This window comes from Mesocricetus auratus, unplaced genomic scaffold (assembly GCF_017639785.1).
Source record: "Mesocricetus auratus isolate SY011 unplaced genomic scaffold, BCM_Maur_2.0 Super-Scaffold_100676, whole genome shotgun sequence".
In the NCBI taxonomy this organism is placed as follows: domain Eukaryota; kingdom Metazoa; phylum Chordata; class Mammalia; order Rodentia; family Cricetidae; genus Mesocricetus; species Mesocricetus auratus.
The window spans coordinates 120,170,333-120,231,280 of NW_024429266.1; the positions used below are offsets into that span (position 1 = coordinate 120,170,333).

At 41.6% G+C, this 60,948-nt stretch overlaps 2 protein-coding genes, 1 long non-coding RNA gene and 1 pseudogene across 7 annotated transcripts; 2 read left to right on the top strand and 2 right to left on the bottom strand.

The window, feature by feature from the left end:
• Positions 1 to 1,639: 1,639 nt before the first annotated feature.
• LOC101842761 (putative vomeronasal receptor-like protein 4) lies at positions 1,640 to 2,554 on the bottom strand. Its single transcript, XM_005087420.1, has one exon. It carries the CDS (start codon positions 2,552 to 2,554, stop codon positions 1,640 to 1,642), a length of 915 nt encoding a protein of 304 aa, XP_005087477.1.
• Positions 2,555 to 9,106: 6,552 nt separating this feature from the next.
• On the top strand, positions 9,107 to 10,370 carry LOC101843023 (annotated as a pseudogene).
• Positions 10,371 to 20,730: 10,360 nt separating this feature from the next.
• Positions 20,731 to 59,522, top strand: Nt5c3a (5'-nucleotidase, cytosolic IIIA). Of its 5 annotated transcripts, none has more exons than XM_013126232.3 (10): positions 20,815 to 20,947; positions 44,132 to 44,186; positions 50,173 to 50,271; positions 51,649 to 51,718; positions 53,860 to 53,906; positions 54,925 to 55,010; positions 56,055 to 56,144; positions 57,109 to 57,271; positions 58,146 to 58,346; positions 58,875 to 59,522. In XM_013126232.3, the coding sequence occupies exons 2-10, from the start codon at positions 44,151 to 44,153 to the stop codon at positions 58,974 to 58,976; spliced, it is 894 nt and encodes a 297-aa protein (XP_012981686.1). In that variant the 5' UTR covers positions 20,815 to 20,947; positions 44,132 to 44,150; the 3' UTR covers positions 58,977 to 59,522. The 5 variants fall into 5 exon arrangements, with proteins under 5 accessions (XP_005087468.1, XP_012981686.1, XP_005087469.1 ...); XM_005087412.4 differs by lacking the exon at positions 20,815 to 20,947 and adding an exon at positions 40,525 to 40,602; XM_005087411.4 differs by lacking the exon at positions 44,132 to 44,186 and having other exon boundaries at positions 20,731 to 20,947.
• Positions 32,310 to 42,818, bottom strand: LOC110339576. Its single transcript, XR_002381627.2, has 3 exons — positions 42,288 to 42,818; positions 35,523 to 35,735; positions 32,310 to 32,546 (listed from the first exon to the last, which is right to left on the bottom strand). It is a non-coding gene; the product is annotated as an uncharacterized LOC110339576 (long non-coding RNA).
• Positions 59,523 to 60,948: the final 1,426 nt, after the last annotated feature.

Genomic DNA, 60,948 nt, shown 5'->3' on the forward strand with positions numbered 1-60,948 from the left:
TAGATGGGGTAGATGTTGTGGTGGGGGCCAACTCATAGCCTTGGCTCTGAGCCTGGGTGGTAGCTGGGTTGGTCAGCCTTCATCATCACCATCATGGTGAACTGTCCAACACTGTCCTGGCCAGTTCACCCCATGCAGCAAGGATCAAAGGGTGAGGCCAGTTTTCCTGGCTCCAATTTTCACACCCTCAGGGCTGGCTCACTACACCATCAGAACCAGCTCTATTATGTTTCCCAGGCGAAGCACAGGGCCAGATCTCCAGTGGGTAAGGAGCTGGGCCATATCTTCCACCTGTCACTGGTGGCAAGGGGCAAGTGGGGTGAGGAAATCTTTTTCTCACCCATACCACCACATTGCAGACAAAAGGGATAGGACCAGCTCTTACACTCCCATACCATCAGGGCCGGCTTGCCAGTGCCCCCAGGAGACAGGTTCGGCTCTGTTGTGCTGCCCGGGAATGGTTGGTGTAGGACCAGCTCTTCTGAGTGCTGCAGCCAGTGAGGGGCATGGTCTATTCTCCCTAGTGTTGCAGCCAGTGAGGGGCAGGCCCAACTCTGTGCAAGCCCTGTCCTCTCAGCCTTTGGTGGTATCAGGAAGTTTGAAAATCAGTACAGACCCTAGCTGCAAGAGGGACTTCAACACAGACATGGGTCTTGGCAGCAGCCCAGGCCCAGACATCACCATGGCCCTACTCACCTCTGCCTGCTTCTCGCCACCTTCACCTCTTCAAATATGCTCTCAGCATAGGAAACGAACGCCCCCTCTCCTCTCTCTCCTCCTCTCATCTTCCCTTCCCCACCTCTGTCCCGTGACCCACCATGTATTTGCTCACCATAATAGGGCCTGACATCCTGGCCTGTGGGTCTCCTTCTCCCACTCAGTGTAGGTGGCACTGGGTCAGGTTGTGTTTTGTCCTCACCACAGCTATCTCCATTTGATAGTCACTTGCAAGTGAAAGATTAGCTGTCTTCAAGGGAGTCTCACTGGGGAAAGAAACTGATCTAAAGGGTAGGCCCCGGGCCCAGCAGTAGATGGGCGAAACAAACTTAATGGAATTTTTGAAGGTTCTTTGTTGGATAATGTTGGGTTTCGTTTTGTCTTAGTTTTCCCTTATAGGTCCTTTGCCTATGTATTGTTATATATTAGGGCCTCTGGTTTTGTGTTTTTGTGGGATTCCTGTGTGACTTGTATGCCTCTACATCTTTATGTGTTTTTGTGCATTTTCTTTGGCTAATGTCTCCTCTTGGTTTTGTCCCATTCTAGTATCTTTTTTACTTACCTTATTACAGTTTAGTTTATTTAATTAAGGGAATTCCTCTGAAAATATCAACTTATTGTACAATGAACTTAAAGAACAATATACTACAGACAGCACAATGTATAAGACAATATATATGTGTTATACTACAAATTTTGTTTAATTATGATGAATCTTACTTTGCTACTTGAACAAGTTTTTTAGAAAAAAAATTAATTGCTGCTTCACCAGCATGACTCCCTACAAGCATCTGTAATTCCAGTTCTGGGGATCCAATGACCACTTCAGGCCTCTGTGGGCACCAGGAACGCACACATGCACACATGCTGCCACAACACTCACACACTTAAAGAAACTGATTTTTAAATATGAGAAAATTTGTCATTGTTTAAAAATCTGATTGCACTTTGACTGCAAGTTTCTCAGCATATTGATTATTCTGTTATCAGAACTGATTTGTACCAAAGGAGTAATTGTGGGATACGCATTCACCACAAACGTCTGAACAGTCAGGATGACTGGATGGTACATCCACAACAGGACTGCGGTGGATGAGATAATGAAGTCCACCCAGTAAGTGATCACAAAGACGACCACCAGCAGCAAGATGGTCTGCGTGGCCCTTTTCTCAGGGGACACCCTCAGGTAGCTAAGGCTGTGAAGATGCTTGCATTGCCTGTGATGTCTGAACAAGCTAATCACCATGTATGCACTTGTGGTCAGCATAACTCCTACAAGAAATACATCTCTGGAGGTTGTCACTGTTAAATTCAGTGCCCTGATGATGTAGTTCATGGGGAAGAGTGAGCAGTATTTGGTGACCTTCATCTGGTTGGTCTCACTGGCATTGGTAAAAGCCCCAACATAGAAGATCCGGTTGCTACTGAATGACAAGTTGAGAAACCACATGTAGAAGAAAGCATAGATCATGTATCTTTTCAGTTTATGTTTAAATTTTGCCAGCAAAGAGGTACTTGGACTGATAGTGACAGCCTGAAACACACTCAGGAGGCAGGTGATGCAGATGGAGAGGCCTCTCATCACTCTGTGTATGTAAAAAGTTGCCTTACACCTGAAGTCATTCTCAAAGTTCAGTGACTCAAATACATCTGTAAGCCCAATATCCCCTCCAGTGAGGATCAGCACTATGTGGATGAAGGGCAGTTGACAGGAGATCAGGTCCATGAGCTTAGGTCTATGAACTAGGATTATGAAAATGTAGAAAAAAAGGAGAAACGTATTGGCCAGGACTCCAAGTCCAATTTGGAAATAAAGGACATTCTTTAATGAGAACATATGTGGAAAGTGTATTCATTGTAGCATCATAGTAGAAGCATATTTCATATAACTGAAAAATAAAAGTATACATCAAGCTTGTGATTCAATAGTCAGTATGTCTTTAGCACTCTGTTTTACCTACTTATTCTTTTTTATTTAAATTAGAAATAAGCTTGCTTCACATGTTAATCCCTGCTCCCTCTCCTTCCCCTCCTCCCCCGCTCCCCACTAACCTCTCCAACCCCGCATCCAATCCCCATTCTGCTCCCCAGGGAGGGTGAGTCCCTCCATAGGGAAATCTCCAAAGTCTGTCATACCACTGGGGCAGGGCCTAGGCCCTCCCCCATGTGCCCAGGCTGAGAGAGCACCCCTCTATGTGGAATGGGCTTCCAAAATCCATTTGTATGTCAGGGATAAATTCTGATCTACTACTACCTAAGGCCCCATAGATTGCCAAGCCCTCCTCACTGACACACAAATTTAGGGGGTCTGAATCAGTTATCCGTCTGGGGTCCATGAGGTCCCCTTCTTGATTAACCTGTATCTTTAACTTTTGATGTTCCAGGCTGAATATCATAGGCTCCATTTCTATATACTTCTCTATGTCTCTACCTGTATATATAGCATATGAGAGACAGTAAAGTTATTTACAGTCACATTCTATAAAGAATGCACACTAGGCATCATGCCTTAGAAATCCAATCCTACTGATTTACATTGCCTCATTTTATAATTAGCACCTAAAACAGTAGTGATGAACACAGAATATTAATCACATTTTTACAATTGAATAAAAATTATGTTGATCAGGGAAAAATCAACTTATGTTGATCTTGAAAATATATACAAAAGAATCCCAAAATAGCAAGGTGACTGAGTCTCACGTTCCATAAGTTTAAAACATGCTCTATTTCGCAACTATCAATGTTTTAACTGACAATTCTATTGGAATCACAGGTGGTAATTCATGATAATCCCACTATTTTAACTGAGCAAAATGTCTATTTAAATTCATGTGTTCCTTTTTCTATTAAGCCTTACATCCCCAGAATCCAGAATTAAAGTCATAGATACAGTTGGAGACCATTATTGCACCTTCCACACCCTATTAATTGTATATCCATTAACTAGGATTACAAATGATCCTAGATACCTCCCACTTTAGTTCCCATTCCATCACCCTTTGGAACACTCCACTTCAGGTTTAAAGAACTAACTCCCAGATAGCGGTGAGTGAATCATTAATAGTATGAATCTTTGACCTTTTCTCTTTTTGACTTATGACTTTTCAGTCATTCATATTGTTATTTTATTTACCTTCTTCTGTCTCTATCTTCTGTCACCTTACATAGGAATCCCCCCCATTATTCAATTTTCCATATCAGATTAATTGTATTCTTCTACTTGGCTATACTTTCCTCCCATCTTCTTCTATATTTAGCTCTGGCCTCCCCCACCCCAAGGATCTCCCTTTCCCATTTCCCTGATGTGATCACTTGTACCCTGCCATTCTCCTCTCTAACACTCTGTACACCACTCCAATCCTGGCCATGGTCCCGTTTGCTATGGTAACTGTAGTCACTACAGGGTACATACTCACATTTTAAGATGTGCAAATAGGAGCTCCAACAAGAGACAACATGTGACACAAAAACAAACATTATTTTAACACAGTGTGACAAACATAAACTTGCTGAAGATGATTATGTAGTGATTGTGTTTTGGAATTTCTGTTTTTAAAAGAGATTCCTTCCCAAGCAGTGGAAAACAAGGTCCACAGTATTATTAGAGGTCATAACCACACAGATTTTTTTTATAATTTGAATCAACTATCTGGTGCCCATATTTGGCCTGGATACCAACGTCATTATTTTTGAATTACTATAATTCAGTTATTTCATAGCAGCTTTGTGATAAAGAAATAGAAAACTGCCATATTTACCCAAAATCCTGTAAGTAAAAGAGTGACCAATTATATTGTTAAGTTAACTTGTATATTCCACACATATAGATGGATGCATGCATGTATGTATAGAAATAATGCAGAAGTTAGTGTATAAGCCCACCCTATAACATATCCATGAATATGACAACATAATTCATACACCTTATGTATACAATAAATATGCTTTAAAATTTTTGATCTAGTAAAGGAATAGATTCATTCCAGTTGCCAGAGCCAAACATCTGATTCTCCCACCAACATACATTTATAGTTGCTCCACCATGGTGTCCTGTATTTTTTTTAAAACTCCAGGATACAAGGTGGCGATATAGCTCAGTGGTTCAGAGCATGATTTACTCTTTCAAAGGACCGGATTAGATTCCCAGCAATGACATAGAGCCTCAGAACCATCTGTAACCATAGTTCTGGGGATCCACTGCCCTCTCAGACCCAGGCATACAGGTGACACACGGACGCATACTCAGGCAAAACACTCATATACGTAAAATAAAATAAATAAATCTTAAATAAAAGCTCCAAGATGACACTTAATTCAGTCTTGGTCTCCAAACTTAAAGAAGGGGAGTCCAATTCAAATTTTAAAATTCCAAATGGACAAACCATACATGTAAAATAATTTTCAATAATTATGCATTTACATTATAACATTATACACATGTATTACAAGTAATATAAAAGGAAGGTAGTATTAGGTAAAAGGTCGTAATTTAAAATGATTTTTTCCTTGACCCAAAGATATGTTCTACAACCTGTATATTTCATGTGCATTGATTTGTAAATAGTGATGATTTACAGAAAGTGATTTATCTCCTAATTTATCAAGTGACATCTTCCTCTGGAGCTCACCCCATCTGAGACTGAATCAGACTGAACCATTGATACAAACTGAATTGTTAACATGTACATGCACTGAGAAAAGTTATTTGCTTTATTTGAAAAAAAACTGCTCTGCTGAGGGCTTTATGTCTTTTTAATTTTCAATATTTACTTATAAGTACTAAAACCCAAAGAGTACCTGTAAACATTCATAATATGTAGAAGCCATCACTATTAAATTGACCCAGCCCTCAAGACCAAGTAGTCTGCAGGCAGCTGTCTGAAGAGATGCAGCAATAGAAACCAAGAGCGGCTTAGTGCATACATAGCTCTACATCCTTCAAGAAAAATCGCTTTACCCCTTCATAAACACAGTATTTGATTTCAGAACAGTCTTGTTTTAAGAACTTATGGTGATCTTTGCATTCTTCTTGGTGGAGATTTAATAATATAATGGACATGCAAATATATTAAATAAAAAGTATCATTTTCATTTTAAGTTTTACCGTATCTAGTGAATAATGATCAAAAATCAGAATGACTGTTCAGAGAGAACACAGAGTGATTATGTCACTTCCAGATGACAAGATACCTGGTGTGGGCTGAGGTACTGTCCACCGTCAGCAACATTAGCAAGTCTTCAGGAATCTCAGGAAGATCAAGACCTTAGCCACTCAAATTAGGTCCATGAAGTCTTTATGAAATACATAATGCCAGCCAGCATAAATAGTGATTTATTTAAGTTACTAATTCAGAATAATTGCCTGATACTCTTAAATAATTTTAATCTATAAATGATTCTTTGGAAATTGAGTTTAGCCCAGGTGCAACTGGCAGCACACAGACACTGACTGGAATATTACAATCTCATAGTTATGAGCCAGCTCCCCTGAGAGGAAGCAGCAGCAGCAGCAGAAGTGTCTGTCGCTGCTGAGACTGTGGGGAAGCAGTCAGACCTGAGCTTGATCACTCGGCACACAGCATTTGAGTCTGCTAAAGATATGAAAATGTTCACTGGAAGTGTGTGAGAGAGAGAGAAAGGGGGGCGTCCCTCTGTACTTCAGACTGATTTCAGTCAAACTCACGATGCTCCCGCCATAGCCTCAAAAGTGCTGGGTCACAGGCGTGTGCCACCACACCTGCCTTCACTTTCCATAGGAGTCTCCTGTGTATGCATGCCAGTAAGTGATATTCCAGCAAAATAAAAATGAACTTGTGGCGTTCAGCAGCTAAATTTACTTAGCATTTTTCTGTGAACACATGCTTTAATGAGAAATTGTAGTTTGCAACTATTAGAGGAAACCTTGGGGATTTTGATTTTAAATAATTTTATACTATTTGAGAATGTCACTGCTAATGAAAACTTACTCAATATTATATCAATATCAAAGTTACAAACTTCAGTTTAGAAAAGTTGAAATATTAAAACAACATATTTTAATTAAAATATTCAATATCCAACTGAAAATTTTCTAGTTTACATTTTTGTAAGGATAACTTTACAAGGATTTAATAAAAAATTGATGTGAGATATCCAGATTTTATTTAAAAATCTCTTCAACAAAATGAATATATGTAAAAAAATTTTTAAACTATACAATTTTAAGAACATTTTATATTTCAGTGGGCCATAAGTTGAAACTTTCCTGAAAATTCCTAAGTATATGCAAACTTAACAGAACAGAAAATTACTGATAAACACTAAATTAGTGAATATGTGTTGTATATTTCTAGCTTAAATTTCATATAAATAAATGTATAGTCAGTTAACTTGAGAAAGTAGTGAAATGGTAAAAAGAAAATAGCATTTAAATATAATTTAGCATTATCAATGCACTGCTGTAAGCAAATAAATGTGGGTTCTCTGTTTTTCACCCTTTAAAGTTATTTCAGGTGTTTTGTGGCAGGGATGGAAAACTAGCACAGTTGGCATTACTTAGGTGGAAACGTCCTCAGAATGACTAAAGCATTACACTAAGGAGAATCCATAGTCAGGTAAACTTCTTAAAGTGTTCCATCAGAAGCCTCTTTTTACATATGTACTAGTAGACAGCCAATGAAAAAGAATGAAGGGTTTCATGACATTTCCATTCAATATATCCATCGATGGTCTTCCCCCTACTATCATTTCCTGTCTCCACCCACACTTCTGCTAGGCCCTGTCCTCTTTCCTGTTCTACTGTCACATATATTGTATTCAGAGATCATAGTCAGTGAAATCTATGTTCTTTTATAAATCATTACAGTGATATTTTATGACTACAAACATCTGTGGTGTTTGCTTACAATACAATAAGGCTCAAAAGTAAAATTCTAAGCAGAGAAGTCGCTAATCGTTTTATTACAGAAAATGCTCCTTCATTCTACACTTACTTACAGCTCTCACTATTAATGAACAGAAAAGCAAACACTCACCTGGCTGGGCCTTTGATCAACATCCATGTAGAATAAGGCCCTAACAAATAGTAATAAAGAAGAATTGTCATCAGCTCATCTCCCTCTATACCTATAATTATCATGTCATCTGTAGAGGACAGTTCTGACCTTGAGGTTGTTAGAAAGTGGTACCATTAAATGGAAGAGTAAACTTTCCTTTTCCAGGAAAACAATGGAGTAGGAACAGCTGAGCTCTGGGTTTCCCGTGTGTGAGCAATTCTCCCCAGGCCATATATGTCTATGTGGTTAGCTGATTCCAGTCCTTGTGGACAAAACAAAAGTAAAAATAATACCTCGCTCATAAGAAGTAGGAAAAACATTTTTGATTCCTCAAGGAATCCTTCTTGCTTCCAAAACACTCCTGGTAGTTATCCTAACTTACTTAGAGTAGCTTCAGAGTCTAACCTAGAAATTAACAGCAGTTTTGTTAAAAATAAGACAATGTCACCTTCTCCAAACACACTTGGAGTAACCAATCCTTCTTACAGACAGCATAGACATGAGGTAATGTAATCAGCTGATAGTGAGCTGTGGGGCTCAGGATGTAACTCAGTTGGTAGAGTACATGCCTAGAAATTATTGTTTATATGGAACACCATGTGGAATCAAAACCTTCATATTATAGGCACAGGTAAGGGAGAAGAACTCCAAGTCAATGGCAAGAAAACACAAGACCTTCAATATGATTATAGAATAACACTGTCCCAAACAGAGGAAAGACAGACCCACATAAATACAAGAAGCACACAGAACACGTAAAAGTCAAGACCAGACAAGAAAATTTTTATGGTATCTCATAGTTAAACCACTAAGTATACAGAACAGGAAAAGTGTATTGAAAGCTGCAAGAAAAAACTACAAGTCACGAAAAAAGAAAACCCATTAAAAGAACAGCTGACTTCTCAAAGGAAACTTTCAAAGCCAGAAGAACTTGGAGCAATACAAACCAAGTTCTAAATGGCAGCCAACTCAAAATAATATGTCCAGGTAAACTACTGCCATGATTAAAGGAGACAGAACAATTTTCTATATCATAGACAGCCTAAAAATTATATTCAACAAACCAAACCTAAAGTAATACAGGAAGTATTATTTTAGGGTAAAGAGAGGAATGAGTAGAACAGAGACACTGTGGAAATAAATAAGAGTCATAATTATTGAAACAAAAAATGCCACTGAGAACACAACACCAAAAATCAACAACATGATGACTGGAACTAAAACACACACATTCAATAATAATCTAAACTTAAATGGCTTCAATTCTCTACTCAAAAGTCAAAAACTAACTGAATGGATCAATAAACAAAATCTAGCCCGGGCTTGCGTGAAACATGGCGGTCAGCTGGGACCATAGCACTACCGTGACTATATGAAGGAAGGGAAGGTTTCTCTGAAAATTAGGTGACTGAATCAGAAGAAAACCTTAAGTTTGGTGAAAGAGTTAGACACCTTTCCCAAGGTTCCTGACAGCTATGTGGAGAAATCAGCCAGTGGGGGAACATTTTCTCTAATAGAATTTACCACTATGGCTTTATTAACAATAATGGAGTTCTCCACGAATCAAGATACCTGGATGAAGTATGAATATGAAGTAGACAAGGATTTTTCTAGCAAGTTGAGAATCAACATAGACATTACCATTGCCATGAAGTGTCAGTATGTTGGAGCAGATGTTCTGGATTTAGCAGAGGCCATGGTTGCATCTGCAGATGGTCTGTCTTATGAACCAGCAGTATTTGACCTTTCACCCCATCAGAGAGAGTGGCAGAGGATGCTGCAGCTGATTCAGAGCAGGCTGCAAGAAGGGCATTCCCCTCAAGATGTGATATTCAAAAGTGCTTTTAAAAGTGCATCAACAGCACTGCCACCAAGGGAAGATGATTCGTCACTGACTCCAGATGCGTGCAGAATCCATGGTCATCTCTATGTCAATAAAGTAGCAGGGAATTTTCACATAACTATGGGCAAAGCAATCCCACATCCCTGAAGGCATGCACATTTGGCAGCACTTGTCAACCATAATTCGTACAACTTTTCTCACAGAATAGATCATTTGTCTTTCAGAGACCTTGTTCCAAGAATCATTAATCCTTTAGATGGAACTGAAAAGATTGCTGTAGATCACAACCAGATGTTCCAATATTTCATTAGAGTTGTTCCAACAAAGCTACATACATACAAGATTTCAGCTGACACCCATCAGTTCTCTGTGACAGAAAGGGAATGCATCATTAACCATGCTGCAGGGAGCCATGGAGTCTCTGGGGTATTTATGAAATACAATCTCAGTTCTCTCATGGTAACAGTCACTGAGGAACACATGCCTTTCTGGCAGCTTTTTGTAAGACTCTGTGGTATTATTGGAGGAATCTTTTCAATAACAGGCATGTTACATGGAATTGGAAAATTTATAGTGGAAATAATTTGCTGTCGTTTCAGACCTGGATCCTACAAAGCCCGTCCATTCTGTCCCCTTTGAAGATGGCCACACAGACAACCACTTACCTCTTTTATGAAATAATACACATTAGTACCTCCTAGGTGGAGAAAAACTTTTTGCCTGAAACAAAATTCTTTTCTAATAATAAAATGTGCAATATATTCAAAGAAAAATAATATGAGAATCTGGAAACATACTTATTTAAAAAAATAAACAAGAAAAAAATAGCCAAGGAAAAAAACAAGCTGAAGTCGTCCTGTACATGTAGTGTCTGTTACAAATGTCCTAGAAGAAATTATGCAGCTAACGGAAAAGATGGCCCAGCCGGAGTGCCAGGTGAAGATGGCACCTCTGATACTCTCCCCGCAAACGAAAAGCATGGAGAGCAGAGCCTGGAGGATGGAAGAGAAACCATTTTTAAAGAAAAGGGCATTGATAAATGCAAACGTGTGCATCCTTTTGTTTTTAAAAGATATCAGTGTGTCGGGAAGGTGGCGGGCTAGTACGACCCTCGGTGGTGGCGGCGGCGGCGGGAGTCATGGTGGGTGGCGAGGCCACCTTCTCAGTAGAGGAGCTGGTTTCCGGGGTGCGGCAGGTAGATCTACCACATTTCCACCCCTGGGGACAGGCTTAAAAAGGAGGCCAGGGTGGAGGTGACTGAACCATGGCAGCTCTTGAGATTCCTGGTGTTTGCAGCATAGAAGCAGCTGGAATGGAAAGGGACGTGTCTACAAGGGCTTCAAAGAAGTCTTGGTTCTTCCAGAAGCTGTTGCTGTAAAAGTACATGTACATACTTACATATTTATAAACAGCAAACTCTCTGAAATTCCATCAGCATCATCCAAGCCAAACTTTTCTTGAAATGCCTTTTATGTTGTTATAATAATGACAGTGATGGATTTTATAATCTGATTTTTTTTTTTTAGCAGAGTAATTCTGGTTTTTCAATGTAATTCTGGCTTTTGCCCTACCCCCACCCAGTTTTGTCCTTCTGAGGCAAGCCAGATTCTCCTTCTATCTGAACCCACTCTATGCTTGGTCCTCACTGTTGATGGACACCAAAGGACCGCGATGGCCTCGCTGGAGCGCCCCGGCTGCTGGACTATCAGATCTCTGTGGAGGAAATGGGAATCATGTTGCAGGCCTGAAGTAGCCAAGCTAGCTCATAGGAAGGAGGGTGAGTACACAAAAGCATCTGGCCTCAATTTAAAATTCACTGAGGGCCAGTGGGAGAGTGCTTGCTTAGCATGCTTGAGGTCCTGGGCTTGGTCCCAGGTATTGCAGAGGAAAAAATAGCTAGGCAGATTAAAAATTAAATTCCTGGAAGCATATACAGCTTTGTGCAGCTGGCTAGCGGATTTTCTAGACTCTCCTAGGCTGCTCACGTGCCTGCGTTCTCTTTGTTTCTAGAAGGCTTTCAGACTTGAAGAACTGCCTTGCACATTGCTTCTAGGTTGTAGTGCAATCGTGCTTTGCTCTGAGGCGCTGGTATTGATACTCTACCTGACAGCTGATATGTCTGTTCTGAACCCCCTTCCAGTTCCTTCTGTTTAGTCTCACCATTAGGTAAATGCCTGCATTGTGGACAGCAGTAGAACAGAGTGCCACAGCCGGACTCATCATTGGCAGGCCCATTATGGCCACTAAGAGTAGGGGCTGCCTTGGTTTTACATACTGAATTCAGGAAATTGAACACCCAGAAGCTGGGGCCGGTGGTGTCTGGGGTCAGAGCAGTGGGACAACATTCTTGGTGGCTTGAGATGAAGGCCACATCTTTGTGTTTCCTAGCTGTGGTCCCCAGTGACCAGGATAGAGCGGCAGTCAAGACAAACGCTCCCAGGCAATGGAGGTGAGGTTGCCAGTCACAGAGGCCTCGGCAACGTAGTGACCGTGAGCTGAGCTCTGAACTGAGACTTAGTTGTCTCCTAAACGCAGCCTCGCCTTCTTCCATTCTAATCTTTTGTCAAATTTCTGAGGCTTAGAAACAAAAATGGAGGTGATTCACTTTAAAATGTACTTTCTGTATACAACCCCCAATAAAACAGCTTTTCCATTAAAAAAAAGATATCAGAATAAAATGTGTAAAACATATGGAAAACTAGTATAGACTTTAAAAAACTGTAATCTGCTCACATGGTTAATAAAGGAAACAGGGACTGACCCTGTGTTACAGCCATATGAATGTTAAGCCATACTGACAAGACCATGTTGTGCAGTCCTGGGTTCTGATGGAGCTGACTGCTTGCCTTTGAACTCCAGTCGCTGACTTCCTGACTGTTAACAGTTGATTCTTAGAAGATTAAGGTGAAGTTTCCAAAGGGCAGGGCAGAATTATAAGTGCTATGATATGTAACAGGTATCACTCACAGCTTGTCCATGAGACACTGCCGGGAGAAGAAAACACAGTTTAAAAAGATACACGTTACTAATTTGTAAAAAGTTGCTAATTTGTAAAGTACAGTATGCTTGTGAGGAGTGGGAAACTGGATAGCTTCAGGTGGATGAGGCAGTGCTCTGTACAAGCATAGGCACAAGTATAAAACTGGACCAGGAACAGTGTGCTGCCTTCAGGGCTCTGGGCAGAACTGATGAGGCTAAAATAACTTGAGGGAGCCCTGTCAGATGCTGTTAACAACTGCCGAATTCGTGTGCCAGCCAGTTTCCCTCCTGGGATTCTTAAGGGCAGAAGCATCAGTAATCCCCAGCGCAAAATCATTGAGGGAGAGACTGGGTTTCAGTCACTGACCACGGTGGCTTAGAATGTGGTCTGTCACAAATCAAGTGAATGTTTTTACAGATTTTTTTAAAAAAAGCTTTTTTGGAAGAGGGTAGGCCATCAAGCAGGGAGGAAATAGCAGCAAAACACTCAGCATTTTGTAGAAAATTAAAATTTTCGGTTAAAATATACAGTCTTAAGAATTGAGGTTAACTAACAGTGTACTAATGTTTTAAATTTTTAAAAAAATAATCCAGGGAATTTCAAATAATAAATGAGTCTTCTCTGAGGTTTTTGTTTCTTTCTGGTTTTTTGTTTGGTTGGTTTTGCTTTTCCCTTAAATTTTATAGTTGGGCTAGAAACAGAAAGTCTCTCTAGAAGAATTTTGTTAGTGAGAACTGGAATGTTGACCACTTGAGACTGAACGTTGCTTTTCCATGTCTACTGCTAGAAAATTCAGTCAGGTTTCAGGGAAGAAAATACTGATTTAGAATTATTTTCAGTATTATAATGTCTTTAAAAGATTTTAAGTTATTTCTAATTGTTTCCATGTTTTCTAAGTGTCACGTTAAAATCTTATTGAGATGTATCTTTTCCATTAAAATTGACTGGGAATTTGTTTAAAGCAACAAAAGAAAGAAAGAAAGAAAATCTATTTGCTGTCCACAAGAAACATATTTAGTTATAAAGACAGGCTCTACCTTAGAGTAAAGGATGGACAAAGAACTCCAATGAAATGGAACCAGAAAGTAAACAGGAGTCTCTAGCCTAACATCTAACAAAATAGACTTTGAACTAAAGCTAATCAAAAGAAACAAAGAGGTAACCCAGACCTAGAAAGACAAATATGGTATATACTCAATCATAAGTGTATATTAGACATAAAGCAAAGGATATCCAGGCTACAATCCATAGTCCCAGAGTAGCTAGGTAACAAGCGGGACCCTAAGAAGGACACTCTTTTCTTTTTTTGAAACACTTTTTTAAAATTATATATTTAAATTAGAAACAAGCTTGCTTCACATGTCAGTCCCAGCTCCCTCTCCCTCCCCTCCATGCCAACTACCCCCCACCAGCCCCTCCAACCCCCCACCCAATACCCACTCCGTTCCCCAGGGAGGGTAAGGGCCTCCATGGGGGATCTCTAGAGTCTGTCATTTCGGTCTGGGGAAGGCCTAGGCCCTCCCTCAAGTGTCCAGATTGAGAGAACATCCCTCATTGTGGGATGGGTGACCAAAGTCCATTTGTCTGCCAGGGATAAATACCCAAAGCCCCATAGATTGCCTAGGCCTCAAGAAGGACACTCTTAAAATCTCCTAGGTAAACCAGGAGGGGGTAGAAGGGAGGGAATGGAGGATGGGAACATGAGGGATTGAGATAACCAACTTTTGAGAGGGACAGAGAGGGAGAGCAATGAAAGAGATATTGTGATAGAGGGAGCCATTATGGGGTTAGGGAGAAACGTGGTGCTAGGGAAATTCCCAGGAACCCACAATGATGACCCCAGATATGACTCCTAGCAATAGTGTACTGAGAGGGTGCCTGAACTGGCCTTCCCCCTAGTGAACATCCTAATTCCCATCATAGAGTTGACATCCAGTAACTGATGGAAGCAGATGCAGTGACCCACAGTCAAGCACTGGGCTTAGCTCCTGGAATTCAGGTGAAGAGAGGTAGACAAGATCATATGAGAAGGGGGGTTGTCAAGATTATGATGGGGAAAACCACAGAGACAAATGACCTGAGCTGGCGGTAGCTCATAGACACTGCACTGACATCTGGGGAACCTGCATGGGACCAAACTAGGCCCCCTGAATATTGGTGACAGTCATGTAACTTGATCCATTTGGGGAACCCCTGGCAATTGGACCAAAACTTATCCTGGGTACATTAACTGGCTTTTTGGAGCACATTACCTGTGTTGTAATGCCTTGCCAAGTCTGACTCTGGGGAACGGAGTGGGGGTTGGGTTGGGGGTTGGGGGGGCTGGTGGGGGGTAGTGGGCATGGAGGGGAGGCAGAGGGAGCTGGGACCGACATGTGAAGCAACCTTGTTTCAAATTTAAATATATAATTTTAAAAAGTGTTTCAAAAAAAAAAGAAAAGTGTCCTTCTTAGGGTCCCCCTTGATACCTAGAAAAGAAACATAAGAAGTGCTCTAAAACTATTTCTACAAAGCAAGTATAACTCTAATACTAAAACCAAGTACTGACACAAGAGAAAGAAAATTATAAGTCAATCCCCCTGATGAACATAGACTCAAAAAGACTCAATAAAATACTTGCAACAGAATAGAGATATACATAAAAAAGAGTATCTATACAACATTAAAAGTTGGTTTAATCCCTGAAATGTAGAGATGGTTCAATATACACAAGTCAATAAATGTAATAAACCACATACATGCACTTATTGACAAAAATCACATGATCATCTCTATTGATGCAGTAAAAAGCCTTTGACAAAACCCAACATGCACTCATGACAAAAGTCTTAGAAAATATAGGGCTAGAGGGACCCATCCCTCAACATAATAAAAGCTAGTTATGAGAAAGCCACAGCCAAGCCAACATCATCCTAAACACAGAAAAACTTGAAGCCGTTCTACTGAAGTCAGGAAGGAGACAAGAATGCCTACCTTCCCCATGCCTTTTCAACATTGTGAAAAGGACAATTATGCCAAAATCTATTGACAAATTCAATGCAATTAATCAAAATCTCCATCTTATTCTGACAGAAACAGAAAAACTATCCTAAAGTTTTCATGAACCACAAAAGACCCTGGATAACCTGTCAATCCTAATAAAAAAGAACAGAGATGGAGAGATCACAATTCCAGTTCTCAAGACATATTAGAGTCACAGTAAAACAAAAAACATATAATAGACATGTAAACCAATGGAAAAAACAAAGACCCAAACATGAGTACATAGGACTTCAGCCATTTAATATTTGATGAATATGCCAAGAACACACATGAAGAAAAAGAAAGTATCTTCAACAAGTGATTCTGGGGAAATTGGATATCGTACTTGCAAAACAATGAAGTTAGACCAGTATCTATTACCTTGCATAAAAGCTAACTCAAAATGGATCAAAGACCTAACTGACAGAATTAATCATAGGCAGTACACTACATGATATAGGTGTAGGGAAAGATTCCTGAATAGGACTCCATTTGCCCAACAAGAAAGGCAAAAAACTGACAAGTTGGAAATGATAAAAATAAAAGATTCTGTACAGTTATAGAGAAAATCAACCAGGTGAAGAGAAAGCCTATAGAAAGCAATAGAATCTTTGCCAGTTATATATATGACAGAGGTTTAATATCCAAAATATACAAAAAAACTCAAGAAGCAAATAGTCAAAAAGAAAAATGATACATTCACAAAATAGGCCTTAGACAGAATAGAGTATTCTCAAAAGAAGAAAATGAAATGGCCAAGAAATACCCCAAATAAATTATATCAGCAATTATGGAAATGCAAATCAAAACAACTTTGACATTTTATAATACCCTTCTAAGAATAACAAAGATAAACAAAACAACTGACAACAAATGCTGGAGGTAATCCAGGAAAATGGAACCTTCATTTACTGTTGGTGGGATTGGAAACTGGTGTAGCAACTATGGAAATCACTGTGGAGAATTCTTAAAAGGCTAAAAATAAATCTACCATATGACCTATCTATCCCATTCCTCAGCATATGCCCAAAGGATTGGACATGACACTCCACAGATAAGCTTGTTAATTGCTCAAGCATGTTAATTGCTGCTCTAATCACAAAATAGCTCAGAAATGAAAACAACCTAAATGCTCTAGAACCAACTAATGAATAATGACAAGGTGGTGCATGTACACTGAGAAATACTATTCAGCTGTAAAGAAAATGAAATCATGAACTTTACAGTTAGATGGATGGACCTAGAAAAGATCATATTAAGTGAGATCAACTAGACTCTGAAAACAAATACCACATTTTCCCTCTTACAAAAAAGGTGGGCGAAGGGCAAAAGGAACTAGCAAGATACAAATGATCTGATAGGAGAAATTTGGAAAGGAAGATTTCTTAGGGAAATGAGGTTAAGTACAGGAAAAGAAGAGAGGTGGGTAAATGGATATCCAGTGCATAAATGTACATATATAGTCTCAATGAACCTTTCTTATCTGGTGCTGACAGTGCTCCCTCCAAAAGTCAAGTACAACTTCCTCCATTACCAACTAACAAAAATCTCAATACCAAACAAGAGAAGCCCTCTCTTTAGTTGTTGGCCAGGAATGCCTAAGAGACTCCCAAAATATACACCCTATTGCTGTTGTCCTTTTCTATCTCCCAGAAGTGGAAGGTAAGTCTCTATTGCTGAAGATACTATGTACTTCCTACAGAGGTCCCAGAGGCCCCTGAACTAGAACTGACCTGAACACTCCCTCTCTGAAGACTAGCTTTCATGGAATCAGAAGGTGCATGCAAACTTTCAAAGGAGGCAAGCAAAAGCACTAGTGAGAACTTATGCTGGAGAGAGTGTGGAATAAGGGGAACACTCCTCCACTGATGGTGGGAGTGCAAACTTATACAGCCACTTTGGAAATAAGGATGGTGGTTTCTCAGAAAAACTCAATCCACCTCAAGACCTAGCAATGCCACTCTTGGGCATATATCCAAAGGATGTACACTCATACCACAAGGACATCTGTTCAGCTATGCTCATAGCAGCATTATCTGTAATAGCCAGAACCTGGAGCAACCTCGATGCTCCTCAACCAAAGAGTGGATAAAGAAAATGTGGTACATTTACACAATGGAGTCCTACACAGTGGAAAAAAAACAATGGAATCTTGAAATTCACAGCCAAATGTATATAACTAGAAGAAACCATCCTGAGTGAGACAACCCAAAGATGTTCATAGAATTTCACATAAATTATGCTTGTATTTCCTCAAAAAAGCATTACATGGCATCAGAAAAATGTATTCACAAAACAAATATGGAAAGGGCATTATGGTGATTTGAAAGAGGTTGCTCCCATAGGTACATATATTTGAATCCTTGGTGGAACTGTTTGAGAGGGATTAGGACATGGGGCTTGTTGGAAGAGGTGTGTCACTAGGGGTAGCTCTCACTTTGCCTCTGGCTGCAGATTAAGATGTGAGTTCTCGGCTGTTCCTTCAGTCTACCATCATGAACACTAACACTGAAAGCACAAGCCAGATTAAGTGCTTTCTTTTATAAGTTGCCTTGGATGCAGTATTTTATCATAGTGATTGAAAAGTAATTAAGACAGGCATCTTTGCAGTCAATGTTTAATTACAGACATGCGTTTCCATTAAATGTCAGGTTCTGAATCACCTTCTGGGAATTATCTTTCTATATATTTCCCTTTAAAAATTCTTTGCAGGGGTCTCAGGGATGGGACAGAGAGGAACATATGGCAGAAAAAAAGCAGTCCTTAGCTTTGACTATGATGAGATTCAAGCCACATTACCTCAAGACACGACTAAAAACGATCAGACTGTGCCATGAGTAAACCACTTTGGTACAATGATTATTTTGACATGAAAGATACTGAGAACTGGTCAGAGCAGAAAATGCCCTTTAATTTCCCTTAAATTTCATAGTGGTTTGAGTGAGAATGATCCCCCTAGGCTCAGATGTTTGAGCATGTGGTCCCCAGCTGGTGGTGCTATTTGGGGAGGCTTACGTGCATCCTCATTAGAGGAAGCATGTCTCCGGGAGCTTGCGTTGAGAGTTTAGAGACTCTGCACCACTTCCCGTTAGCTCCCTCTGCTTTGTGTTTGTAGTTGAGAAGTGTGCAGTCAGCTTCTCCTCCTGCTGCCATGACAGCAACCTGCTGCCACCCGCTGCCATGCTGTCGGCACTGCAACGGATTGCCGTCCTCTGGAACTACATGTCAAAGTAAACCCTTTCTTCTCTAAGTTGCCTTGGTCATGGTGCTTTATCACAGCAACAGAAGAGTAATTAATACAAATCCCTTAAAATTTTAAACATCCTTTGTGCAATATATATATAGATATAATATAAATATATGGAAATTTTCATTAGTAAATATATCAGTGCAAGATCTACCCCAAACATAACTTTTGAACTCAGTGATATGCACCCTATCACTGAGCTCACACGTATAGCAACCGGAAAGGTTTTCATCTGCACAGGGTAACCTTTAGTCACCATACATTCCCACTCCGAAGTTTCCACCTCACTCTAGAATTGTCAAACATAATTCTTACTGTGGAAGTTTCACCACAGCCCCTGGCATCCATACACCTAAAGAGTCTGGGATGTTACGGTGGAAGGTCCACCGAAGCCCCCTCCCCTATCTTTCTCCAAACCCTGCTGCATCTCAGAAATCCCACCAAATGATGACCCCTACCCCAGAGATACTCAAGACCACTGCCACAGGGTATTTAAACTGCCCTCCCCCCAGAAAACAGACTCATGGTTTTCCAGTTTCTATTTCCTGTCCCCTTCCTGGGCAGCTGGAAGGTCATTGAGAAACATTGTATCCATTAAACGTGGGTGCCGGAAGTTGGTGGCTCATGCCTTTAATCCCAGCACACGGGAAGCAGAGGCAGGTGGATCACTGTGAGTTCGAGGTCAGCCTGTTCTACAGAGCGAGTGCCAGGATAGCCTCTAAAAGCTACACAGAGAAACCCTGTCTCAGAAAAACAAAAATGTGGGCTTTTTCTAATTGTTTGATTTAGTCAAATTTGGATTGCTGCATCGGCGGAGAGGCTTATCCGGGTTGGGAAACTTTTCACTTACTTCTTTCAGTAACCCAGAATGGTATATGTTAGCTTCAATCTCTTGGCTACTTCTTTGAGGTGTTTGTTTGTTTGTGAGCCAGGGTCACGAACCATGACCCTGGTTCATCAGCCATTGTACTGGCAGCAACCATCCTGCCTCAGAATCCTAGGTGCCAACATTAGAAGCACGCTACACCATGACCGAATTGAGTCTCCTATTTTTGTGGGGATTGCTATTTGCACAATACACAAATTGTTTTACTCTGGTTAGTATATCAATTTGCTTTTAGGCCAGCTAGTAAAACCTAGAAAAAAATAATTCTTTCTCCTCCACAGTTATTAATTCTTGACTTCCTTCAGTTGCACATACCAGGCAGTGTGGCCAAACAGCAGCATCAGTTTCACAGAACTGGAGCGACTGCCCTAAAAAAAACTCTCCTGCAATTCCAAGAGGAACAGAGGAAACAATATCCCTTGAATGACACTAGGCAAGTAAACGACTGCAAGTCTGACTGCTCACACTGCTGAGGAAAGTACGCTTAACTAGGGTGTACCCCGGGGCTGAGAAGGGAAGACCCTTAGCACACAGACATGCCCAGGAAACCTAGACCCTGGCCTTCCAGCTCACGATGGTACTGCGCAAGTCAGACGCGGCGCCGCTGAGGCCGCTGGGCATTGTAGTCCATGTTGGCAGAGTCAGGGCGCAGTTTCTGAGTGGGCCGTGGTTGAAGTCTCTTTCCCTGGGACAGGGCTTTGGGTATTGTCCCGTGTGTGTCTGAGAGTTCTTACTGTGTACTATAGGTACGGCCTAGCGTTTGGAGCGCTGGCATTCTGGATTACACATGCGCCCCTTCTCAGCAGCGAATTACCGAGGTGCCCTTCCGGGTCTTTGCGGCGTAGCTCTGGCGACAGGGTCAGAGGAAGTCCCGCCCCCGCAGTAGGGGTGGGGTTCCGGACACGAATCGCGTTGTCCCCGCCCCGCTGTCCCCCGCCCACCACCTCCTCTGGGCGGGGCCTCCCCGGTCTCCGCCGCGCGGGGCGGAGCTCCGGGCGAGAGTGCCGCGTGCCGCCGCGCCCCTGGGCTCGTCGCTGCCGGTTTGGGGCTCTAGCGCCGGGCGCTCGCGGGCCTGTCCATGGACCGCGCAGCCGTGGCGCGGGTGGGCGCGGTGGCGAGCGCCAGTGTGTGCGCCGTGGTGGCGGGCGTGGTGCTGGCCCAGTACATATTCACCTTGAAGAGGAAGACGGGCCGCAAGACCAAGATCATCGAGATGGTGAGTGTGCGGGCGCAGCGGCTCGCACGCGGGCTGCCGGAGCAGCGTGGGCCGAGCGCGGCCCTGCGAGGGAGGGCTGGCTGCACGCGTGCTCATGCTCGACCGTGTCTGTTTGAAAGAACAGGGCGAGTAGATGCTCCGAGATAACTACCCCATGCTGCAAAACCCGTTTCTCCAGAGCTAATCTCAAATCCGCAGCCGCCTCCAAGAGGTGCAGCTAATCCGATTCAGACTCTTGTCCAGGAGTCGTTTTTTTTTTTGCATCCAGGCTGCCTTGAGTTTATGTTATGAAAACAGCATCTTCAGTGTTTTTAGAAATACCAACCAGCTAGTGGGATATTGGAATAGCTCGAGTATTTGAATGTTCTTCCTTGTCGAATGCTCCAAAAAAGTGTTCTTGTGTCGCTCCCCCAGAGCTCCTGCGTGAATCCTATTAAAAAAAGTTCCTTTAAGAATTATTTACAGCTTCGTTGGAGTTGTTTTGTCTCCAGAATTCCATTTAAGGTACATTTATTTAAAAGTGATTTGTTCCCAGGTAGGGTATGTTTCTTTGAGGTTTTTGTTTTAATGGTACTTGTTGACTTGAGAGTGATGGGTGTGACTTCTTTGCTGGAGTACAAGTGAACATGCGGAACCAAAATGTAAAGTTGACAATATTGCTGTTCTAAACAATATTTTAGGTTGCATGTGTGTTATCAGAGCTTACTTTCCTCTGGTTACAAACACCTTGTGTCAGAAGTTTTGCTGTCTTCGTAAAGAACTTAGATGACTTTATTTTGCTCCTTATTCAAAATTTATAATCCATCAGTGGGGAAAAAAAAGCTGATTTCCCCATCTTTCTATGAACTGGTTTTCCACAGAATCTCAAGGAAGGGTTTGGTTTTCTTGTGGAAAAATATTGAAGGTCCATCAAGAATGCCAGCTTTACTTGCTTGTACCCTACAAATCGGTCCATCTTTGCGTGTACACATAGTGCATTGTTTCAAGTAAGCTGTAATATGTAGCTGTCATGTTTGTTTTGTTTTAGTTTTGTAATTGTAGTTGATTGTTCCTTTAGATGGGAGAAGTATTAGAATGAAATGTGGATTCCAGCTCTGGTCCTATCTCTTTATAATAGTCTTGACTTAGGGGTCTGCTGTGCCCACTTTATGCCCTTCCTACACAGACTTTGTAGAAACCCAGGGATATCCATTGAATATTGCTGTTCTGGTCACAGATAATATATAACTACCTAAGGTAGGCTAGGGGGAAAATGACACCAGTTGTGACCTTCTGAACCCATGGTGATCCTCTTGTCTCAGCTACCTGGATACAGGATTACATGCATGAGCCACCCTGCCAACCACGACAGTTTTAATTGAAAGACATTAGGGAACGCTGGTGAGCTATGCATGTCATAGTGGAAAAGTCCAGTAACATAGCAACCTAGATATCTGGAGAAAACCAATTAGAAGGCATACTAGAAGTATTCTGAGAGATAAGACAGCCTATTTAGCAAAGTTGGCTAGTGCTTTGCAAATTTAATTGTCCTCTTGCTCCCTGAATCTGTATTAACATCTACCCTTACTTACTAGTGGAGATTTCAACACACAGACACCCTCTATACTGGGTATAGTCCCCGGGGCTAATTTATACCTTCTAGACAAGCATACCTACTTCATTAGCGTCCCCAGCCCCCACCCCCTTCTGAGACAGGGTCTTTCTAAATTGTTTATCCTTGTCTTGAGTTTGCAATCCTGCCTCAATTGATTACAGGCATGCACCTCCAAGACCAGCTCCGGATTTCTCTTTTTCACACCTACAGTCTCTTAAGAGTACTATGTGTCACCGGGCGGTGGTGGCGCATGCCTTTAATCCCAGCACTCGGAGGGAGAGGCAGGCGGATCTCTGTGAATTCGAGGCTGGACTGACAGCCTCCAAAACAATACAGAGAAACCCTGTCTCGTAAAACCAAAAAAAAAAAAAAAAAAAAAAGATTACTATGTGTCATTATCAAACACTTTCTCTATGCATTTTGATTTAGAACAATATAGATTTACAGTAGTATGAACAAGTGTTCTCACATACCACATACTAGTCTCCCTTGTTATTAACATCTTGTGTGATTCATTTGATGCAGTTAATGAACAAATATTGACACATTATTACCTGGCCAAGTTTGGTTTTTGTTTTGTTTTTTCAGATCTCCTTTACTTTTACTAATGTCTTTCTCTGTTCTAGGAGCCCCTCTTGGGTACACAGTGCACTTAGTCATCCCAGCTGCTTATCTTACCCCACGCTGGTCCTCTGCACATGTGTCCCACCCCTGACCTGCACCCCAACCTCCTTATCGCTTCTTGCCCGGGGCACTTTCTCTACTCCGCTTGTTTTTGCTCCTCACACTTCCGAGTTGTTACGGATATATATTTTGCAGAATGTCCTTGGTTGGATTTTACCAGGGTTTTGTCTCATGATTAACTAGGATTGTGAGGGTTTCTCAGAGGGTGACTAGTGAAGTGTTACTTTCATCACATAGCAAGGGTGCATGCTGTCCGCCTAACGTCTAACTTGTAGCTATCTCTGGTGGAAGAACGTTTGTCAGCAGTCTCCACGGTCAGTTATTTTCCATCTCCTACTCATGAAGTGCCCTTTGGAAAGACATTCATAAGAGAAGTTTGTGTTTACAGTAGAGTTACAGGTCACATCCTTGGGAGTAAAGTATCTGCATGAACTACTTGGGGTTATTCTGTACTGGAAATTGTTTATGCATCAGTACAGGCTCATAGATATTTCTCTTACATTTGGAGTCAAAATGCAGTACTACTTCATTTGTTGCTAATACTGTTCCCATTTGACCACTGAGAGCTCTGTCAGTTGGGTCTTCTGTCTTTCTCACATTTCATCAAATCCATAAATGTTTTCCAGATAAAAATGAAATAGTGGCTGCCCCGTAAATGAAATGGCAAGGAGTGACAAAGGCCGGGCTAGGTATTCAGGTTGTTTTGTTTTGAAACATCCTTGCCATGTTGCCTATGCCTGTCTTAGAGCCCTGTTCTGAACTGACCTCCAACCCTATGTTTTCCTTTAGCTAGGACTATAGATGTGTGTTATTACCTGGCCTTTAGGACAGGGGTTTTACAGACTCTCGACCATTTGCCATACCCACCCAGAGCTTCTTTTAGTAATGTACTTCTAGTGATCTAAAAGGGTTTGGAATTTTTTGGTGGTGGTGGTGGTGGTGTACTTGATTTTAAAAACAACTGAAACATCAGCAAGATAGTTCAGTGAGGCACTTGGTGCCAGGCCTCATCATCTGGACTTGATACCCAGAACGAATGGGATTAGGGGGAACAACACCAACTTGCAGGTTATCCTGCAATCTCCACATGCTCAGCCCTGTGTCCCCCTCCCTCAAACACCATAGAATAGTAAATGTGATTAAATTTTTCTGACGATACAATTTTGAGGCAGTTGAAATTATATCAGTTTTAGTGGTCCTTAAGATTTGCTAGTTTATTGAAATGGGGTCTTTCTCCTTGTGTAGCTTAGGTTTGTCCAGGGACTTGAGAGTCCTCCAACCTCAGCCTCCAGAATGCTGGGATTACAGCATTGCTCTGCCATGCCCAGATTTCCATATGCTCTGTGCTGTCAGGACAGCAAGGTCATCCTTGGGTTAATTTCTGCATTATCAGGGTTGCTCCCTGCAGCAGCATTGAGTCATTGAGACAAGATGAACTATATCCTGTTGCTCGACACACAACTTGACAGATCAGGTGCCACCAGGGTGTGTGTCTCTGCGAGAAAACATTTTCAAAGAAGTATATAAAAATATGAATATATGTTAGCATTACAAATGAACATTTATAATAGATTTTTAAAGTTTTCTGTACTAGGAATTGAACCTATTGCAGGCTAAGCAAGCCCTTTACAAGCCCATTTACATTTTTTATTTGGAGACTGAGTCTCAAAAAATTGCCCAGGCTGGCCTTGAATTTGCATTTCTCTTTCCTGGTCTCTAGATTCACTGGGATCACAGGTGTGCACCACTAGGTCTGTGACTGTAGATTTTAATGGTAAGTAATGGTGACTCTGGGGCTACAGAGATGGCTCAGTGGTTAAGAGCACTTGTTGCTTTTACAGAGGACCGGCATTTGGTTTGCAGCAGGCACAGGATGGCTCAACACAATCTCTGACTTCAGCCCCAGAGTGTCCAGTGCCTTCTTCTGGACTCTTTGGGCAACAGGCATGCACATGATGTACAGACATGGGGTCCACAAACACTCATACACATAAAATGAACAAATCCAATTTTTAAAAGAAATATGGTGATTTTGAATCCCAACTAAGTGAAATGTTAGCAAGAAATGCCAAAAAAAAAAAAGAAAGAAAAAAGAAAAGAAAAGAAAACAAACCAAACAGCAGCAACAAAAATCTCCAAAACAAGGTTTGATGCTTCCCATCAGTAGAACCTGCATCAAAACTTGTGCTTACAGTGTTTAGATCTCAAAAGCCCATAGACATTGGGGTTTTGCTTTTTAGTTTTTAAAATTAGTATTGTATGTATGCGTATGATACAGGAGGGGCACACACACATACTTACAGAGATCAGAGGACAGCTTGAGAATCTGTTGTGTCCTTCATGGACGCAGGAGAGCAGACTCGGGTCGCACATGTTGCAGGTGCCTGTACTCCCTGAGCCATCTTGTGAGCCCTTGTGTTGTTTTCTAAGACAGGGTCTTTCTGTGTGGCCAGACATGCATGGAACACAGAATAGTCCTGCCTCAGCCTTCCAAGTATGGGACAGAAGGCCTCTTTTTCAATTCATAATGCTCCTAATTGCCATGTGCCAAACACTCTCCTCTAAGATCAAGAAATCTGGAAGACTCAAAACAAAAAGATTGCTTGCTGGCAATGTCATGGGGCCATGGAACTGTAGAAATTCTGTTGTGACAATATGTATGCTTCAGCTTCAGTGGCTTTCTGCTCAAGATGTTGGTTAAAGCATCATCTAACAGACTGTTCAACAAGAGTAAATCTTTGTTTTATTATTGTACATGTTGTATGCATGTCCATACACACATGCCACAGTCCATGTATGGAGGTCAGAGGACAATTTGTGGAATCAGTTCTCTCCTAGCTTTGCAGGGGACCTGGGGGGAGGGAACTCAGGCAACCAGCCTTCACGACCAGCCACTTTTAAAATGCCGTAAGATCTCCCCAAGAGTAAATCTTTCTTCTAAATTCAGACACCTTCCCAGAGCAGGGTCTGTGTCTCTAGTTCTAGATGGCCATTCCTTGGACAAGAGCCGCTCGTAATCAGTGGACAGAGACTGCCCCAGCGCAGAGAAGACTGAGTATGGTTGACCAGAAGCACCCTGCTCACACACACACACACACACACACACACACACACACACACACACACACACACGCGTCTTTATAGTTTTTAAGACTTAAGAAAGCAAGACAGACACATTAGTAGCAAAGTGGTTTTCTAAGTGGATATACAGTATCTTTCCCCAGCCCAGGCATTACAACTGCATACCCTTGTGGAGCCCAGTAAGAATGGGAACATTGGGTCAAACAGCTCAGTACTCAGACCGTTGCCTTTCAACTTGTAAGTGGTGTGGCCTTGCACAGGTTGCCTGTGCTCTCACTGCACCTGAGCAAACTGTAACTTGGAGAGTTCTCTCTAAGCCGGGGACTGTTTCCACGTCAGTGAGAGAAGAGTACTGTTCCAGACTGAGTGGACCCTTTGTGGGTTAGGATGGAAATCCAGTACATACTAAAGTTCTAGGGTCTGAAGCAGAAGCAAGGTGACGGTCTAGAGAAAGAGGTACAGAGGCTGCCCTGTAGGCAGAGAAGGCCCGATGTGGGTATAGCCAGCTGTCCTTCAGGGAGAGTGTAAAGAGCTGTGCGGTTTCCAGATCTCCAAGTTCACCTGCACCACTGTACACTTGGCTCAAGATGTGCCTGTGCTTGCGGTGCGGACTCTTCCGGAGTCCCCTGTGGACAGTTCTAGGTCAGACTTATCATTTGTGTGGCCTTAGATGGAACCTGTTAGCCAGGGCCTCTTGTTTTATCTGTTGGGAAAGACAACCAACTAAACGGCAGGAAAAGACTGAAATGCATGCCAAGAGAGCCAAGGAAGAAAGCTTTATTAAGGCAGGCTACAGCTCCCTTCAGGTTGGGAGCCTGCCAGCCGTGAAGTGGGGAGAGGCCCCCGGGAACTCCCATTTTCTTACCATCTTGTCCAAACATGTGTCCTTGTGCAGCCTTCCCTCAGTTTTTCCCTTGAGAAAGGAAGTAGCCTCTTAGGAAACCCCACCTACTCTCTCTATACCCATTTGACCTCCCAGAATATCTTTTTAAATTGAATGAAAAGACATTTGCCTGTTCTTCCAGATTAGTTTTTTAACTTTTTAGTTTTGTTTTGCTTTATGCTTTTTTGCATTTTAAAAATGGTGTGTGTGTGTGTGTGTGTGTGTGATGTGATGTGATGTTTGCAAGTGTCATACAAGTCAGATGTCATTGTTGCAAGTTTCCTCTATTGCTGTCCACTCCATTATTTTTTGAGACAGACTCTCACCGAACTTAGCTGATTTTAGCTTGACTGGCTGAACAGTAGGTCCTCCAAAGCCTGCTCCCCTCTCAGCAGCCTCTCTACACATACCTATGTGCTCCTACCCCACTTCCTGAGTGCTGGGATTAAAGGCATGCACCACTACTCCTGGCCAAAAGTAAAGATTTTAACAAATATTGTGTGTGTTAAGGAACTTGGATTTTATGGCGTTAGTACACTGCTGGTGTCTACAGGCTTGTTGTTGAACTGAGGGCTTGTTCAACAACCCAACCTGTGGGGTGCTGCAGGCGTTTTCTTTACAATTAATGGTTGCCAGTAGTAACAGGTGGAGAAGACTCAATTCTCTTTCCCTTCTCTGTCTTGACCTGCTAGCTGTTGCTTTGGACTTTATGTGTATGACATAAAGGAAAAGGAGCCAGGTGTTAACCCACACCTTTAATCCCAGCACTCGGAGGAGGCAGAGGCAGGTGGATCTCTGTGAGTTTAAGACCAGCCTGGTCTACAGAGCAAGCTCCAGGGCAACCTCCAAAACATTACTGAGAAACCCTGTCTCGGGAAAAAAAAAAGTCATTGAGAAAAAGGGACAGCATGGAGGAAATGTTTTAAATTTAGGTAGTCCTTATTTGACAAATTAATTGTATTGTCTTGGCTTGCAAGTTAATTAGTTGGGATTTGTTGTTGGGCACAGAGAATTGAGCCCACACCTCACACGGGAAAGCACACACTCCACTACTCAGCCATCTTCACAGCTTCATGCAAGATATTTCAAATTGCCTGTTTCTGGGGCCAGGAAGATAATTTCCACAGCCGAAAGTGCCTATCACCAAGCCTGATGACCTCAGGTCCATCCCTGGGACTCACACGGCAGAGAGAGAGACCCAACATAGGCTGATTGTCCTCTGACCTCCGTCTGTATAGGTATTAAAGGAGTGTGTGAGTGTGTGTGTGTGTGTGTGTGTTGCTGTTCTCAGCCCTAGGGATTCATTATTCAAGGAAAGTATTCTGTTTCTTAGCTGTACCCCCAGGTCCAGTGTTAACCACCCTGAGAACAAAACCTTCACCTCATCATTCCTCCATGTTTAGGAAGTTACCTTTGTTTTTTTTGTAATGAAAATGAAAGCCATATAGAGTATGGCATTTTCTGACAGTTATCTACTTGTTTGTTTATTCATATATGACTGCAAAGCAAATCTGTTATTTAGAGACTTATCTAACTTCTAGTTCCACGTGGTATCCTTACAAGCCATGATTTGGTTTTTATCCTGGAAAATGAACTGAGGTCTGATAGTTTAGCAGAAGTATGGATAGGGAGAAGGTTGTCCTAGTAACAGAGGTTTAGAGATTAACGTTTTTTTAAATAGATAAATAGATTGTGTCTTCCAGGTAGATTGATACCTGGTTAAGGTTAAGGAGGTCATTTGTAACTGGATATACCAAAAGATGTCACCATGATCTCCTTCACTTTCCGGTCCTCAGTTTTCCAAGCAACTTATGATGCAAGCGTCAAGAAAAGAAGGGCAAGAACCCCAGTAGTAAGACAAGAGCCATGAGGTACCACCAACCAGGTAGTGCTTTACCCTACAGTAGGATAAAGGCCCAGTCTGGAGTATGGGGACTGAGTGGAAGAAGGGGTACCCCACAAAGAAGTCCATACCAACTTCTGGGGTGGTTTGAGTGACCACGGCTCCCATGGCTCATATGTTTGAATGCTTGGTCCCAGTTGGTGGAACTGTTTGGGAAGGATTAGGAGGAGTGGCCTTGTTGGAGGAGGTGTGACACTAGGGATGGGCTTTGGGATTTCAAAACTCCACACCATTCCCTATTAGCTCTTTCTTGTGCTTGTGATCAGAAGTAAGTTCTCGGCTATTGCTCTAGCAAGCCATGCTTACCTGCCTGCTGTTGTATTGCGCTCCTCAATGATGGTCATGGACTCTAACTCTGTGGAACCATGAGCTTGAAATTAAACACTTTTCCTTTTTTAAGTTCCTTGGTCATTTTGTTTTGTCACAGCAGTGGAAAAGTAACTAAAACAGCTTACTTCTCCAATACCAGGATTTTACACCGTGTGTTTTTATTATGATGATTCATTTCAGATTAGGTAGAGCACTCACTGAAATTCATGTGAAGGGAGGATCCTACACCAAGGAAAATATCATCATGAATCATCAGGAACTAAGGGGTTGCCTTTGTTAAAAAGATAGTACTCATAGTACTCACTTTATACTTAAGTAGGAGTGGAGGGAGGAGGGGAGAGAGAAAGAGACAGAGAGGTTTAAGTATTTTTACAGTAGTGTTCTGTCTCTGTGTGTGTGTGTGTGTGTGTGTGTGTGTGTGTGTGTGTGTGTGTGTGTTTTGTAGTTATGTTTCAGAGAATACAGCTTAGAACCAAGTTGGAAGATGAAGCAAAGTCTGAAAATTAAGTAAGAGCTATGAACTTGTTTCATTTTGAAAATGAAGGTGGTTTATGAGGTACATTGTTCAAGTTTGAGGAAGAGGGAAGTACTGATAAAAATAAACCCAAAGGTCACAGACTTTAAAAAGAATAAACAAACCTAATTTGTGAGAATCATCCCTTCAAGGAAGTAGGAAATGATACTGATGGCAGTATTTGAGGAGTAACAGTCAACTAGTCAAGGTTCAAGAAAATGTATTTTAGGATACGAGGTGTAAGTGTGCTAAACTCCTGACATTGACCTTATATCTCTATGGCTAACGTTCTGTGGAATTGCCTGAACGTAGGCAAGTACTCTACCATGGAGCCACATTCTCAAATTAGCAAATATTTGAGAAGTGTTTGTAGCAGGCTGTAAGACTTTGTTCTTCTAACCAATGTGTCATGCTTCCTTTACATTATCTTCATGCCACAGCAGACCACATTTTCAACCCTCATGACAAATTTCATGTCCTATCTAGTGAGCTCCTTAGTTACTTCCTGAAACAATGACTGCTACTTCTTCTTTCTGTTATCATGTATTCATCTGTGTGACAGATGAGACCAGTTTCAATCAAGTTCCTAACATTTTTAGTTTGTTCAAAAACTCTTTACGTCCTTTTCTTTCTGTATTTGTATTAACAGCATAAGCATTTGATTGGGGGTTGAAAGGGAGGCATGTGTGTCCTTAACAGAGCTGTCTTTACCACCTGGCTAAGGCTCACAAAAGCTGCCTGCCTAAATCATGACAACCAGAAAATATGGGGCATTCTTAAGTGCAGTTCTCCCACTTGCTGATGATTTAGGGAATGTAAATTATGTAGCCCTCTCTGAACCAGAAATAAGCAAATAGGGGTCAGCAATCTGAAGTTTCTGTTTGGTTGTTGTTGTTGTTGTTGTTGTTTTAAGACATCTTACGACTGTAGTTGAAGTTGGGCTCAACTGATCCTCCTGCCTTCATGTCTCTAGGGTTCCAGATAGATATTCACTCTCAGGTCTAACCAGCCCTCAGCTTAAACAGTGTGCTTTAAAATTGTACAGGGCTTTCAGTTCCTTCTTTACATTTATTTTAAGATATTCACATAAAAATAATTGTGTGTGTGTGTGTGTGTGTGTGTATGTATGTGTGTGTTTGTAACATACATAAGTGCAGATGTTTTCAGAGGCCAGAAGAAGGCATCGGATCCCCTAGAACTGGAGTTGCAGGCTGCCTACTGTAGGTGCTGGGAACTGAACTCAGGTTCTCTGGAAGAGCAGCTCTTAACTGCTGAGCCATCTCTTCAGCCACCAGTATTTTACTTTTTGGTACAAGTGTGAATGGGATTGTTTCCCTGATTTCTTAGCATGGTTTTTCTGTTTGTTTGTTTTTGTTTTTCGAGACAGGGTTTCTCTGTATTGTTTTGGAGGCTGTCCTGGAACTTGCTCTGTAGACTAGGCTGGCCTCGAACTCACAGAGATCTGCCTGCCCCTGCCTCCCAAGTGCTGGGATTAAAGGTGTGCACCACCAACACCCGGCTCTTAGTATGTTTTTTATTGGTATATAGAAAGCCTACTGATTTTTGTGTGTTAATTTTGTATACCTCTGTTTTACTGAAAGCATTTACCAGTGCTAAGAGTTTTCTTATGGGGCCGTTGTCATCCTTATATATAGAATCATATCATCTGAAGATAAGGATACTTGGACTTTCTCCCTTTCCTATTTGTGTCCAATTTATTTCCTCCTTTTGTCCAAGCTAAGACTTAAAGTGCTATATTTAGTTGAGTGGAGAAAGTGGACACCCTTGCCTTACTCCTAATGTTAGTGGAGATGCTTTGAATCTTCTTCCCTTTTCTGTAAGGTTGGCTATCGGCATGTATTTAGCTTTTATTATGCTGAGATGTTTGTTTTATTCCTAGTCTCTTCAGCAGATTAGGGATGATAAATATTTTGAGTTTTTTCCCTGGGTTTCATCTCGTTTATTCTTGTTGGAGGATATTACTATGTGATCAGTAATTTTAAGAGTTATGCTACCTTGTTTTTTCATGCCTCTTGTATTTTTGTATTGGGACTTATATATTGGGTTCAGGCATTCGTTGGATATTTTTTTAATCACCTACATTCTTCATTGGAAGTATTTGCAGTGTCTAAAAGGGACTAGGATGTAATTGGGTTGTAGTTTTAACTCTTCATACTCATTTCCACAGTGCTGGGCCAGGTTGCATTTCCAGCAGAGTGGACACATCCTCACTACATTTGTTGTCATATACTGACTGCTATTCTGACTGGGGTATGTTGGACTCTCAATGTAGTTTATTTTGCATTTCTCTGATGGTAAGGGTAGTGAATTTGCTGAAGGGTCTTTATGTGATTTTAAGAAATAGATAATTAATAAAACCCAGAATGAATTTTATAGGATTCAACTGATGCCTCTCTCTGAGCACACACTCAATTTGCATTTCTGCAATCTAGAATGAGGGAGCAGAAATGAAAGTAAACCTGGGGTCTCACACTGTAGCTCAGTTGGAGAGCTTTTGCCTGGCGTGCAGGAAGCCCTGGGTTGTGCCATGAGCTCGTCATCCCATCAGCACTCATACGGTAGGTTCGGAGGTTCAGCACCATCACCAGTCTGGGGGTGGGGGAAGAGAGAGAGAGAGAGATTTCACAAAGGTGTTTGACTTAGCAGTAATTTTCATAGTAGTTGCATGTTCCTCCTGTCTTAGCCCCCTGAAGACTGGTTTTGTTACCCAATGTATAGCTTTGAGGGCTTCCCCCTCCCCCGAGAGCTTAAAGGACCCCTGATCATGCCACAGGTGCCTCAGCAATAGCTGTACATTGTGATTTAGGGGTGGGGAAACCTCCGCTTTTTGTTTTGTGGGTTGTTTGTTAAGACAGGTTCTTGCTATGTACTCCCAACTGTTCTAGAAATCACTGTGTACCCAAGGCTGACCTCAAACTTGCGATCCTGGTAGACTCTCAAGTACTGGGATTGATTTGGGGCCATTAGAGCTAGTTTGTCTGCAACTAAATTTAGATTGGAGGGGGGTGCTGTTCCAGTTATTCTTCTTATCCTAAGAATTCTGTCCTTGAAGACAAGACTTACTGGGTACATTATGCAAAGTCTTGGGATGGATAAGGGACACTTATCAAGGCCTAGAATGGCTCATGCTTATAATCCTGGTGCTTAGTGAAGCAGGCTGATTTCTACAAATTCTAGGCTGCTGTGGGCTCCGTACTAGTGCCAGCTACTACATGATGCCCTGTCCTAATGCAAAAAAATGAGGGAGGAGGAGGAAGAAGCAGCAGCAGAACCAAAGGAGGAAAACCTTGATGAAAGGGAGCCTTGCCTGTGTGGGGGTGACAGGGGTTAACTGTAGTTTATGAAAGGGTCCCTTACCTGTATAGAGGTGATAGGGGTTAAGGAGTTGGACTGTGGTTCATTAACCTTTTAACAATTTGTGATACTTCTCAGAGAGAGAACTGCAGTCCTTTAAAAGGTGGCATGCTCCCTTATGTTGAAGATCATGGGTGCCAGCCAGCAAGATGCTTAAACCAGAACCAAAAGAATGAGGTGGCCCTTTCTCTTTTCTAGTGTCTTCTAGCTTCTAACTGCGTATTATGCCTCGGGCTAATAGGCTTATGCCACAACATTGGCACTTCCACCGTTTATTTCAATGTAGTGTGAAAACCTTACCTGAGAGATTGTGTTGTCCCCATTAAAGTCCCCATCAGTCATGACTGGGCGGGTGGCACTCCAGAGGCAGAGACAAATAGAGCTCTGTGAGTTCCAGGCCAGCCAGGGTTACATAGTGAGACTCTGTCCATAACATAAATAAATTGTTAATTGAACAAACAGAAGTCAAAAAACAGCAAACAACCCAAAAATCTCCCAGCAGTCAGGAACATGTACAGGGTGCAGGCTTCTGTCAGCAGGTGGCAGGCTTCTCCTTGCTGGAGATTGCTCCAGAAGCTGAGGCTCGCTGGAGAGGCAAGAGCTGTGTGCCCAGCTACCCCTCTGGGGCTGGTGTTAGCTGCTTTAATTGTTTTCTTAGCTTATATTCATTGTCTGAAGGTCGTGTCCTCTTTTTTAAAGACAGGATTTCACTATGTAGCCTGGCCTTGTCCTCACAGAGATCTGAGTGTGGGGCTGAAGGTGTGACCCACCATGCCTGGCAGGTTTTGTACTGTTATGTAAGCACTGAGAGTTGCTTTGACCTTTAAGCTATAACTTTTTAACAGGTATGGCAACAATTATGGCAGACGTCATTGTCTTTTTGTCATTTTGTTTTATGTGCTGTTTGCATTCTCTCCCCCTCATTTTTTTAATCTACTAGAATAAGAAGGATACAAAATTGTCTTACAGTTGATGAGGGGTTGCTTAATCTGTTAAGTTCCTTCTTGTAAGTAGGTGGAAGTAGATAGTGTGGCTTGAGACGTTCTCTCTACTACTGGTTATCTCCTCTGCCGTGTCACACACATCACAGCGCCTCATCTATATTGCCCCACATGGCCTTCTGTTTGGGAATTTATGTTGGAGACAAAATTAAGAATCCCATAGTCAAAGCCAGTTGTGGTGTGCCCACCAGTAGTTCAAGCTACTTGGGAGGCTAAGATACAGGATCTCATGAGTCAGTGCAGTTGAGAAAACAATCAATGTCATCATCATCATAAACACCTTTGTTTGTTTTTTTGTTTTTCGAGACAGGGTGTTTCTGTATTGTTTTGGAGGCTGTCCTGGAACTGGATTTGTAGACCAGGCTGGCTTTGAACTCACAGAGATCCGCCTGCCTCTGCCTCCCGAGTGCTGGGACTAAAGGCGTGCGCCATCAACACCTGGCAAACACCATATTCTTAAGAGATTTACTTATGTATATGAGTATTATCTATGCATTTGAGTGTTTTGCCTGCATGTGTGTGGGTGCTGGGAACAAAACCCAGGTCCTCTGCAACAGCAACCAGTGCTCATAACCACTGAGCCATTGTTCCAGCCTTCCAGTCACCCTATTCTTATATGCAGCATCCTTAGGAAAAATGATCAGTTAGTACATCTGCCAAGGTCTGTCTTGTCAAACTGTTAACTCTAAAGGAACAAATGTGTCACTAGATGGACTCTTTACAGGAGACAGGGACCAGCTGAGAACTTCTAAGCCTTGTAGGATGTTGAAATGTAAAACTAAAACTTCCTGATGTTAGTTAGCATTAGGGGGAAAAAAAAGACTCGAGTCAGGTATGGTATAGGGCACACCATAATCCCAGCACTTGGGAGGCTAAGGAAGGAGGGCAGTAAATTCAAGACCTGGGCTACATAGTGAAACCCTGTATTTAAAAAAAAGAAAGAAAAAAATACAGAGCAAAGCAAGTGAAAAGACAGGAAGAAAAGGGAGACTACAGTGCTAGAACTGGAAAGCCCTAGAAGGAGAAACTAAATCTCTTTGGGTTGATAGCATGAACTTGGTACCAAGTCCATACTGCATTATTTGCCTAACTCATAAAGCATCTAGCTCGAATTATTAGCATGACTGCCTTTAGCTTAAGTTGAGTCTAGCAGCCTAAACAGGTAATGTTAATGACATAGTCACCACAGAAAATGATAGAAGAAAATCACCTGTGATCCTGTCCTTCATCTCTGATGACATTTATTGTTTTCTCAGTTGCATTGGCTCATGAGATCCTGTATCTTAGCCGTGTTTGTTATGTGTTGTTGCCATTGTGAGGCGTGAAAGTCTTGCTGTGTGGTGAGTTGTCTTTCTTTGCGTTCTCCATTTTGGCGTGTCAGATAGGATACACTGTAGTATGCTTTCTCATCAGGACTGCCAGTCTGCAAATAACGACATGGAGGCTTGTTAATTGTGAAAGCTCAGCCTTAGCTTAGGCTTGTCCCACTAACCCTTATTACTTAAATTAAGCCTTATTTTTAATTAATCTACATTCTACCATGTGCCTTTTACCTCTTTGCTAGTCTGTATGTCCACGCGCTCTGTATCTCCATCCATTGTCCTGTGTGCTGCCTCTGTTACCTTCTTCCTCTCTGCCTGGAAGTCACTCCTGTCTCTCCTGCCTAGCTATTGGCCATTCAGCTTTTATTACACCAGTCACAGCAGTACCTCTTTACACCGTGAATAAATATCCCACAACAGTGCACCAATAGGACAATGTTTACTTAATATGCTCTATACAAAATAGCAATCTGTAGCAGTAGTGTTTCTTTTCAGCAGAGTACAAACTGTGTTGTGGAAAGTCCAAGATAGAAAAATGTTTTCATCTTGTTCTGTGCTGTTATAAGGTGGAGGCAACAATTTGAGAGATGCAAATCCTGAAAACCAGGACATGGTACATTTAACAGGAAGCGTTGGAAGCTTTTTGACTAAGGGAAAAGGTGTAGACTATTAAAGCTTGTTTGAGTTTCTCAAAGGAAGTTTGAAATCTCAAACACTTAATTGAGGTTTGGGGGAAGGTTTTAGTGTCTCTTGAGATGGAGCCCATAGGCTCTTCTCAGCGTGCAGAGGGTAACCCACCAACCAGTTCACCAAGTAGTGAGGCTGGTTGGCCACCAAGTCCCCATAATTGCAAGCATATGTCACCATACCCAGCTTTTTGAAATGGGAGTTCTAGGGACTGAACTCAAGTCCTTGTGTTTTCAAGGCTGACCAAACCCTAAGAAACTTTTTAATGGCAGACTATGAAGTCATGAATTTTGTTTTGATTCAATTAAATAATTGACAGGCTAGAAATCTCCAAGTAGTTACTCAAACACACAAATGGATTCACTTTCTCCCTTGGTAAAGATAACCGTACTTGCTGGTCAGATAAACAAGCATACAGTTAGTCTCAGAGTGGAGAAGATAACCTGGCAGATAGTTAAGTCCTGTCCTGCCTAGAAACATCTGCCCTTTGGCATCTGAATTACTTATCAGTGCTTGCCCTTGGGAGGTATTCGGGTGGTTTCAGCCAGGCTGGTCACAGTGCAGAGATGAAAGTTCACCCCGCTGCTGAAGAGCTGCCTGTGAATTCCAGCTTCTTTCTAGCCCTTCGCAGAAACACTGGAAAGGCTATTTGAGATGAAAGCCAATTGTGTTGCTTGTTTTGTGGTTCTGAGGTTCAAACCCGAGGGAACTTCATGAATACTAGGCATCCCCCAAAACTCTGTTTGTTTATAATTAAAAATTCCCGTATAATACATTTTGATCACTTCTCTCCAACTGTTCTCAGATCCTTCCTGCTTCCCTACCCACTCAACTTTGTTCTTGTTCGTTCTCATTCATATTCTCCCTCTTTTCCTTTCTCTCAATCTCTAAACAAAAAACAAGACACCCCCCCCCCAAAAAAAACCCCACAAAACATCAAAACAAGAAAAAGACCGATAAAACCAAAAAAGGTCATAATGTAAGAAAAGTCTACAAAAATACCATTGAGTTTATTGTGTGTAGGTCATCTGCTCCTGAACATACGCCCTGCCCTGAAGTGACGCTCCATGAGAAAAAAAAATTATTTTCCCTTTGCCAGAGTGTCAGCTCATATGTACATCCGTCCGTCCCATTGGAAGTGTCTTGAAGTTGAGAGTCATTAATCCAGTAATTTCTGTAGCATACTGTTCTGACATTTTTATTAGAGTGGCACAAGCGTGTGTGCATGATTGCTTACAGTAGCACAACATGATTTTAAACAAAAAAAAAACCAACCTTGAAGCTTTTGTACATAACTGGCATAAAGGTAATACATACCTTACTTTCTCCACATCCCATACTGCCTTACTGTGAAGGGAGGGTTGTGTATGGAGTTCTCTCATGCTCCCCAGATTAGATTAGAGTGCTTGTGAAGGCATTTGCGTGCTTTAGTACTGACAGTGCAAACCCTGAACAAATATTACTCAGTCCTTGGGGATTTTTATTTCTATGTCTCAGACAAGATATTGCTGTGGCTGGAACTTGTGACTCTTCTGCCTCTGCTTTGATGGCCTGGGTGTACTGTGAGCACTTGCCTCCCAGTAAGTCTTGGTTTGTTATTCATCCAGATGTTTGTCAACTTTTCTGATAGTGGACAATATTAATGCTATTTGCTGCTGATTCTCACATTTAAACACACCATTTATTTCCCAAGGAAATCATCTCTTTTTTAAAACTTGAGCTATAAAAGTGGACTGTCAGTGCTGCCCTGGGTCCTATCCTGTGTCCTGTTTTAGACTTCCTGTGTTTCCTATACTGAATCTACCGCTGCTACTTAGTAGCTATATACCTTAACTCACTTAGGAAATCGGAGAATAGTACATATGATATGCAGAGTGGTAGCGACATAGAGTGAGGAATGTCCACACATCTAAATCATTTATGCATTCATGTCATTTAGTTAACTTATTTTTTCACTGCTTGGAATCAAACCAGGGCCTCAAGTATTCTGTGTGATCACCCTGTGTACTGAGCCACACCCACACAGAAGCTAGTAAATTTTAACTAATTACAATATTTAGTTTTATTGTTTCTAAGTCAGGGTCTTACTATGAAGCATCAAATGGCCTAGGACAGTGACACTTCTGCCCCCAAGTACTGGAATTATCAGCCTGAAGCACCACACTCAGCAATGACCATTTCTGAGAGCTTTATACATTTTGTTTCATGTGTGTCAGAGTGTATCCACCCTCTTTTGCTGTTTTGTTGTGTTCGTGGTGCTGGGGCTAGAACCCGGGGCTCTGTACGTGCTAAACAGACTGCCACCCAACCCCAGCCCTATCCCCCTGCCTGTCCTGTGTTTTGGAGTTTGGAGTTTATGTTTTGTAACTGTTGCATGTCTGTTTAGTTTTTGAGACAGTGTCTCATGTAGCCTAGGCTGTCCTCCAACTCTTCAGAGGAAGGTGACCTTGGATTCCTAATCCTCTTGCCTCTACCTCCCAAGTGCTCGATATCAGGCCTGTGTCACTGTGCCCAGGTCCTGTGTAAGAATCAACTGGGTGTTGTCATTCTGGCTGCTTTCAGTTTCTTAGTATTACAAACAAATCTACCGTCTATATTTTTGCAACTATATCTTTGGGTACAACCTTATTTCCTTAGGGTAAGTTACTGGACACTAAGTAGTATGTGTAAGGAACATTTATTATCTGCAACTTTCAGTGATATCTGCAAATATTTCTCTAAGAAGGTATAGAAGTGTGACTCCAAAAGTCTTGAGTTAAAAGAGGTAATCTTTAGGTTAGAGTAGTTAGTGATTTTTTTTTGTTTGCTGTCCTTGTGTTTCCATCACCAATTAGATACAATAAGTCTACCTCTTAGATAAATGTCCTCTTATGAACCTTACTAAATTAATTATAATAAGATAGCAGTGGCTGGGGCTGGAGAGGTGGCACAGTCGGTAAAGCCCTTGCCACACAGAACCAGAATCAGGATCCCAGCACCCATGTAAATGCCAGCAGGGTGGTGACCTACCTGGAACCCCAGCACCACGGAGGCACATAACAGGCATGTTCCGGCCAAGCTAGCTAGCTCACCTAGCTGAATTGTCAGGCTCTGGGTTTAAGTGAGAGACTATCTCAATATTGAGGAGGAGAGCAATTGACAGTCCTGCTACTCTGGAGCCTGAGGAGGCATGAAGATCGCTTGAGCCCAGCCTGAGTAACAACATAAAAAACTCTTTTAAAAAACTTGCTATTTCACAAAGTTTAATTATTGAAATGCAGCCTGACATTAAATTCCTCTGAGCAGAGTAGAGACAGCGGATAGAAAAATTATTTACGTGTGTACAGCTTAACCATGCTTCTGACGATAAAGTTTCCCAGAGCCATGTTCGCCCTTATCTTGCAGGCCCTGGTACAGTATTTGCATATTGCCATCCTACTGCTCAATTGAAAAAACTAGACTAGTTTTGTTTTTTTAAAATAAAAACACTGTGTCTCCCTTTTTAATAACAACAAAATCCCTCATACTGTGTTACACAGGCTGACCCACATAGACACCAATTTTCCTGCCTTGGGTCCTTAGTAGCTGAGACTACAGGTGGACACTTACACCAGTATTTTCCAGTTTTATAATAGTTTTCATAGTTTTGGCATGGCTTTATTAAAATTTACCAAAAACTTCTGGAAAAATATAAAGAAAAGAGAAATAAATATAGTAAGGTGGGTACCATTTCAGTCAAGTTTAAGCATACAGTTTGGTGACACTAAATACTTGTATATTGCTGGGTACCATCACCACTACACACCACGCTTCCAACTGTTTTCATTTAAAAACTGGAACTCTGCCAAACAGAGCAACAGCCTCCTATCCCACGACCCTGGCTCCAGCAACCAACTTCATCTTTTGACTTTGCCTTGAAGTCGAGCTTCCACCGGGGGCGTGCACGCCTCACAAGTGCAGTGCGGCCAGAGACAGCAAGGGTGACTCGGGAGTCCCACCAACAGTGCCCTCTTTGGTTGCTGAGTAGTCGCACCTAGTGCCAAGCTACCGGCTCTTAGCCATCATGTTTTCCCAGCTAGTTACGTTCTGTAAACTAACTGGTATCGAGCTGCGAGCCAGCAGGGCTGTCTGTCACCCATAGCATAGTGAAAAGCTGTTCCGCTTGCGTCACAAGGCTGTTTGCATAAGGCTTAGTCAAAGCTTTTGGGAGCCGCCCTCTGCACCTGTGCTATATTAGTGCGGCTCAGACAGGAAGAATTTTCTTTTGCTGCTGCTGCCGTAGCTTCTCCGGTTACCTTCAGAGTAAGTGCTCACTATTCCTGAAGACAAAAGTTTCTTATATGTAACTTACCATTCTTTATCTTACTGAAAGTTTGGCCTCGTAAATATACAGAGTAGGAAGTAAAAGTAGATTAATCTAATGCAGTGGAATGTAAAGTTCTTTGTGGTTTGCAAAGGTGTAAGTGTGTAAAGCTTCGGGCTGTCTTGGGCTCAATAACTAACTTTTACAGGCTGATTCTAAACATCTGTTACTTGAACATGTGAGTAGTAGACAAGTGGAGAGCAACTCATTCAGTTGCTACATGACTTAATGTTGCACACAGCCATGTGAGTTCATAATGGCTGGTAATAAAGATGAATTTTTATACCTGTGAGCTTTACCCAGGATATTATAGATTGGAGTTACACTAATATATATTATGAATTGATAAAAGCTAGTTTCCTAATGTAACACCTTGGATATTGACAAATTAAGATTCAGACATGTAAGGACTGGGCATATAGCTCAGTGGTAGACCGTTTGCCTAACATGTATGTCTCCTCCAAAAATACATCCTTAAAACACAGAGTGTATGTATCACAGTAAAGTCTAGAATACTTATGGCTATGTCAGATCTCTCTGAAGACAGGGTCTTATAATACATCCTATGCTGGTCTCTAACCTCCTGAGTGCTTCCTGTAGGGAGGTGCCACCAAGCCTGGCCCTGCATCGTATAGCTTCTTAAAATTCGACCACACGGCAGACTGTTGTGTGAGCAGCTTGCTTAGTGTTACTGGATACTGTTGTTACCTGTGCTGATGTTCTAGGAGAAAGGACCCAACAGGAAGAATTCAGAGTATGTTCTGGGTCAGCTGCACAATTTCCATGTGCCTTGGTTTGCTCTCTTGAAAATTGCTGTTGGGTAATAGAACTGACATGGAGGGTAGGCTGGAGCTTGCAAACTGTTTTCATGATTATCCATAAATCCCTGACTTATTTTCCCATTTAAGGAAATTGGCATACATTGCCCACACCGAAATAGACAGTCTGCGAGTTTCTTTTCCTGTTCCCTCCTACGCCTTCAGCTGTTCAGTTTCAGTTTTGTTTACTGTGTGTATCGAGAGTATTTCACTTTCCAGTCTGGGTATGTTTATTTCTGTCTAGGGAGAATTACTCAAATGCAACAAAGAAATTATTACAATCCCCATTAAAAGTGAGTTTATAGTTTATATTTCCATATTATAATCACCCTACAAAATTTGACACCATAATATACCAAACTTAAGAGAGACAGTATTGGTTAGTTGAGAGAGGTGCAATTAAAAATACAATGAATTTACCAGGAGCAGTTAGGACTGTTGCCAGAGCCCCTTTCATACTATACTGAGATTTACCTTTTCTTGTGTAAGAGATACAACACATTGCATTATGTATAATTTCATTACCTTACCAGTGTAATTTTCATGTTTCTGCAAGCATGAAAACTAAAGCAGAGTTGCCACTTAAAAGCTATGTTAATTTATTTTTTTTCTACTTTCCTATGAGCCAGAGTGAAACAAGCCTTTAGAGATACTCAGTTTACACTCCAAATCTTTAAAGTCTGTTTTAGAGCAAGTAAAATGCTTATGTAGACAGCTTACCCATCTTATAGATTTAAAAAACGATAGCCTCAGAATGACAGACAGTAACTAAATTCTTACATGACAAACTCAAAGGAAGGTCTTACCTCTTGCTTCATTCTTTAGCCTTGTTCTACACCTTCTTGTGTTAAATGCTTAGAAACCTTAAGCTCGTACTGAAAGTCCACAAAGGAATTGTTTTCTAGTCTGCAAATTGTTCTAGTTCGTATTTGAAGATTCCAGATGTAAAGAGTTTACAACTTCCTTCGAAGAGAGTTCAGAGTTCAAGGGGAGAGCGTTCTATTTTTGAATGTCTTTTCCAGCAGCTCTTCCCCTGAAGCATCTGCCACAGAGGACTGTTGGCAGAACAAGCTGGAACTTTATATATGCCAGGTATAGGCTTACAAGACTGTTGGTTAAAAATACTCTGCTCTGATGTCTGGTATCTTCTTTCTGAGAGTCCCGGAATGCTGACAACCATGTCTCTGTGTGTGTTTACACTTTTATAACAATAAAGGTCTCAAAGTGAGGTTTGGGCACTGCACTCGTATTCAGACAGGTTTGGTTCGATGAGTGGAGGTTAAATTTGGTCACATTGGTAAGCACTGGGAGGAAGGAAAGCTCCTGGGTTGACATTAGCAGAGCATATGTGAATGACTAAAAGCCAGCAGCTGCTGAGTATGACAGTTGTCTGTCTATAATCCCAGTATTTGGAGCAGTAAGGCGAAAGAATTGCCACTAGTTTGGAGGCAACCGACACTATGTGTAGGTCAGTTGGGAAGGGCCTGATGTGGGTGCTGGAAACGGAACTCCGTCCTCGGCAAGAGTGTGCACATTCTTAATGGCTGAAGTGTCTCTTGAGCACCCATGGACACTTTTGTTAGTGCTTTTATTTCTGTTCTTATGGCATGCTGAAGATCAAGGCCAGGACTACATTCTAGGCAAGTCCTCTACCACTGAGCAACATCACCAGCCCCTAAGTAGCTGTTTTAAAACACAGTTTTGATTCTTAAATTTTACCTTACCTGGAGTAAGGTAAAAATAAAGTCATTATGGGAAAAAAATAGAGATTTATACGATAGAGCAAAACCAGAAAAATAATAAGCGATATTTTCTCTAATTTAAAGGATATAAAGTTTACCCAGCAGCCTCCTAAACAATGTTCATTTCATTTGACAAACACATTGTGTACCAGCTTTGTCCCAAACACAACACGTATTTATACACACAGAAGGATTTAACTTGGAAGAAAATCTATCGGGGAGGAGAAGGGCTCCCTCAAACTCACCTCTGGCTGAGGAGCTCCACGGTTGATGGCTGCTGGAGGAGGCCACCTGTCTCTAGACATTTGACCACTGGTGGGTTCCCACCCTCTAGTGGATGACCTCACGCACATATACATGGAAAACACTAATTAAACACAGTGGGGTGAATCGCTTTTGAAAAAAAGGAAGGAAAAATACTTTCGTATATTATGTTTCTTCTTTTATTTTAATTCCTATGTAGATTTGGTTCTACCAACACAGGCTTTGTGTAGAGAAAGTGTTGATAAAATATACTTGCAAAGCCAATAATTCCACAGCAGAAGGAGGTTGAGGTAGGAGGTTACCCAGGAGCTCAAGGCAAACTTAGACTACAGAGGTCTTTCTTTTCTAAACAAATCTTGCTGTGAAGTCTATTATTGCAAATGTATAGTCCATGTTATCTCTATTCAAACCTGTTAGTACTATTTTAGTTCTTAGAAGAGAGCTTCTAATTCTTGATACAGTATTTTCATTCTAAAACTTTACTTAATAGAGGAAATCTTTGCTGAGCAAGCCGCCTGCAATTCCTAGGTGTTTAAATCATACTGTCTTTAGTCATTAGCATACATTAAGAGCCTCAAATGTCAGTGTGTCACATATACCCTTTTTCCCCCTTTCTTGCTGTGACATCACCTGGGGAAATCCAGAAGATTGGATAACCAAGCGATGACTAATCAGGAGTCTGCTGTCCATTTGAAAATGGTGTGTATGCAAGTGCTTCCTGCTCCACCAGTGAACGGTGAATCTTCTCTAGTTTCTTCTCTCTAACTGTACAGCTGTGGGACTGGGCTTTTCTATAGGACTTTCTTCATGGTGCTTAGCACACAAATGATAAAATCTCAAGTACCTACTGAATTAACTCTCAAATATCTTTGAAATTACTTTGCTTGAAATAGAATACATTTTATAGTTCTTCTTAACGTAAAATGATGGCTAGGTTCTGGTGAGTTTGTTGTTGCTGTTGTTTTCTTTTACTCGTATTTATTTTTTTCAACATGGAGTCTTACTGTATGTGCATGTCAGGGATGTGAGATCCTCCTGTCTCGGCCTCAAGAGGAGTAATGCTAAGATTACAGATATGTGCCACCATGCCTAGCATTGCATATGCCTTACTCCTTTCCTGTGTGTTTACATGTGTGGCTTGGATTTTGTTCTTTGAGACTGGGTCTCTGTGACTCGGGCTGGTTGAACTCACCTTTTAGTCAGTGATGACCTTGAGCCCTGCTTCTGCTTCTGTCTCCTGAGGCAGAGATTACAGGCCTACTCTACCACAGCCAGATTCCCATTCTTTTGGTAGTCCTTGGCACTATCATTTAAGCCATTCAGAATAAAATATTTTAAGTGTAGTTTAAAGTGACAAGCAGAAGTTTCAGTGAGTGAGGGCTTTTGCCATGAAACATGGCACTTGAGTTCAATCTCCAGAACCCACGTTGCTTAAGGGGAAAAAACTGATTCCTAAAAGTTGTCCTCTAACCTACACACACACACACACACACACACACACACACACACACACATGACTGGATGGGTGGATGGGTGGGTGTGTGAGCTAGGCAGGGCAAGCAAGCAGACATAAAAAAGAACTGAAGAAAAAGAAAGGGTGTAAAATGGCTGGGAACATAGATCAGTTGGTAGAGTACTTATGTATCCTTCAAGAAGTTCTCAGTTCAGTCCCCAGCACCACATAAAACCCAAATGTGGTGGTCTACACTTGTAACCCCATTGCTGGGGAGCTGGAAACAGATAGATCAGGAATTCAAGGTCATTCTTGGCTACATAGTTAGTTTGAAGCCAGCTGGGCTAGTGAGACTATTATGTAAATAAATGGTGTGAAACTACCAACCTTCTGTGTGACAAAGGTGAGTGATGTTCCTGAAAACGCCCAGGAAGCAGCTGAGGTCAGGGAAGGAGCAAGTCTCTATACATTGAAGAAAACTGCCATCAGCTTTCCACATTCCCCATGATAAATTTCCTTGCAGCCAGGCGTAGTAGTGTGTACCTGGAGTCCCAGTTTTCTGAAGACTGACACAGAGGGTTTCCACACATTGAAGGCCAGCTTAAGCTACCCAGGGTGTACCAGGCCAGCCAGGGCTACGCAGTAAAACCTCGTCTTTAAAGAATAATTAAAAGAAAATAAATAAGTAAATAATCTTTTGTTCTTTACTTAACTAGTACATAAAACCATAAAAATGTACATTTTAACAAACCCTGTAATGGCTGATTCAGTATACATCAGTTTAAACTGTGTATTTCAGCCACGGAGTGTGGTATATCTATAAATCATTTTTGTCTGTCTGTGTTACGTCCTTTCTTTTGCTGGGATTGAACCCAGGTTTTTATAGATGTTAGGTGAGGACTCTACACATGAGCCATAGCTGTTATGATATGCGGCAGTCGGGGGACCTTGACAGAGTCTATGGCAGGTGAAGGACAAACACACCATGTGGGAAGTTTCCTGGGGAAAGGAAAGGGAGCCGGGAGAGAGGGGAGAGACAGAGACCTGCCCGCCCCTTCAGAAGAACAGCCTGGAGAGAGAGAGTGGGAGTGGAAGAGAGCCAGGGTACTTCTTGCCATGAACACGGGTGCACTCTGCCAGGTCCCCAAGGGGTGGGGCCAAGGTGTGCCAGGATACTAACAGTAGCCACTGCCCCGTTTCTTACCCATGTCCTCCTCCCTTGTGTGTCCTCATCTCCTTGCTGTAACCAGTCTACCTCCAGAGCCACCTGAGTGCTGGCTGATTGTCTACTTGGAGTGATGGTTACGTGTTCTCGGAGTCACAGGCAAGAGTGATGCTCCAGCCATTGGTTCTTTCTGGTGTGTAATGATTCAGGAAAAGAAATGTGAAAGTTCTGAAGCAATTCGAGTTTTCAGTGTGCTTGTTACTAAAGAATGAATAAGAGGCGAACGCCCATAATTGATGATTTAACAAAAAAGAAAAATGTTTTATAACTCACCAGATATAAAATGTAGGCAAAGACCTGATTACAACTAGGGTGGTTGATGGGCGCCACCAAGTGGTCTTAGCTAATATTCTTGATTTTTTTTTTTTTTTTTTTAAACACGAGTTCACTGTGTAGCCCTTACTGTCGTGGAACTGGGTCTGTAAACCAGGTGAGCCTTGATCTCAGAGATCCAATGCCTCTGCCTCCCACGTGCTGTGGGATTAAAGGTGTGAAGCACTGTGTCAGTTGAACCTTGAGAATATGGCTTGCTTGAAGGAAGGTATATATTCAATATAAAAAAATGCTCCATTTCTAGATGAAAATACTGTGGCAACATAATCCTTTGTTTATCCTCACTATAATGAGTTTTTTTAAGATTTTAAAAAAATTAATTATGGCTAGGCAGTGGTAGCGCAAGCCTTTTTAATCCCAGCACTCGGGAGGTAGAGGCAGGTGGATCTCTGTGAGTTCGAGGCCAGTCTGGTCTACAGAATGAGTGCCAGGATAGGCTGCAAAGCTACACAGAAACCTTGTCTCAAAAAAGCCAAAAAAAAATTAATTATATATGTAAGTGCATGCACAGAGGCCAAAAGATGGTTTAAATCCCCTGAAAGGCTCACAAACAGTTAGGAGCCATCCAACATGGCTCCTGGGAACACTGACCCCTTTCACCAGCTCCAGTGGCTTTGTTATTGAGTCCAGTATATGCCCTTCAGCTAAACTTTTTATAAGGGAGCTGCAGAAGGGTCCTCCAAGCAGCAGTGGTCCTTAATGGAAGTCCTTAGATTAGGTCCTTAACTCAGCAGGCACATCAGTACACATCATAGGTAGTCTCCAGCAGATTTCACAAAATAGACACACAGTGTTTATCATGTCCATTGAGGCTTGGGGCAGGTGGAGGCCAGAGATCAATATTGGACACCCTCCTCTATTGCTCCTGCTTACTCTTTTGACAGGGGTCTCTCACTGAGTCTGAAACCTCTGGTTCTACTGAGCTTGCTGATGAACAAGCCCAGGGATTCTAGCTCATAGAGTTCGGCAGGTACTTTATGGACTGAGCCATCCCCCCCCCGCTTCTTAAGACTCATGAGGTCTGATTATGTTAAAGGATGGTAGTGTCAAGGTTTGGTACATTGCAGGTGGTCCTATCATTGTCTGAAGGTACAGTTTTTAAAGCAAAGTGTGTAAGGGCTATAGATCTTGTAGAACTCATGCATCTGAGAATCCCTGCACTTGATTCCCAGCATCTTACCTTCCCCTACAAAAGGGAGCGGGGGACCCAGATTAAATCTAGGTATTTCACAGACAGTATGTGAATGTATTTCCCTTTCCTGTATACCTCTGTTGTTATCTTCCAATTTTTGGGAAATGTTCTGACCTTTTGATTGGGGGGTATTAGTGTTGCCTTTTTGTGTTTGGGGGAGACGGGGGAGTTTTTGTTTGTTTAGTTAATTGGTTTGGTTTTTCAAGATAGGGTTTCTCTGTGTAGCCCTGGATATCCTGGAACTCGCTTTGTAGACCAGGCTGACCTCAAACTCACAGAGATTCTCCAGCCTCCGCCTCCCTCGTACTGGAATTAAAGGTGTGCACCACCACTACCTGGCTTGTTGCCTTTTAAATTCTAGTGTATATGTAAGAACACCTTGGAACCTTATAGACTTAATCTGTTCAGATTGTCTTAAAATAAAAACCTAAGTCTAGCATCTTCTATGAACTATGTTATTATTGGTGGTCACAATGGAAAGAAAGCTGGCCATGCTCTACACACTGTGGAGAGACATAACTTGACATATTACTTGCTTACTGTTAATCAAAACAGAATTCCAGAGGATACTGAAGTTTGTGATAGTTATTTCTTCTAAGGAACCTTTTGCTTCTGCTGTATATCAGAATGTGAAATTATCATGATTCCCTGTGCCACCTCCAAGACATTGTTGTGCAAGCACCATGTCTTCCTGAAGTTAATACTCCTCTGTCGGTTCCCTTCCACTCATGATAGAGTTCAAGCAAGAAATGGCACCCAATATAAAATTGAACAGCCCAATAATCTTCGTAAATCCCAGGTACTTTCTAGTAGTTATCTTACCTTGAAAGACATGTTCTTAGGCTGAGAAAAATTAACGTATTATCTGGGCTACAGTACATGGAGACAACTCCATGACCTTAAAACAACTTTGCGGTTTTAGAGATATTTTAATTATCTATTTCTATTTCTATGTGCATTGGTGTTTTGCCTGCATGTATGTCTGTGTGAGGGTGTTGGAGCCTGGAATTACAGACAGTTGTAAGCTGCCATGTGGGTACTGGGAATTAAACCTAGGACCTCTGGAAGAGCAGTGCTCTTAACCACTGAGTCATCTCTCCAGCCCAATATTTTAATTATCTGTTACAAAAACTTATAAGAATAATTATATGATATTTTTCTGCTCAGAAATACTTTAAAACATAAATATGAATACAAATGAAATCCTTGTTTTAATCCTCGATGCTGGTTTTAGTTAGGGTTACTATTGCTGTGACCAAACGCCATAACCAGAAGCAACTTGGAAAGGAGAGTTTATTTCACTCACAGTTCCATAGAACAGTTCATCATTGAAAGCAGTGAGGACAGGAACCTGGAGGCAGGAGCTGATGCAGAGGTTGTAGATAGCTGCTGCTTGCTGACTTGCTCCTCAGGGCTTGCACAGCTGCTTTCGTGTAGAATCCAGGACCACCAGCCCAGGGGTGGACCACTCACAAAGGAATGGGCCCTCCCCATCAGTCACTACTTAAGAAAATGCCTTACAGGCTTGCCTACAGCCTGATCGTATGGAGGCATTTTCTTAATTAGGGCTCCCTCCTCTCAGATGACTTCAGCTTGTGTCAAATTGACAAAACTATCCAGCACAAAGCTTATCTTCCATAGTTTGGTATGCTATTTGTGTATAACCTATGTGCTATGTTTACTTTCTCACATACTTTATTTATAAAGTTTTAATTAATTTTTAAAACAGACCAATTTATGTTGTCAAGGTTGACCCTCAAATTTCTGGGCTCAAGTGATCCTTCTGCTTGAGTAGGAAGTGCCCTGGTGTGTGATTTTATTTATTTATTTATTTTTGCTTTGCTTTGCTTTCCAAGACAAAATGTGGATCTGGCTGTCCTAAAACAGCTATATAGACCACACTAGCCTTGAACTCAGAGATCTACCTGCTTCTGCCTCCCAAGTGGTGGAGTAAAAGGTGGGCAACACCACACACAAATTAAATCTTAAGCAAAAAAATTCCTTAGAAGAAATAAGTCTTATCACAAAATTCAAATAGTCTAGGATTCTATTTTGATTAATGGCAAGCAGGTTTTTATGTTCTATAAATTCTGGGAAGCTCATTACCTGTATAGTTACATAAGAAAATTATACATTCTAGTAAAAGTAAGTGAACCATAGATGTAGGGTTTTTCTTTTGTTAGGTTTCTTTGTGTAAGATATGCTCTTGCAACTGTCCTTAAACATATGATCCTCCTGCCTCAGCAATCCAGTTGCTGGGATTATAGATTTGTGCCTCCACACTATGTAATTTTATCTTTATTTTCTAGATGGAAACTAGTTATGTGTTTTAAATTTTTTGTGTATATAAATGGTAATTTTATATGGTGATTTTTTTTTAAAATAATGCCTCAGCATTTTTATATTTTTTAATACAAGCATCTTGGTAGTGAATGAACTGGGGAAAGTGAGTAAAAGTAATTTATTTCTATTCACTTTTTAGATGCCAGAATTTCAGAAAAACTCAGTTCGCATCAAGAACCCTACAAGAGTAGAAGAAATTATCTGTGGTCTCATTAAAGGGGGAGCTGCCAAACTTCAGGTGATTTTAACTTTTAAAACATTGATGCAGATTCACAATGACAGCTGCTGGGAGAGGGAAAGGCAAGTCTTCCCAGTGGAAGGTTCTGGGTCTGTCAACCACACTCCAGGGCAGCCACACCCAGGAGTAGTAGACAGTACAAGACAGGCTCCACATTCAGGTGGAGTTTGGTATTTTTGTCTTTTTTAGTTTCTTTGATCTGGTTTTTTTGATGAGAAAACACAAGCCTGGAGGTAGGAGAGGTCTCCGGAGACTGAGGAGGGAAGATTGCAATCAAAGTGTAGTGTATAAAAATTGAAGCCAACTGAAAAGTTGAAACACACTCATCTGTCTGCGGTTAGTGATGGAGTACGGCCGGGCATGGATAAAGCCATGGGTCCAATCCCTAGCAAATGTATTAACATCCTGTTCTGACAAAACCTTAGTAATGTTTTTTTTGGGGGGGAGAAGGGGGTTGCCTATACTCTGGGAGTGTAAAATCTAAAATCTCTTACCTAGAGTTGGTCTAAATACATGGAATACTCTTTTGAAAACAAAAAAGAAAATAGCCTTGAGACAGAGACATCACATAAGCCATGATCGAGCAAGCTGGAGATTAAGCCCAAGACCTTGCTGTGCTAATCGCTAATTCTCCCATTGAGTTTTGCCAGACCTCTCACGTGGGTCTTTTTTTAGTACTAAGTTCTAAGGTAACTAATACTATATACATAGATGTAAACCATTTCAGGAGTCATACTTAATACAGTTTCAAGTTATTCCATATTTTAATTAACTGAGTCATTGCCAAATTAAATTGTAACTTTATGCGGACAGAGTCGAGTTTCACACGTTTTTCTCTCTGTTAGTCTGGGATTTTTATATGTTGCTGCTGTGTACTGGATTTCTGTTTGCTTCCAACTCCCAAGATCATGGGCATGTATCGTCCCCGGAAGTAGAGAATTACATAATAAATATGAAGGAACTGAAGAAGTTATTTAGTCCAACTTCATTACAAGAATTCCTTTGCTATTTGAACTGCCCAAGTACTAATTTATTATCTCTTTTAAATGGTATCCAGAGCAGGGCCACAGAAGGCAGTGAGACCCCATCTCAGCAATATGGAAGACCAGAACCGACTCTTGGAAGATGTCCTCTATACTCATATACTCCCCACCCACCCCCACACACACACACCCACACACACACACCAAGCAGAGTGTGCTTACACGCACAATTTTTTTATTGAAAAAACAATCACTCAAATCAGTGTGTTGCTGTGTTAGATGAGGGACTTCCCAGGAACCTCAATGAGAAGACTCCAGGATGTATATTTGTTTAACATAGTGAGTGTATGATTGTAATGGGCTATTTACATTTTGCCTTCTCCTTTTCTCACAGATAATAACAGACTTTGATATGACACTAAGCAGGTTTTCCTACAATGGGAAAAGATGCCCAACATGTCATAGTAAGTGTGATACTCTTAAGTAAATGAATGTAATTGTAAACACTTATCAGTGAGATGACTGGGTTTTTGTTGTTGTTGTTATTATTGTTTTCGATTTCTCTTTTTGATATTAAAAGTGAAGGAACTTGGTTTTTTTTGTTATGTTTTGAGGAATTGCTTTTACTCACTTAGATGAATAGCTATTTTTATGTGTGCTTTTGGAAGTAAAGGGAATGGATGAAGACTTAAAAATATTTCTCATTGTGTATAGTCTATATATTACCCAAGAAACACTTGAAAAGGTTTTAAATTTTGCAATAACCTAAAAAATTACACTTATCAAATGTTGTTCATTCGTTAGGTTTTCTATTGCTGTTATAAACACCATGACCAAAAGCAACACAGGGAGGAAAATTTTGTTTTGCTTGCAGTTGCAGCCCAATGTAGGGGGAAGCCAAGACAGGAACTCGGGCAGAAACCAGAGGCAGCGGCTCAAACAGAGACTATGGAGTGATGTTGTTTACTAGCTTGCTGTTTTAATGCTTGCTCAGCCTGCCTTCCTACACAGCCAGGGATGGAACCACCCACAGTGAGCTGGCCCTTTCCATGCCAACCATCAGTCAAGAAATGCCCACAGACTTGCTCACAGGCCAATCTGATGGATGCATTTTCTCAACTGTGGTTCCTTCTTCCTAGGTGACCTAGCCTGTGTTGGAGTTGCCAAAAAACCAGCAGGCATGCCAGGGCCTAAGGATGTAGCTCAGTTCAGTAGTAGGGCACTGGCCTAGCATGTATAAAGTTCTGACACTGATCTCTGACAGCACAGAATGAAATTGTCTATAATGACAGCAGCTTGACAGGCAACTAAAAACAATTTAACACTAGTAAAATAGTATAAATTCTCTTCCACTACATACTAGAGATTGTACAACCATTGTGAGTAGTACTTATGGAGCTTAATTCTATGAAAAATACAGAGCATCACATGAAATGAAAAGAACTCAAAACCATAGATTTGATCTTAATTTTACCTAATTCACTAGTAATAAGGTAAAACTTAGAGAGGAAATATTTTACGTAAGTATTATCCTTAAGAAAATGGTATCTTTTGTGGCTGGGGATGTCCTCAGTAGTGGTATCCTTATGAGCATGAGACCCTGGGTTCAGTCTCAGAGATACCATAAACCAGGTGTAGACAGTTTATGCTTATGATCCCAGCAATGGGGCAGTAGATGCAAAAGGATCCAAAATTCAAAACCAGCCTGGGCTACGTGAGACCTTATGTCCTAGTTTGTTTTCTGTTGTTTCTATAAAACAGACCAAAACCGCCGGGCGTTGGTGGCGCACGCCTTTAATCCCAGCACTCGGGAGGCAGAGGCAGGCGGATCTCTGTGAGTTCGAGGCCAGGCTGGACCAACAGCCTCCAAAACAGAGAAACCCTGTCTCGTAAAACCAAAAAAAAAAAAAAAAAAAAAAAAAAAACAGACCAAAACCAGTGTGAGGAAATTGGCTTCCAGGGGTCAGTCCGTCCCTGAGGGAAACCATGCCAGGAACTGTAACAGAAACCGTGGAGGCGTACTGGCTTGCTCAGCTTGCTTTCTTATACTACCCAAGACTGCCGGGAGGGTAGACTTACCCACGTGACTGAGCCTTTTCAAAGCAATTACTGATCAAGCAAAATGCCCCACAGGTCACAGGCCAGTCTGTTGGGTGCAGTTCCTTAATTGTTGGTCCCTCTTCCCAGGTGGCTAGTTTGTCATGTTAACAAAAACTAGCCAGTACACCCTGTCTGAACAGAAAGAAAAGGGAAATGATATATTTCTAGATGGAAGATGAGAATGGAAACACACAGTTGGCTGTTTGAAGATCTTGGACTGTCTAGCGCAGTGCTATAGGTGAAGAATTACTAAATCTCAGGTTTTGAAACCATTACCTCCTGTGGCAATGCCATTTGATTTTTACAACACCGAAGCCACTTGCAATAACCACAGGAATTGACTTGGCTTTTAAAAATAAAAGAAGCGACTTATCTTTCTAGTTTTGGATGTGAGCCTCGCCTTTAATGACTGAGTCATCTCTCCAGCCCTCAACTCATCTTTGTTAGTGGTAGCACCAACCAGAGTATTTCTTTAATGCCTATGCTGTGCACGCTCTCTCTGTAGATATCATTGACAACTGTAAACTTGTCACTGACGAATGTCGAAGAAAGGTAAGTATCAAGTCATTTCAAACGCATAGTTAACCCTTCATTGCCTCAGATGATTAGTTTTATTTAGACAGGAATGTATGCCAAAAGCTAGGCATGATGACATACACATATAATCCCAGACTAGAGTCCTGAGGGGAGATGATTTCAAGTTTAGGGCCAGCCCGAGATGAATGCTAAGTGCGTGTAGTCATATTTGGCACATAGTAAGCATTCAGTAAAGACCAAATTTACTGTATGTATTCCATCTTGGTTTTTTCTTCTTCAAAACAGGGTGTCTCTTTTAACTTTGAACTCACTGGCTAGCTGAGGAAAGCATTCTGTTCCCCTTTCTTTGACCTCCAAAGTACTAGGATTACAGGGTGTGCAACCATTGCCTGCACAGCCAGTGTTGGAAGTTGTTATTACAACACTCTGGGTCCTTACATTAACTGGGAAGGCAAAGGTGCTTGAGTCTCATTCTACTTTGCCCCTTAAACTGATCAGGATCTTCCTGGGGTGCCTGCCTCTATCTTAACAGGGCAGCTCAGGGTACCCATCAAAGTCAATTACTTTGATTTCAGGACTAAACTTGTTGTCAGGTCTGGTGATTGAGGCCTGTAATCCTACTACTTGGGTTGAGTCAGAAGGATTTAAAGGTTCAAAGTCACCTGGTTAACTTAGCAAATAACCTGGCCGAAAATAGAAAGTAAAACTAGGGGGCAGGTCAGCAAGATCACTTCCCTAACGCTGGCGGTGCTTGCATTCAGTCCCCAGTACCACAGCACCCGCAGAACAGAGCTGAGAATAAACCTCCCGTTTTTTCTAATGGCATTCTGAATTGCTGACTTGGAAGTAAGCAGGCTTTGGCAGTTGTATCTGATTATATGTAAACCAAGATCAAACCATCTCCAGTTTTAATCTTTACTGAAAAGTATCTTAAAGGCCCCCATGGTTTTTTTATTGTGTGCATTGTTTTCTGTAACAATCAGGGAAGTGACAAAACTGTAATCCTCACAGCTAAGTTGCTCCTTCCTTCTAGTTACTGCAGCTAAAGGAGCGGTATTACGCTATTGAAGTTGATCCTTTTCTCACTGTGGAGGAGAAGTTCCCTTACATGGTGGAGTGGTGAGTGCGGGTGCAGGGAAGTGCTAAGATAAAAGCTGTGGCTTGTTTTCCCCCTCTCGTGTTTACAGAGATACACAGATAATGAAGCAGAAAAAACTTAGTGACTTAACAGCTTGTGATTTGTCTCAAGATGGCATGCAGTGAGAGTAAATAAAAAGTCTGTCGCATAAGTCCTAAAGCCAGATCTAAGAACAAAGAATAAGAAATGGGGTCCACACCACACCGCCCCAATGGCTGTGCTCATCACAGCCCAGCATTCGGGGAGACCACGTGAGAGCTTTGTGTGGAGGCTCCGGGACTAGACAAACCTTGGCAGATGAAGAGGTGCAGAGGATTCCGTCCACCAGTCCCTCTGGGAAGCATCCCAGGAAGTGGAAAATGCTTTGATTTGAGCCAGGAATATTCCCAGTAGCTATCAGTGGAGCGTGGTCAGGTCACCTGTGGGAAAAGAGACCTTCTCTGCCTACCTGTAGAATCAAAACTGGAGTCAGTTTTGGAGAAACGTACAAGGATTGATTTCTGGGTGGAGAAAGGCCTGTGTGCAGTTAGGTTTATGGCAGGGGTGGTAAGCTCCAGTCCCTGAGGCACCTGGTGTAATCCCAGACTTTCCAGCTGAGGCAGAGGGCTTGTTTCAAGGTTGCATGGTGAGGGCACTCTAGCATTAAGATGTCTCACAAGAGGAAGGAGATGGGAAGCTGACAAAGGAAGGGGTCGGGACAGTTAAAGAATTTCTCAGCTTATGTCAGAAAGGAGAAAGCAGCTTGTCAGCCCGGGTTAGACTGAGTCTCAGCTGTAGACTGAGGAAAGGCTTGCAGATGTTTCTGTGTTGTCCTCACTGACATGTTTACAGGGAGCCTGCATCTGTGACACCTGGGACATTCGGGAAGGACACCATCACACATTTTAAGCTCTTCAGGGTCAGAGTTAAGTCCACATAGTAAGGACCAGCAGCCATGATCTCATTCACACTCAGGAATGCTGTCAATAAAGATAATAGTTTTCATATTTTAACGGTTATCTTTCCCCTCTGGTCATAATCTCCAGGTATACTAAGTCACATGGTTTGCTTGTTGAACAAGGCATACCAAAAGCCAAACTTAAAGAGATTGTGGCAGACTCTGATGTGATGCTCAAGTAAGTCTCCCGGGTTTTGTTGCTTTTATTGTCTACATAATTAACTGCTGCTGTGTATATTCAGTTACATGTTTCATTAAAATAAGTTATCACAGTATTCCATAAAACAAGTAAAATATAGCAGTGTCACAGAATGAATTGTGCTGAAGTAAGAACATTCTAGGTTAGAGCTGTTAGGGTTTAGGGTGTAGCTCAGTTAGCAGAGTGCCTGTCTAGCACACCCACAACTCTTTGTTTGGTCCCAGCACTGAATAAAACTGGGAACTTTAAAACAGTTTTTTTAAAACCTGGGCAATAGAGACAGGAGGATCCTGAATGAAACAGCAAGTCTGAGGCTAGCTTGGGATACATGAAACCCTGTCTTTAAAAAAAAAAGTTTTCATTTAGATTTGGGAAGAGCATTGTAAGATTTAAGTTATTTGTATTTCCTTTCTCCACAATTTTACAAAATTTTAAGAATGATGTGCAGACTTACGTTACCATTACAATTTTCAAGTTCTTTAGGAAGTCAGTTTTGAATGCCACAGCAGCAGGACCTCAGGCGGGTGGGTGGCCTTCCAGCTCACCCCAGTGGGCTTTTCGAAGTATGATTTCACCCCTTGGGTTTTTTTTTTTTTTTTTGGTTTTTCGAGACAGGGTTTCTCTGTATTGTTTTGGAAGCTGTCGGTCCAGCCTGGCCACGAACTCACAGAGATCCGCCTGCCTCTGTCTCCCGAGTGCTGGGATTAAAGGCGTGTGCCACCACTGCCCGGCTCACCCCTTGTTTTTAATGGTGTAAATTACTGGCTTCTATCCATGCTTGCTGTAAGTCGAAAACATCTAACTTGTACTGTTAGAACTGGTAGCAGGGTTAAGAGTCATCTGTTGATGTGGTCGTTGTTTTGGAGTGAGAATACAATTTGTAAAAATAGAGATTTTTTAGTTTATACCTTCTAAATAACATTAACACTGTCTCCACTCACAGGGAAGGATATGAGAATTTCTTTGGTAAACTTCAACAGCATGGTATCCCTGTGTTCATATTTTCCGCTGGTATTGGTGACGTGCTTGAAGAAGTTATCCGTCAAGCTGGAGTTTATCATTCAAATGTCAAAGTAGTATCCAACTTCATGGATTTTGATGAAAATGTAAGAATATGAAATCATTCCTTAAGGCTAATATTCAATCTGAAATATTTTAATCATATAAATGTGCATATTCTTTATTAATATCAGGTAGACATTCATTAAATTAGACATTGCTGATAGGCTATTAATAGGATTCATTCATTTGCTTTCTCAGTGTTGTATGTGTATTTTATGCCCTCCTTAAAGTTCTATTAACCAGTTACTATTAAAATTCACAAAACTTACATGACAATAATTTAACGGTGCAACCCTGAAGACTACCTCTTAAGTGGGAAAAAGATGAATAATACTGGCATTTTCTGAATGAGTATACTGTAAAGTGTTCTGGGCATGTTGAAGAATGATGTCATCCCAGCATTCAGAAGGCTGAGGTTAGGGTAATACGCTCAAAGCCTGGGCTACATAGTCTCAAGCAAAATAAAAAAACAAAGCAGTAAAAAACATAAAATAGAATCCTTTGGCTAGGAACAAAGTGAAAAGCCAAAGTTGAATTCTTGACTAGCTGAGTTTTATTGTTTAAAGTAGAGAATATGCAGTTTTTTGGAGCCCTTCCTATCTGTCCCAAGTGTGATGGATTCTGTGTTTTGAAATCAAGTCAGAGACAAATTTAAAGACATGAAAATACTGGCAGCTGTTTAGAATCATAAAATGTGAAGGTCTAACAAACAGAATTTGTAAAACCCGTCATTTCAAGCCAGAAAGATGGCTCAGTGTGTAAGTGCTTCCCAACAAGCCTGACACTGGTGTTCCCCGGTGCACAGGGCAGAAGGAGAGGGCCAGCTCCTGAAAGTAACCCCACCCTCCAAACATTGACTGCCATGTGTGCCTGCATACGGATGCATACCGTGATCAATGTAACAAACATTTTTAATAGGGAGTGCTGAAAGGATTCAAAGGAGAACTAATTCATGTATTCAACAAACACGATGGTGCCTTGAAGAATACGGACTATTTCAGCCAACTGAAAGACAACAGCAACATCATTCTGCTGGGGGACTCCCAAGGAGATTTGAGGATGGCAGATGGCGTCACCAACGTTGAAAACATTCTGAAAATTGGGTATCTGAATGACAGAGTGAGTGTGCAGTGCTGTAGTTAAGTTTTTAAATTTAAGATGAAACATTGTAATTAACTGCCAAAGGCATGTGAAGACGTTGTTTTTCTGGCCTACTTTGGCAGTGATTAGAGATGAGAAGCACAGACCTGTGTGAAGTGTGGAGGTCACATTCTCAAAGGGGCAGTAGCAGCACTCCCTAGTCCTGAGCACCGGAAAGTCAGAACCAGCGGGGTGGAAAGAAACTGTCTAGGGAGAATCTAAGTCTGAGGACTGTCATACCAGCAATCAGGCGGCTGAGGCAGGACCACTCAGAGTTAACGACCAGGGGAAACTTATACAGAAAGACCCTGTCTCAAAAAATTAAAATCTTAATCAGAAACAAAATGATTTCCTTTAAAAAGAATTTGAGAATATTTATATTTCAAAACTTTTATGAAATTAGATTTATATTCTACAGATCTAACACTGTGAGGTTAAAGAGGTTAAAATGGAAATTATTTGCCTTTCTCTGCATGTTAATTTTATTTTTGTTCTTCCGTTGATTAGGTGGACGAGCTTTTAGAAAAATACATGGACTCTTACGATATTGTTTTAGTAAAAGAAGAATCATTGGAAGTCGTCAACTCAATTTTACAAAAGACATTGTAAGCAAACAGTTTGAGAGAAGACGTCTCCCACAGGTCAGCTGAAACAAGCACTGGCCATCTTGAGGAAAGACTCTTATTTATAATACATTCTTGCTCTTGGACTCCCCTTCCCCTCCTATGGGCGTCCTCTGATCTCCAGGTGTGTTGGACCTGCAAACTGCAGCCCTTCTTCCGCCTCCATCACAATACTACAGATTGTCTAAGCAATTAAAAACCATCTTGAGGCAAATCAGACAAAGAACTCCTTGTCCCAAGTGAATTCTGTAGTTTGGTGTTCTGCAGTTTCTGGGCCCTTTACCAGGTGAGCGTGGAGGCTCAGAGCCACTGTCTCAGTGATTTTAACCACTGCCAGTTTTGTAATTTGGGTGGAGTGTGATGACACCATCTTCTGAAATTGTGTTTTGTTTGGTTATTCTGTCTGAAAAAATATTTGTCAGGGAAGTCCGGCACTTTGTACCTGAAAAACCATTGGTGTCTATATCACTAACATTACAAATATTCTGTGTGAAACACTGAAAATAAACCTGAAATGGAAAGCTTTTTTAAACTCTGCTGTTGAGATATTCAGCCTGTCATAGCGGCATCTGTCTGTCATCCTGGCACATGGGAAACAGAGGCAGGAGAATTAAGAATTTAAGGTCAGTCTCAAGTCAGACCAGCCTTGGCTACATGAGATAGAGGGACAAAAACAAACAAACAAAAACTATTCGGCAAATATTTATATTTATTGAGCACTGCCATATTTTTTCTTCTTGGTTACTTTCATCAGTGATACATAAATCCTAATCTCTGTCATAGTGGATTTTTACATTAATCCTACTTTCAAAGTAATCTTAAGTCTAAGCATAGAAAACTATTGCTGGAAAAATTTAACTTGTCCTTCAAAAATACTGAGGACCATGAAAACTCTCTTCTTTTATTGAACACAAGAAAAGAGTTCCTTGTAAAAGTTTCAGAAACAAAATATAGCTGAATATGTTAGTTAGTTAGTTTTCTATTGCTGTGATGACACAAGGCAGCCACGTCCACTTAGAGGAGAGAGTGCGGATTTGGGCTTTTTCAGTTCTGGGAGTTGGCCTTCCTGTGGTGAAGCAGAGGCAGCTGTAGCAGGAGGGGCCGCAAGCCCACAGCAGAGGAAACACACCAGCAATGGCGGGAGTCTTCGGACTCTCAAAACCCTCCCACTTAGGGACCAAGTATTCAAATGACCAAGACATCTCATCAGACCATCACACTGGGTCCCTGGAGGGCGGGGAGTGACTAAGTAATGCAAGGTTAGAGCCTTCTCCAGTCTCCATTCCACAGGGTTTAGTTCCCACTGTGGTACATTTGGTCCTGACTATAACATTTGAACTTCAATGAGAACAACCACGTGGGTTGCTGATGGCCACCAAGAGTGGTCTGCTTGGGCTGACCATTCATTGTGAAGAGCAGTCTCTAGTCCAACCAGATGGGACAGAAAGGCAAGTTAAACGATAGAAACCCTCTTATCCTGATCATCCATGTTTTTAATTTTTTAATAATATGTGAAGGGGCAAAAGTATTTAATAAGTATTTCCAAGTAAACTCAGAAGTAGACAGTAAGCTTGCTGTGCTAGCAAATATGGACAGTCCCAGCAGCTTGGAAGGCTGAGCCCACACCAGCCCTTGAATCTGCCAGGTTCAAGACTAGCCTGGGCAACATAGCAAGACCCCATCTCAAGTAAAAAATTTTTAAATGTAAACCCGTGGGCTCAAAGTATTGTGCAGTTTTAACATTTTTAAACGTTTACAAGGTTCCTAGTTCAATGCCCACAACCACATTTTTAAAACTAAATTGTAGACAACATGGTATAAGCATATCAGGACTGCCCAGAAGGCTTTCGAGTATAATCAGTAATCTAATGATAATAACACTTCATTCTTATATTAGGATCAGGTCCTGCCCAGCTAGGTCCTAGAAGTCTAACTGGGGTGACAAAAAGATGATGAAA

Coding starts and splice junctions, on each gene's coding strand:
- LOC101842761 (XM_005087420.1), bottom strand. CDS start 2,554: ATGTTCTCATTAAAGAATGTCCTTTATTTCCAAATTGGACTTGGAGTC.
- Nt5c3a (XM_005087411.4), top strand. CDS start 20,810: ATGGACCGCGCAGCCGTGGCGCGGGTGGGCGCGGTGGCGAGCGCCAGT. Junction 51,719..53,859: donor AAGATGCCCAACATGTCATA/GTAAGTGTGATA, acceptor CTCTCTCTGTAG/ATATCATTGACAACTGTAAA. Junction 57,272..58,145: donor TCATGGATTTTGATGAAAAT/GTAAGAATATGA, acceptor CATTTTTAATAG/GGAGTGCTGAAAGGATTCAA.